Source organism: Bidens hawaiensis, unplaced genomic scaffold, assembly GCF_021521415.1.
Source record: "Bidens hawaiensis isolate Kalapana, Puna unplaced genomic scaffold, B.hawaiensis_p1.1 tig00005028_1, whole genome shotgun sequence".
NCBI lineage: Eukaryota > Viridiplantae > Streptophyta > Magnoliopsida > Asterales > Asteraceae > Bidens > Bidens hawaiensis.
The window spans coordinates 1,411,932-1,484,020 of record NW_027491319.1 but is presented as its reverse complement, the minus strand read 5'-3'; the positions used below and the strand labels follow the sequence as shown (position 1 = coordinate 1,484,020).

General features: G+C 37.0%; 3 protein-coding genes and 1 pseudogene across 3 annotated transcripts; all 4 read left to right on the top strand.

Annotated features, from left to right (window-relative positions):
- The first annotated feature begins 3,186 nt into the window (after positions 1–3,186).
- LOC143628564 (metalloendoproteinase 1-like) lies at positions 3,187–4,319 on the top strand. Its single transcript, XM_077098121.1, has one exon. The coding sequence runs from the start codon at positions 3,406–3,408 to the stop codon at positions 4,288–4,290; it is 885 nt and encodes a 294-aa protein (XP_076954236.1). The 5' UTR covers positions 3,187–3,405; the 3' UTR covers positions 4,291–4,319.
- A 6,059-nt stretch (positions 4,320–10,378) lies between these two features.
- On the top strand, positions 10,379–11,502 carry LOC143628563 (metalloendoproteinase 1-like). Its single transcript, XM_077098120.1, has one exon. The coding sequence runs from the start codon at positions 10,598–10,600 to the stop codon at positions 11,480–11,482; it is 885 nt and encodes a 294-aa protein (XP_076954235.1). The 5' UTR covers positions 10,379–10,597; the 3' UTR covers positions 11,483–11,502.
- A 19,854-nt stretch (positions 11,503–31,356) lies between these two features.
- On the top strand, positions 31,357–32,499 carry LOC143628562 (metalloendoproteinase 1-like). The gene has a single exon (XM_077098118.1). The coding sequence runs from the start codon at positions 31,595–31,597 to the stop codon at positions 32,477–32,479; it is 885 nt and encodes a 294-aa protein (XP_076954233.1). The 5' UTR covers positions 31,357–31,594; the 3' UTR covers positions 32,480–32,499.
- A 7,015-nt stretch (positions 32,500–39,514) lies between these two features.
- On the top strand, positions 39,515–54,389 carry LOC143628574 (metalloendoproteinase 1-like; annotated as a pseudogene).
- Positions 54,390–72,089: the final 17,700 nt, after the last annotated feature.

Below are 72,089 nucleotides of genomic sequence, written 5' to 3'. Positions count from 1 at the left end.
GGATAATATTGAACAGAGTAGTTAACCACCAGACTCCTTCCTCTCCCAGACACTTCCACACCTCTATGGGTATGTTGTCTGGGCCAACCGCCGTAACCCTTCCCATCCTCTTAAGTGCAGTTTGCACCTCTTCTGGTGTGATCCGTCTACAGTAGTAGTTATTCGGTTGTTGTCGTTGGAAGGTTGTGTTGTCATATTCTTCTTGGTGAGCTATCCCATTGTTAAAAAAATTGTGGAAGTAGGTTTGCCATCTTAGCTTGATGTCTTGTTCCTTGACCAGTACATGCCCATCGGTATCCTTTATGAACTTCACAGGTCCTAGATCTTGTCTTCTACGCTCCCTGGCTTTGGCAATCTTAAACATAGCATGTTCCCCCTCTTTTGTTTCTAAACGTTCATACATCCGTTTATATGCCGCGTTCTTTGCTTCCACCATTGCCTTTTTTCTTCGCCTCTCTCTTGACCGTTTTGTAGGTCTCCCTCAACTCCACTCACTCCTCCTCATTTGTGCATCTCATAAGCTCCCTAAGACATCCTTGTTTGTTCCTTATCTTGTCTTGTACTGCTTCATTCCACCACCAAGACTCCTTATGCACACCTGTCTTTCCTGTTGTGACCCCTAGAGTCTCCTTTGCTACTTGAATGATCTTTGTCGTCATAGCTTCCCATATATGAGTTGAGTCCCCATTTAGTCTAGCTCGTGTCTGTAGTATGAGTTTATCCTTAAATAGTCGGATGTTTTCGTCCTTCAAATTTCCCCATCGAATTCTAGGTTTACCTTTCTTCTCTCGAACAGTCAATTTATTTCTAAAGACTATATATGTCACCAGAGGCGCGTAGGCGCAGACTATTGTCACTACTTCCTCTCCTAGTACTAATCTTAATACCATAATCCTGTCATTATGTCTTATCACCTCCACACACTAGAGTGTAGTTCCTTAGCCACTAGAAACCCCACTCCGTTCCTAGCTCCATCAGACCCCGAGTACTACAACTTATACCCATTACACTCAGCCCCTCTATGCCCTTTCCACTTAGTCTCCTGGAGACATGCTATATGAACCCTACGTCTTTTAAGCACATCTACCAATTCTAGCAGCTTACTATTTAGTGTTCCTATATTCCAAGAAGCCAAACGCAATATATACTCCCTATCTTTACCCTTTCCTACTCCCCTCGTTTCCGGACATGGTCTCAAGTAATAGTCATGGTTTCTACGCTCTATGATTGCAACTAATCACCCAAACACAAGCAATAGGGCACCTAATCAAAATAATAATAATAACAATAATAATAATAATAATAATAATAATAATAATAATAATAACAATAATAATATAATATGATAATAGTAATAATAATAATACGGGTAGATATTATTAATAATAATAATAATAATCACTTCATTTCCGATGATGATGGTGAATGGGAGGAGCGAATTAACCGGCCAATAGTTGTTGGAATTCAGGTGGCAGCGGTGGCTGCCGGAGTAGAATTAACCGGCTGTGCAGCGGAGTACTTCCGATGATGGTGACGGTAAACGGGAAGAGCAGATCTTCTTAACACCAACAAGGTGGTGATGTGTGGTGGCGTGTAGATGGGTGGGTTGGTGGGAGGTATGCGGATTTCATTTGTGTGGCTGCCGACGATGATGGTTGTGTATCGGAGTTACAGTGAGGCAGGTTAAAGAGGGGGAGATATTTGTAGTATATTTACTGTTATTCGGGTTGGTCGGCGAGGTACCGTTAATATTTTCCGGCCGTCTACGTTATGGTATAAACTTTTCCAAGAATATACTGATTTTTAATATGAATAAAAGGTATTATCACTTTAATAGTGTTGCGTGCTATGAACAATCAAGGTCATGTCCTAGTGTATAATTCATCGTCGGTCGGGGTGTGACAAGGCGCTAGTCGGAAGTTGGTGATGCGAAGTTGAGATAAATCGGGATTGATCGGATTGAAATTTATATGTATTTTTTAGATACATATATATACCAAATTTTATATATAAATTATAAATTTTGATCAAATAGCGACTAGTTGGCGGGATACCGACTAACGATTAATCGATAACTAATCGGTGTCCAACATTTTTTTACAACCATAGTAATATGATTAGCATCATTTTCGTTGTGCATATGATCGACATTGTCGTGTTGATTATTAATTGATCTCATTATCATAATGGAGTAAGTCTTTGTCACTGAGAGAACCGATATCGAGATCTTCAAGGTTCATATGATCAGCATCATTGTCATTTACCCTACCCTCCTCGACCAGCAAAAGATGAAAACTCGGACGCTTTTTGATATTGATGGACGTGCCAATACTATTTTAGGTTCTTTACAATATTTTTTTCATGTTTTTTTTTAAACTTGAACTTCATTAAAACAACAAAAACAAAACAAGGTTGTATCCCTCCATCAACATGGAGGAGCCACCAGCAAACAAACCGTTACATTAAGGCATCTTTGCGCCAATTAGACCAACACTCCTCATATAACTTGGACCTATTTTTATCCATAAGAAGCCAAAAAAGTTTATATAATCAATTATTCCACCAATTTTCGGATCTCTCCCATCGTGTATCATACTAATTTTTTCGTTTACCAAGTTATTATTGGTTAGTTCCATTTGCTAATTTTTAACTTCTTTAGGGTCGTACTATTTAAAATTTTGATGTTTACATGTTAATGAATTTAATTTTGGTACTGTAACGAGCTCAACATGTTATTTTTTTTATTATAAGCTATACGATTGAGAATATTATTTTGGCCGTTAGATCTTAGCATTTCATAATAGGTATACGAGCGTTAATAGACTGAATATGCGCCACAGTGTCGCCGCAACACGACTGGTTGTTATATTAACTAGTTTATAAATAAAAACTAAACACTACACCATAGTTTACTATTCTCTTCAACTCAACATTTTTTAACTAAAACATCACCAATTTGTAAAGGTATATAATATAAAAAAGCTTTAATGACCAAACATATATAAACAAATGCATATAAACAAACACATTGCTAAACGTTAACGAAGACGATTAAACAATCGAGAATTTGTATTTATGTTCGCTCATTTATTTTATTGAAGGGAATTACTTGTTCATTGAATGATAACCATATAGAATATGAGGACCCCTACCAGGTCTAACAAGTTAAAGGAATAAAGATCTGAGAAAGTGTAGTGTGAAAATGTATAGAATATGATGACGGCTACCAGGTCTCTTCAATTTGTGGAATACCCTATGACCCTGTCTGTAGAAACTTTAGTCTTCATAAAGGTTGACATTAAATAGAGGAGAAATTAAGACACAGTCAGCAAAACTTTCCACACTGCCACCACTATAAATAGGCAAAATAACTTAGAATTATTATACCAAGACATATAACTAAATATGGCATTCAAACTCATTACCTTCTTACCCTTTTTGTTTGCATTGATCTTTCTCTTCTCTCTTACCAAGGCAAAGGTTGATATTGACACAATCAAACGCCTTCAAGGTTGTCACAAAGGTAGCAAAGTGCAAGGCCTCCATGGCCTTAAACTTTACCTTGCTCGTTTTGGTTACCTGAAGTACCAACATACCCCTAACCACATCAACGCCGAAGATGATGAATTTGATCAAGAGCTTGAGACCGCCCTCAAAAGCTACCAAAACTTTTACCATCTCAATGCTTCTGGTACACTAGATGGACCCACCGTTTCACAAATGAGCATGCCTCGTTGTGGACAACCAGATAAAAAAAGTAATCACATACACGGAACAAAGTTGTTAAATATCGTGTCTCATTATCAATTCTTCCCGAATAGCCCTAGATGGGGTAAAAACCACCTCACCTACGCGTTTGGCTTGAATTATCCAAATGCATATGTACCTCCAGTTGTGCGTGCCTTCAACGCATGGGCTTCTACTTCCGGCTACTTCACATTTTCAAGAGTTGATGATTTTACAGGTGCTGATTTAAAGATTACTTTTGAAAGTGTGGAGCATGGAGATGGCAACGACTTTAGAGAGGAGGTATTGGCACATGCTTTTGCGCCACAGGATGGAAGATTTCATTACAACGCAAATCACAATTGGTCTGTTGGACCAAGTCCGGTTTCTGGCGCCTTTGATTTAGAGACAGTGGCGGTTCACGAAATAGGACATCTACTTGGGTTGAGCCACAGTGAAGATCAAAATGCTGTTATGTTCAGTGGTATTCCTTCCGGAGTGGTAAAAGTTTTGAATGCGGATGACATCCAAGGAATTAAAGCTCTATATGGACTAAATAAGTGATTACTCAAAATTATTTAATTGTATACTATATATGTGTGTAGTTACACATGTATGTAATCGGTTTTGTATTCTTGTGATGTGCCAATAAGCAGTCGATCATGACAACAGTTATGTCCGAGTGAGACTCACCATGTGTATATTTATGGTACCTAAGTTATGTCGAAACGTTGCGGTGTTTTGCTGAGGTGACCTAGTGTAGAGACTCGAGTTTATAATGATTGTCAATTAACATTGACAGAGGCTCTATCAAATTCAATTTGGGGTTTTCAAATTCTAGGGTTTATAATTTAGGGGTGTTCTTATGACATCTTGCATTTGTTTATTAAACTCCAGAATTTAACCAGATACTTGGTTAGCTTAGTTGGCTAGAACAACTGTGTTAAGAGGTGGAACATACACACCCGAGTTTAGGGGTGTTCTTTGGGTTCGTTTTTTGGATTTCGGGTTATTCGGGTCGGGTTCTTCGGGTTTAAAGTTTTAAATATTGACCCGAAACCCAACCCAAATCTCTCACGGGTTTTTCGGGTTCGGGTTTTTTCGGGTCGAGTTAATCGGGTTTCGAGTATCCTAAAAAACAAACAAAAAGAAATACACAAACACAAAAAAAAACTTAAAACTACAATGCTAAAATTAAAACAACATATTTGTTTTTGTTTATAACACAAAAAATCAAATAACAAACCAACATAACTTGATAAAACAATTGAAAACACGAGTAAAACTAACTCAAACCATAATCGTATTCAATCGGGCATGATTTGGTTGTTCGATTTCTTTCTATTAGTAATAAACGGAAACTATAAATTAATAATAAACAATCGATCCATAATAGGTAGAATAACATTCGATTAAAGCTAGATTTTGGTAACTTTAGTGGCTAAGACTTGCATATTATACCAAAAAAATTTAATTTCAAAACTAAAAGTTTATTCGGGTTGACGCAAAACTTATAAATCAAACCCAAGAACCAACCCGAATTACTTCGGTTCGGGTTCGAGTTAGTTTTTTTTTTTTGGGTTCTGGTTCTTCGGGCCGGGTTAGTTCGGGTGTGTTTTTTCGGGTTGGTTTCGGGTTTCGGGTAAAAGTGACAGCCCTACCCGGGTTTGAACCTCCTAACACACATTTTTAATTTTTATTTATATTAATATAATGTTTAAATAATTTAAATTGAATTGTTCATAAACCAGTTTGCTAGGAATTTATGCTTGTTTTACCTCGAACGTTAATAGAAATTATTTTGATTGTTAAGTTATATTTCAGCTGTAATACTATTTTCATTTTAAAACCGAACCACCCACTTAATTACCTTCTTTTCTTATTATAGAGTTTGGTTCATTTATTTTGAACGAGCCTAACGTATTTAGTATAACTAAGTCTATTGCAGCAAATCTTTTTAATTAAAATCTGAAAAAACTAATCTTTTCAATTCATTAAATGGTTTAATCGGCGTTTAAAATATTTTTCAAACTTGTTTATTTCTTTTGTCCAAGCCCCCCAAATCATAAACTTCATTCCTTCATACTCGCTTATTTAGAATTCATATTGAACCTAGAAATGTTTCATCTTCTAGGATCACTCGATGAGCATGCTCTATCTTGTTAACTCGCTTAGCTCGCTTAGTTCCTTTTTCTTCCTCGCACGTGCTTGCTTTTTATGTGTGTTTCATAACCCCTTTTTCTACTTTTATTTTTTGGGTGTAGCATATACAAACATTTATGCTTATTTCATTTTAAATACGATTCACGTATATGTTACCGTGTGTTTGTTCCTTACATGATTGTTCATGCTTTACTTGCTACATGCTATATGTTTACCTTTATCATGTTGATGATGGATATGCATACACGTACACATACGCATACGCTATAGTAGTTGAACGTCCTTGTGATGAATCCCACACTACCTAGGTAATTTCATCTTACATAAGGGAGAATGGGTATATTTTTGTTGTTTCGCATTTACTTTTATATTTGGTTTAAATCACATGTGAATTCATTCATTTTTGTAGTATATTATACCTATACAACTCTTATGAAATTTCACCAACATTTGTGTTGACAAAATTATTATTTTATGCATGCTACAGGTTGAGGATCATTTAGTTCGACCTTAGGCTATCTAACTATACTAATAAACAAAAATACTAAGAGATGAGGTGTTATAACCACATTTATTCATAGCATTTGACTTTCCTCATATTTTATAATCTCCACTCTCCTTAATCCATGTTATTCATGGGTCATGGGCTTAGTTTATATGACCCATGGGTTGTAACCGGATATATTATTGGGGTTTCTTTATTTTTATTAATATTATAACCGTTTAGGGTTTAGGTATCTCGCCTCTCTCTTTTGCTCAGCCAATTTATGAAGCCATTCTCAATCCTTTTTTACCTCTCTTTCTAGGTAACTATATGTTTATAATCCTACGAATTTTATAATCGATTTTAAGGCTATCAATTATATAATTATCGATTATCAGATATATTTTTTGAAGTTTACAATCGATTTTATGGTTAATGATTATATGATTCATGTAACCATATTCATATGCTAATTATTTGACGAATTTTTTAATCGGTTTTTAATCATATGATTATCGGATATATTCTTGGATTACATGAAGTTTGTATCAGTTACATGAAGAAACTTACGGATCATTCATCAAGATTTTTTCTATTTGCAGGTAGCTATCCGCTTTACATTTCCAAATCGTGTTTAACACTTCATTGTAATCATATTTGGTTCAATCACAATATTCTGCTTTGATTATTTTATCAAATTTTGATTTCTTTATTACTAAAATGCATAATGGATTTAATTAGTTTAATTATCACAGTGAATCCCTATTCTCAATAACAGTGTTAAAATATTGACATCCGGAAGCTTTGTTTAATTTGTTTAGAGTATTAAGGATCAAGCACTCCTTATTAACGTTTGCCTGAGGGTAGTGAAGTTGCCTGGCCGAATGACCTTTCTGTGTTTAGGGATCATGACAAACATTGATAATCTTCCAAGTCACATATATATTTGGATTTTAGCATCTTTTTCATACATTTTAACATATGCATTTTGTTATGCTCTCGGTTTATTTGGACGTAATATTGTGTTATGTTTGATATTCTTTTGTTTTTGTATATTTATTTTAAACTTAGTTAATTGTTTATATAGTTCTAAATATTGTGGTTGTAACTACCGATTAATTTTAAAGTGTTACATCTCATATTATGAAAAGAAAATGTTTTATTTCATATGATCAATAATGGGGTATGAATGTGCTAAGGTTAACTCACCCTTAATATACTATTATTTTTTATATATGTCTCAATTTATAAAATTTTAAAAGTGTTAAAAAGTGTTGTTTAGTAGTCAAATTATATTAATGTGAAAGATTTGATAAAATATATTTCAAAAGGTCATATATTTGAAACTCTATAATTATTGTGGGTGTTTAAAACTAATACGATTTTCACATATATATACAATTAATATATTCAATTAATGCAAATTAATTACATATCCTTAAATTAAGGGATTCAGATTTTGGGTTTGTTTCCTAAATTTATTGTCCACTAAATATTTTTGTTAAAAAAAATGGTGGATAATAAGTTATTTACAAAATGTAGCATGTTTTATTCTTTCATCGTTGCTAGAATAGTGTTCCAACTCTATTATTAATTCTCAAGATAACAATGAAACAATCTTTAAAAGTATATTACTGATATAAGTATATAACGTCATTTATTTTCAAGTTTCAAACATTTCTAATCAAACATTGTTCAATAAACACATTATAAATATATTAAAACAACTTTCCAAAATATAATACTAATATCAGTTATTATCAAGCCATTTGATTTTCAAAAATTACAAATTTTATCATTTATTTTTTTACCAAATTTATTTTAAACCGTTAGCCGTATATATAATTATGAGGCTGTTAAAATGTTATTGGTATATACAATTAGGATAAGATAGTAGTAGTAATTTTGAAAATGCTAAATGACATTTTTTTTCTTATTGTAAATTGCTTAAATTATGGGATTATTTAAACAAAAATCTAGATTTTATCATGGTAAATACTAAATATTATTTTGTAGAATGAGTTTAAATTAATTTTAAGACGTTTAAATAAAGTCATGATTGCACTAATTATAACTATATAATTTTTTTTGATATAATGTCTTTTCGAAATTTGAATTTTTATAAATATGAGATGATAAACGTATTTATTTTTTTATTAATTAAAATCAATTATTATTATTATTAATGCCATTATTAGATGCCCAAAGGAGCTTAATCATCGTTTCTTTAACTATAACAAGCTATAAGTTTTATATTATTAGAATTTATTGTATAGTATTCTTATTTTAATAATTTTACACTATAATTTTCATTTTTCTATTAATCAATCAATCTGTAATTATAAATTATAATAACATTAACTAAAATATGAACTTAATGGATGCTTAACAAAATGGGTGGTAAATGGCCGCTAATTTTGATCTAATAATATGCATATTTTGCTATGAAGATTAACAAGAGTCAAGGACAATCTCTTTCCAGGGTTGGTTTTCCGCCAAAGTAACCAGCATACGTGGTATTAAACTTTTGATATTGAACGATGAATGGATACTTGTGATAAAACTGCACATGTTATATATCAAGATATTTTCTTACATTTGTAAATTTGAAACTTTAGACTTAATATTGTTTGTAATATACACTTCATTTATGTTTCATCTTTAATTTTGTGTATTTAATATACATTTCATTTCTTTTTTTATCTTTAGTTTTGTGTATTTATTTCAATAACGGATTTTATTAATTTTTATTATTTGAAAAGTTCCGTGTAATATACGGGTACAAAAGCTAATATTATATAAATAAACAATATTGTTTTGTTTTGATTTATTTGATGTGTTATTTTATTCCATGTAATATGAAAATATAATGATTTTTAATATGAATAAAAGTTATTATCACTTTAATAGTGTTGCGTGCTATGAACAATCAACGTCATTTCCTAGCGTATAATTCATCGTCGGTTGGGGTGTGACAAGGCACTAGTCGGAAGTTGGTGATGCGAAGTCGAGATTAATCGGGATTGATCGGATTGGAATTTATATGTATTTTTTATATATACATATATATACCAAATTTTATATATAAATTATAAATTTTGATCAAACAGCGACTAGTCGGTGGGGTCCCGACTAACGATTAATTAATAACTAATCGGCGCCCAAGTACCATTTTTTTACAACCACAGTCATATGATCAGCATCATTATCGTAGTGCATATGATCGACATCGTTGTGCTGATTATTAGTTGATTTCACTATCATAGTTGAGTAAGTCTTTGTCACTGAGAGAACCACAAAAACAAAACAAGGTTGTAACCCTCCACCGATTAACACTCCTCATATAACCTAGACCTATTTTTATCCTTAAGAAGCCAAAAAAAACTATATATAATCAATTATTCCACCAATTTTCGGATCTCTCCCATCGTGTATCATACTAATTTTTTCGTTTACCAAGTTATTATTGGTTAATTCCGTTTGCTAATTTTTAACTTTTTCGGGTCGTACTATTTAAAATTTTGATGTTTACATATTTAATTAATGAATTTAATTTTGGTACCGTAACGAGCTTAACATGTTATTTTTTTATTATAAGCTATACGATTGAGAATATTATTTTGGCCTAAGAGCGTTAATAGACTGAATACGCGCCACAGTGTCGCCGCAACACGACTTGTTGTTATATTAACTAGTTTATAAATAAAAACTAAACACTACACCATAGTTTACTATTCTCTTCAACTCAACATTTTTTAACTAAAACATCACCAATTTGTAAAGGTATATAATATAAAAAAGCTTTAATGACCAAACATATATAAACAAATGCATATAAACAAACACATTGCTAAACGTTAACGAAGACGATTAAACAATCGAGAATTTGTATTTATGTTCGCTCATTTATTTTATTGAAGGGAATTACTTGTTCATTGAATGATAACCATATAGAATATGAGGACCCCTACCAGGTCTAACAAGTTAAAGGAATAAAGATCTGAGAAAGTGTAGTGTGAAAATGTATAGAATATGATGACGGCTACCAGGTCTCTTCAATTTGTGGAATACCCTATGACCCTGTCTGTAGAAACTTTAGTCTTCATAAAGGTTGACATTAAATAGAGGAGAAATTAAGACACAGTCAGCAAAACTTTCCACACTGCCACCACTATAAATAGGCAAAATAACTTAGAATTATTATACCAAGACATATAACTAAATATGGCATTCAAACTCATTACCTTCTTACCCTTTTTGTTTGCATTGATCTTTCTCTTCTCTCTTACCAAGGCTAAGGTTGATATTGACACAATCAAACGCCTTCAAGGTTGTCACAAAGGTAGCAAAGTGCAAGGCCTCCATGGCCTTAAACTTTACCTTGCTCGTTTTGGTTACCTGAAGTACCAACATACCCCTAACCACATCAACGCCGAAGATGATGAATTTGATCAAGAGCTTGAGACCGCCCTCAAAAGCTACCAAAACTTTTACCATCTCAATGCTTCTGGTACACTAGATGGACCCACCGTTTCACAAATGAGCATGCCTCGTTGTGGACAACCAGATAAAAAAAGTAATCACATACACGGAACAAAGTTGTTAAATATCGTGTCTCATTATCAATTCTTCCCGAATAGCCCTAGATGGGGTAAAAACCACCTCACCTACGCGTTTGGCTTGAATTATCCAAATGCATATGTACCTCCAGTTGTGCGTGCCTTCAACGCATGGGCTTCTACTTCCGGCTACTTCACATTTTCAAGAGTTGATGATTTCACAGGTGCTGATTTAAAGATTACTTTTGAAAGTGTGGAGCATGGAGATGGCAACGACTTTAGAGAGGAGGTATTGGCACATGCTTTTGCGCCACAGGATGGAAGATTTCATTACAACGCAAATCACAATTGGTCTGTTGGACCAAGTCCGGTTTCTGGCGCCTTTGATTTAGAGACAGTGGCGGTTCACGAAATAGGACATCTACTTGGGTTGAGCCACAGTGAAGATCAAAATGCTGTTATGTTCAGTGGTATTCCTTCCGGAGTGGTAAAAGTTTTGAATGCGGATGACATCCAAGGAATTAAAGCTCTATATGGACTAAATAAGTGATTATTCAATATTATTTAATTGTATACGTATCTGTGTAGTGACACATGTACGTAATCGGTTTTTGTATACTTGTGATGTGCCGATAAGCAGTCGATCATGACAGCATGCATTGTGTTATAAATATTAAAACATTAAATGTAACAATTGTTTTAAAATATCAACACTTGTACTTGTAAGTTGGAAATATTTTTATTAACTCGTGTGCGTATATATGGTCGTCAATCTACAAATTAAATTATCCTACTAATCGTTCAAATTGAAGAATGTGTAGAAATGGTGGGGTGGCATTTTGTAATTGTTGAAAGAAATCTTAAAACTGGCGGTTCATATAAGACCTTTTCGCTGAGTTTGTTCAATTATGACATTCGGAGAACCCTTGAACAGTGTGTGTATGGCAATGATACAATCAAGGGCATAAAAGACGTTTCCACTGAGTTTGTTCAACTCTTGTCATATAAAGATTTGTCATATGTTTTAAGAGTCAACGTTTCACAAGCACATCGCTGACGTATTTTTCCCACATTTCAGGAAATTATATTAAATAACAATGAAAAGGAACTAGATTCATTTACGGAGTTAAGACGCCCACGATATGAAGACGGCTCGACTTTACTAAATCCCTGTAATCATGTGAAACAATGTTTCATAATTCAAATACCTTGGGTATTTAATTTCCTGAGTAAGTTTTCAAAATAAATTGATATTTTAATAAACATAAACCATAGTCTTCCGCTAAATAAACTTGCAACTCTGATATATTTACAAAACATGTACCAACTATTGGTCACACTTTTAAGCCCTAAGTCGGGGTATGACAAGTTGAACCACAGTGAGGATCAAAATGTGGTAAAGATCGATGGTATTTCTCATGGTATGGTAAAAGTTTTGAATATGGATGACATCCAAGGAATTAAAAAAAACTAATTACTCGATAAAATTGTAAATTACACGTGAATAGTTGTGCGCGTATGTAATCAGTTTTGAATATTTTTTTGTGTTGATAAGAATTCGATCATGACGACATTCATTGTGTGTAAATATTAAGATATTATATTTAATGTAACAAATTTTTTAAGTATGAACATTTATAGTGGTAAGTTAGGAATAAACATCAAACATCCCCATGTATTTGTGAACTAAGCGTTCTGACCCTTGACCACCATGATCTATTGTAGAACTCACCAGGCATGTGACATTCGGATTTTACATGTATTTGTAACCCATTTTAATATCGTATTTTGATGGTCGGGTATTTTGTATATATATTAGTGTATTAATTATGTAGTTTTATTGAATATATCTTGGGAAGTGTTACAAGGTTTCAGGAAGAGTATGGATGAGAAATCATAAGCCGATGCTAAAACTGAACAAGATGGGTTGACAAAATGCGACCTTGAAATAAAACGAGCATATCCTGAGCTAGAAAATGAGTTACGGGAGCCATAATACATGAATTTTGGGTTTCTAGACGAGAGGAATCTGAAAATGAGGTTTTCTTAGTTTGCGATACGCGATGGGATGGTCATATCGCGATGGCCATAAAAGACGGGAAAATTAGGTTTTAAGCATGTTATTCATGAAAAAGAACCCTGACTCCGTTTTGACAACCAAGAGGCGATTCCAGCAGCTACAAGAGGCTATTTTCACCACCATAGCTTGTGCCAAGACCCTACATATGATTCATATCATCCGTATTGAAGATCTAATGTTGTCAAGGCTCGGCTAATCTCCTAGAATCGCACCCGGGATGTATAGTTTGTAATCTTTGCAGTTTTTTCTCATGTGACTATGAATACTAGTGCATGATTATTGATGATTGATATATGATTATTGATGTTTGGTATTTCTGTGTGTTCAGTCGGTTTAGGTTTACGTTAGTCTGAACGATTAGTTACCAGTTGCCAGATAATTGATCATATGACTGTTTGATTTGGCTTAATACGATAAAACATGCAATTGCCCTTAACTGAGTCACACTGGCAAGGACTGTTTGATAACCAGTGTCGTGTGTAAAGTGATTTGTTGATGTCTAAGGTTTTGTCTGATTGATCAGTTTGTAGTTAATCTGTTAATCATTAATTTGTTAGGTTGCATGAGATAACTGTGAGTTGCTTACTTGAAATCCCGGGTGTGATTTGCTTTGTTAACTGCTTAAAACTCGTTTACTTGTTCATTGCTTAGTTCTCTAAATTCACTTAAATTGCTTGTGTGATCAGCACTAAACACTAGTTACTTTATAATATTAAATCTGTACACGAATTGCATTGACCACATACTCCTTGTGATACGATACCCGAGTTGCTCTAACTATTTAGTTTAATTAAGTTTTTGATTGACTCAAACGACGGTCATCAAAATGGCGCTGTTGCCGGGGAGTTAGTGCGCTTAGTGTTTTTCGTGTTATTTGATTTCTTTGTTTATTTTAGTTTAGTAATTTTTAATTTTATTTTTCCATTTTACGTGGGGTGTGTTGTTTGTGCAGGTAATAGGTTTTTACACACCCGCCACTCGGGCAGACAGTCACCGCTTATGGGTCACAACCAAAATCCATCCCGAAACCCGAGCACACAACTGTCACTATGAGCAATTATGGTGATTTTTGTTATTGTGAAAGCCCGTATCGTTATCGCGATTGTCCAGTAGTTGCACAAAATCGGCAAGAGCGTTGCCATGGGCGAGGATATATGACGGCATGCTATGAAGATAAAGAGATTTTGTCATATTATTCACACTCTGAACAACACACATCACCAAATTATGATGAAGATTATCAATCAGACATGGATGACCAATATGATCAAGAGCCGTATTGTGCCAACTGCGAACCGGAGATGCCCTATTCCTCAAGTTCCCAAGACACGGTGGAATCCAAACTTGAAAAATTGATAAATATTATGGTTGAGCATAACAAGGAATTAGAACAACAAAGGAAATCTCTCGAGGCTAAGTGGACCAATCAAATTAATGAAGAGATTATACACACTGATGAGGATGATTATGAATATTCTCATGAAGAAGATGATTATGAATATTCTCTTGAAGAAGATGATTATGAATATCCTCAGTCGGTTGATGAAGACCAACAAAATATTCTGCACTCTAAGCTCGATACCATCATGAACACGTTAATGGAACATAAGAGACAGATGATGGAAGAAGAAAAGGAATATGAGCTAAGACATGAAAGAATTTTGGCCTCGCTCAATCCGAATATTGAGGACAATACTAAAATCAAATGAGACCAAGAAGAGTTGGCTAGTGGTACTGTGTTTGATGGTGATGAAGAGAATGAGGTTGTTGATCTTCCAAAGAAAGAAAGAGAAAGTGGGATTCAAGTAGAAGATACAACTCCTTCAGAGTATGAAGAGCCCAAGGTAGCCAATGTGAATCCTATGCCTTCTCCAGTACTAATTATTCAAAACAACAAGTGTGAGGATGAAGGCTTGGTAAAGAATGAAAAGAAAGTAAGCTTGCAAGATATTGGGCAAATAATTAAGAAGCGGCCTCACAATAATCATTCAAGTAGCATGCCAATCACCGTAAAGCGGTTATGGACTTGGCATGTAAGCTACCGAGCGCATATTGGAAACTCGGTGGGTAAGTGTGCACTTCGACCACCGTGAGAAGTTAAGGTATTGTCGAGCTGTAGACATCAATTCAGCGCTAACCGGGAGGCAACCCAGGGTTTGTAAGTATCTTTCCAATTTGTATTTTTTGAGTTATTATCTGCTGTATTTTGATTTATTGTATATTGTGTTGTATTTGGAACTTTGGGGTGTAGTTCACTATAAACCCTCACGAGACCTCACTCGTCCACCCGGTCTACCGGGGGGTTTAAAGGGCTTGTTGCATATGCTAAATGCAATCGTGATTCCTACGAGAGTGAGTTAGGTCTTTTAACGTTTTAACTTGTTTAACAAAATTTATTATGAAACGACTTAATTCGGCTCGGTAATTGTTTTAATAAAATTAACAGAAAATCATTTTCATAACTCTTAAAAGACCTATGTCTTACACTTGTGAGAAGCTTGCTTCTACACGTCTCGAGATTTTGCAGGTTCGGTTGTCAGTTTGGCACTTGGTCGAGACGAGAGTATACGAGTGTTTAAGAGAGTTCGTGAGCCGATTGGTCCTTTTCCAGTCTCTTTGATATCAGGTGATTTCAGTTTCATAATTTATTTTGTCTTATTAGTTTAAATGTTAAAAGTGTAATTGTATATTTGCTAGTAGAACTGTCACATTTAAGCCCCGGATTTTTAAATTGCTTAACAATCAAAAAGTCAATTTCAACCCCGTCCCTCAAATGTTCATTAATTGTTTAAATATTTTAACATTGAGGACAATGTAAACTTCAAGTGAGGGGATGAGGGGAAATTTGAAAATTTTAGCCCGATAGTACCTCGAAGAGTGTTCGGAAACCAAAGTTGTTAACTGTTAATTATTGTCATTAATGCCAAGTTACAGGTTTCTGGTCATTGTTGGTTTTTCAGCTTCTCGATAGTCTTACTCACAAATGTTTTCAAAAAAGAGAAGTTGAAAATGGGTTCGTTTAGGCGGGGATAACGAGTCAAGGGGACGGGTATACATGTTTCATATCAGCAGCCCATTATTCCAGACATATTGTGAGATGGACCCCTATACTTAATACACATATTATATAATAGATAAAAAAACATGTCTTACACCATTGATTGAGGGAAACCGGTATGTTTTACAGAGTTAGAACTTGCTTGTCACATGCTTATCGAGATCTTAATACCACCACCTGTATGGAGATTAGGACTTTAGAAAACCTTTACATACACTTTTCCTCCACTAAATAAATTTCCTTACTTGACATTATCCCCCTAGGAGCTCGTTTGGACCTCATTCCTGTTTATTTGCTAAACAAGACATTACACACCATTTCAGCCTTGGCCTTCATTATATTTTAACCCTGTGTGATGAAATCCAGTTCGTTAACGAATTGTATATAGTCAGTTGTTAAGCATAGTACACAATGTACGTATGTCTCGGTTGAGTTGTAAATATGCGTTTGTCAGAGTTGTATAATTATTTGATTCAGTGTATTGTCTATCAGTTCAAAAAAAAAGGCAAAAACAAAAAAAGCACAAAAAAAATTGAAAATTCAGCTAAAAGCCAAAAAGAAAGTCAGTTCTTATTCAGTTATGTAATTAGCAGTTTGTTTATTTTTGATTAGTTGTTTGTGTATTTTGTAAACTGGGTTTCATTCACCTTAGTCAATAAATATGCCTATTCTGCACCCAACCTAAGCCTCAGCAAAACCATAGTCCGAGTCTTTATGCAACTGGTGGGTAATGGGTGGAGATAAGACTGACCTGCAAGCTTATTAAGTTGTAACTTATACTTGGAATTTGAGGGCAGAGACATATACTGGCACATCTTTTGCAAGTCCATATATTAAACCGAGAGGAGTGTTGATAGTGTGAGGGGTATGAACATGTATGCCTTAGCCGGAAGCAAAGTACACTCCACTGGGCGGCTATATTGTTTTTATAGTATCATTTAACCTTATTTGTGAGATGTCAATCTAGAAAGTGTCAGTCTGGGAAACTGGGTATGATCTTAAACCTTACTAGTATTAATGTCGATAATTCACATACCTATGATGGAGGTTAATGTTTGCTTTAGAGTTTGCTTGAGGGCAAGCAAAAGATAAGTGTGGGGATGTGATGGTCGAGTATTTTGTATATATATTAGTGTATTAATTATGTAGTTTTATTGTTAGAACTTTGGTACTTCATACGTGATTTTTTATTTCAGGTCATTGATCATTAAAGATGCTAAATTAGAGACCTGTACGAGCATGGAATGATATCTCGGGAAGACCGAAGCATGATTTTATGTCTTGGGAAGTGTTACAAGAATTCAGGAAGAGTATGGATGAGAAATCATAAGCCGGTACTAAAACTGAACAAGATGGGTTGACAAAATGCGACCTTGAAGTAAAACGAGCATATCCTGAGCTAGAAAATGAGTTACGAGAGCCATAATATATGAATTTTGGGTTTCTCGACGAGAGGAATCTGAAAATGAGGTTTTCTTAGGTCGCGATACACGATGGAATGGTCATATGGCCATCGCGTATCGCGATGGACATAAAAGACGGGAAAATTAGGTTTTAAGCATGTTATTCATGAAAAAGAACCCTGACTCCGTTTTGACGACCAAGAGGCGATTCCAACAGCTACAAGAGGCTATTTTCACCACCATAGCTTGTGCCAAGACCCTACATATGATTCATATCATCCGTATTGAAGATCTAATGTTGTCAAGGCTCGGCTAATCTTCTAGAATCGCACCCGGGATGTATAGTTTGTAATCTTTACAGTTTTTCTCATGTGACTATGAATACTAGTGCATGATTATTGATGATTGATATATGATTATTGATGTTTGGTATTTCTGTGTGTTCAGTCGGTTTAGGTTTACGTTAGTCTGAACGATTAGTTACCAGTTGCCAGATAATTGATCATATGACTGTTTGATTTGGCTTAATACGATAAAACATGCAATTGCCCTTAACTGAGTCACCCTGGAAATGACTGTTTGATAACCAGTGTCGTGTGTAAAGTGATTTGTTGATGTCTAAGGTTTTGTCTGATTGATCAGTTTGTAGTTAATCTGTTAATCATTAATCTGTTAGGTTGCATGAGATAACTGTGAGTTGCTTACTTGAATTCCCGGGTGTGATTTGCTTTGTTAACTGCTTAAAACTCGTTTACTTGTTCATTGCTTAGTTCTCTAATTCACTTAAATTGCTTGTGTTATCAGCACTAAACACTAGTTACTTCATAATATTAAATTTGTACACGAATTGCATTGACCACATACTCCTTGTGATACGATACCCTACTTGCTCTAACTATTTAGTTTAATTAGGTTTTTGATTGACTCAAACGACGGTCATCATATTTATTGTAGTTCGATCGGTTATTCTTTTAATAAAACCTTGGAAATGTTACGTTTATTTTTATTGCTTTGAAGCTTATGAAATTTTATGAAAGTCTAATAAAGTTATTACATCTGTGAAGCTTGAACGTGAGTAACTTCATACCCCGTTTTCTATCTTTTATTTTGGGGGTGACATTTCAACTTATCTAAACTAAATGTTTTATACTTGGGTCTTAAACCACAAACGTTGTTGTATACCTTACTTGAATAATTGCTCGATTTGGTGTTCTATGCTTATTTGACTATGTGTTTATCGCTTTTGGATGGTGGAACTATAAATCCTAGACCATTTGGCAACCCCTCATGGCAAGGTGTCGTTAACGTAATGCAATTAACGATAACTATAAAATCCTAAACTATTTGGTAACCCCTTATAGTTGGGTGTCGCTAACTTGTTAGCGATAACTATTTATCCAAGTTTATAGCTATTATTTATGGTTTTGTATACTAGTTTTGTGGCTTTTCATACTATATATCTATTGTTCAAACTTATGAATTGCTCACCAACCTTTGTGTTGATAAACTTTATTTTATGAAATGTTACAGGTTTGCACCTAGGTTGATTATGGAGTTCGGTGAAGAAAACGTCACAAATACCGTTAGGATATTAGCAAAAATGAACAATAGTTGATTTGCTATATTTTGTTGTATTTGAGTTATGAATATTTGGTTATGTGACATTTTCGATGTTGTGAAATGAAATGAGTTTGTTAAATATTGTCACTTTAAATAGTGTCATGCGCTTATGAGCAATCGTTGCACCCCGGCATGTTCCGCCGCCTTTGGTCGGGGTGTGACATGTTACGTTTATTTTTATTGCTGTGAAGCTTATGAAATTTTATGAAAGTCTAATAAAGTTATTACATCTTTTGAATTGTTTATTCTATTAATAAAACCTTGGAAAAGCTTATTCTTCACTTAAATTGATCTTTTTCTAGTTGTGGATACAGAAAGCAATTTCCCCTGGTCGATCAGAGTATGCTAGCTCTTAACCTACAGTTTTCATGATCACTAAAAATATTTTTCATTTGAACATCTTTATGTGCTTGTCAACGCCCCCCCCCCCCCCCTCCTCTGATTTGCGCTAGAACCAAATTAACCTCCCTGCGGTTGATTTTGACTCTTTTAATGCACTATTAACCATTTCCAAAACGTTATTGACCTTAGACAACCGTAACATTCTTTATTTGATGACTAAACCGGTGATTGGTCATTAAAACGATCTTAACACCCACCTTGACTCTGTTGACCGATTTAATAGGGGTGGCAATCTTGACCCGAACCCTTTCAAATGGGTAATTTGAGTTGTTTTAAATATTAAATGAGTTGGTCTGGGTAAAATGTTTTAACTAAATGGGTCAATATCAGTCATTTGAAATTCCATCCTTTTATTTTTTAGTCAAAATGGGTCGACAAGTTTAAAGAAATGGGTCGATGTGGGTTAGTGTCTTAAGAAAATGTGACAGGTTTAGGATCGGAACGGGTTTTCGTACAAGCCAACAGGAAATGGGTTTCAGATTGGAACGGGTTCGGTTCAGGTTTCAAGCCAACACGAGTTATCACCCGTGACGGGTTGGGTTTTGGTTTCTTTTTGGTCGATTCCGGACTCGTTTATTGTCCGTTTTTTCAGTTTCGTTTTTGTTCGGTTTGAATTCTTTTAGCTCCGTTATGATTGTTTTTTTCTCGATTTCGATTGATGTGGTCCGGTTTTGGCCTTTTGTTTCATTTTCGTCGATTTTTTCGTTTTCGGTTTCGGTTCGATTCTCGGTGTTAAACCCTTTATTTATAATAATAAAATATTTAATGTAACATCCTACTTTCGGTTTTAACAATAAAAGAAATTTCATTTATTCAATAACGTGTCGTTTGTCGGTTTAGATAAATAAACTATTAGAGGGCGGGCTTGAACATTTAAAAGATGAAATAAGGGATAGAATGGGCCTTAGGTCCAGGGCTTTGGGGAGTATAAATACCCATTAAACCCTAAACCTTTCCATTTTTATCTATCTCTACACCATAGCCTACACCTTCAAAAACACACACTAACACTCTCCTATATCCCGAGCCAAGATCGAAGGTGAATACCCGAACCCGTTGGTGCTAGGACGTTGTGACGAACCAAACCAACATCAAGACTAGACTATGTTCGTAGAGCGACTCGTTTAAAGGTCCGTTTGTAACGAAACACTTGTCGGCTCGTTTAGGAATCTTAGATCTATAATTGAATGGTAAAAACGAATCAAACGTAATGATCCTTGATGAAATTCGTTAACAATAGATAGGTCAATTGAGGGTATAAAGAACCGGTTTTATAATGAATCAATCGCACCCTGTAAACGTGATGTTTAAGTGTTTGGGATGATTGGGGTTAGTAGGCGTTGGGTATACGAATCTGTAGATATTGAACTCGTGTTGTTTCATAGCGATTTGAGGTCTAATTGCAATTCCCGTTCAGTTAACTGATAGGTGTTCTTGAGTCAAAGTTTGGATAAGACTGATGCCTATTCGTTATGTTGAACGAATTGCTGGTCATTTGTTACTCACCCATTCTCTATGATAAGATAACGAATCATGTCATTCGTTACTCACCCATTCGCTAGGTTAAGATAACGAATCAGGTCATTCGCTACTCACCCATACGCTATGTTAAGATAACAAATCAAGTCATTCGTTACTCACCCATTCGCTATGTTAAGATAACGAATCAGGTCATTCGCTACTCACCCATTCGCTATGTTAAGATAACGAATCAGGTCATTTGTTACTCACCCATTCGCTATGATAAGATAACGAATCATATCATTCGCTATAAGATACGCTTGTAACGAGCCATGCTTAATCAGAGGCCATTCGTTATAGCAAATGAGTTAGTAGATAAAATATTATTAAAGAATCCTAATGGAAATTTTGTTAAGAAGAGTTAATTAGAATAAAATTTTTCCAAGCTGACCTGGCAGCTTAACCCCAACCAGGGGCTCTGCCCCTTGGACCCCGCTAGGGGCTGCCGCCCCTAGAACCCTGCTGCTAGGGGCGCTGCCCCTGGACCCCATTCGTTGAGGGTTATATTAAACTAGAGATATGATATGAGCAGTGATAGTTAATTGATGCGTGTAATTATTATACAGTTAGTCATCCACAGCTAAAGAAGGGTATTACTATTAACTTAGAGATGAACCGAGCTCAGGTGAGTTTCTAGCCCCACTTCCTTGTTATGTTTCCGGGGCTATGTGCATACTCGATGTGATTAGTTAATAAACTTACCTTAAGTGGTAAGTGTATGCCTTCTATGATTTTATGTATGAACAAATGTTTGACGGTACGTGAACGGTCTTCGGACATTTCATGTACCGCCAGGTAATAGTGTGATATGTTATTGTTTTACGAATGATGTATGAATGATATATGAAGGCTATGGAAAAGATTAACTGTATGTGTGAAAGTACATAAATTTAAATATAAAGAAGATAATATACGGTTGTATGGAGGTATGCTTAAAGGGTTGCAGACCCTAATAATACCTGCGAAGGTTATAGGGTTGCAGACTCTAATAATATATGCAAAGGTTACATGGTTACATACCCTAATAATATATGTGAAGGTTATAGGGTTGCAGACTCTAATAATATCTGCGAAGGTTACATGGTTGCATACCCTAATAATATATGCGAAGGTTACAGGGTTACAGACCATAATAATATCTGCGAAGGTTATAGGGTGAAATGCTCTTTAAAACGTAGAGATAATTACGTATGTATAAGTAAGCTAAAACAAGAAAGCACGAAAGTATGAAAGAAAGAAAGGAAGCATGTATGTATGAATGAATGTAAGGTAACAGGCTAAGTACGTAATATATATGTTCGGATACGTATGTATGTATGTATGTATGTATGTATGTATGTGAATGTATTGTATGTTGCCTGATTAACTAGAACTCACTCAGCGTAGCTGACTTTTAGTATGCACACAAGTTAATAGACTGAAGCAGTTAACTTGATGGGGACACATGGCAGGATCGGAAGAGGCTGGCATCTGAAGATTTGTCATAACGTTTTGATACTATGTTTTATAATTATGTTTTAAAAGACAAGTTATGAATGTTTGTAATGAATGGTTGACTTTTATTATTATTCCGCAAAAGTTTTAATTAACTATGATATTTAGAATTTGTGTTTATGAGTAAATCCAATGCCAAAGTAGGGCACCGGGACCGGGGCCTTACATTTAATTTATTTGGAAAGCTTCTCGGATAATAAATATCCGAGTGAATAATTTATAAACCTTGTTTGATTTTATAAATCATGTTTAAATATTGTTTATAATATTTTAATGATTTAAAACTGAGTCATCTCTACCTTACAAGTGTCTATCTTCTTGAATGACTTTAATTCCTTGCTACATGTACTTAACTTTATTTCCTGAAATGTTGGGAAAAATACGTCAGCGATATGCTGGTGAATTGTTGACTCTAAAAACATTTTATAAATCTTTCTTTGACTGACAATATAGTTTTCTTGAACACACTCAGCAGAAACGTCTCTTATTTCTGGGATTGTGCCACTGCCATACACACACAATTACGGTTCTCCGGGAACTAACGCCCATTGGAGAACTTTTATTATGATCTCTAGTATGCGGCCACGTAGCCTTGATTGATAGACTAGAATAATTATGTTTAGATCCAGACACATGTGTACTCGGTCTGAGTTGTTTTTATTTTCTATCTTGTATTTTAATAAGGATCACGTAATCCCATAAATCTTTATTTGACTGACTTTGTTTAAGATAAACAAACCGTTTATCTTGATTGAAAAATGTTTAACGTACTGTGATTGTCTGTTCTGAATGATGTGGTGACCTCGATTGAAAACCTTTGTGAATGAATGAATGATTAACCTACCAGATCCTCTACTGTTGATCTCTCCATTGAATCCAAGGTCAGTTAGTAAGTTTTAAACCTTGGATGATCTTTTGTTTAAATAAAATATTTTTAATATGATTTCCTTCTCTTTGTTTACCAATCATGTGTTATGTTTCTTCTTCAAGAACAAATGTCTATGATATGTTTCTTCTTCAAGAAGAAACGTCGTTTGTCTATAACCTCATTATATAAAATCTTATGTTTCTTAATCATGAAGAAACACTATTCTTTTTACTATACATTTTGTAGGTAAAAGCTTAACTTTCTTATTCTTTGAGAAATATTATTTTAACTATATCCTCATGTATATGAATGCTTATATTTCTTAACCATGAATAAATTATATTTTAGTTATAACCTTTGTTTATATAAGTTTTGTATTTCAATTATAAAGAAATCTTATTTTTTATTATCTTTTAATTCGATCAAGGTCTAGGCTATACCCTCGACTAGGGTCTAAGCCTTGAAATTATAATATTTTATTTGGGCAGAACCCCTACCTTGCTTAGCTTAATATTTACCTAGACTTTCGGCAGCACTTCTGCACTTGCACGAATGTCGGGGTATTCTTGACCTACTTTTCTTTGCACGTAAATCAAGGCAACGTTCTGGGGTCGCCGGATCGTGCACACACTTCGAGGCAGAATGTCGGGTTACTTTTGGGTGGTACGCACTTCGAGGAAACATCAGGTATTTGGCACGCCAAACGATACTCGGCACGCAAAACAATGTAGAGAGAGAAAGTGATTCTAGAGAGAGCGGTTTTGGTGTGAATGGACCGTGAACCCCTCTAATTATAGCTGATTATGGGTCCTATCGCGATACGCGATTGACCCCTTTCTTATGGTCATCGCGTATCGCGGTGACTCATGTAGGTCAGAGACTTCCACGTGTCACCCCGATGTGACACGTGTTGCTGAGTCATAACGGACCATCGCGCATCATGATGGCCTTGTTCTTGGACTCATCGCGTATCGCGATGGGTTCCTGAATACAACTTTTCATTTCTGGTCCCTTGTCTTTTGGTAGCTTGTTATGTCTGAGTCTAACTCCCATTGTCCAAAAATACTAAGGCGGCTCTCAGGCGGATCGTGGCGATGCGACCGTGCGAAGTGCGCTATCAAAGCAACGCCTTTCGTCGTCGCCTTCGCCTTCACCATCGCCATCGTCCTCGCCCGAGACCGTGCGCGTCGTGTGCTCCGCACGCTCCGCTAGAACCACTTGGTGCATGCTAAGCATAAAAGAATATAACTATGGAAAATCTCTTCCTTATAAAGAGCTTCAATTTCTTTACCACTTTTCATAGGAGATTGATTCTATTTTCCTTATTTATACTCAAGTGGAATGCTTCCACTTTCTTATATCCTTCCATGTGGGTTGGAGTTTCTTTTTTCCATATCCTTAACATGAGATGACTTTCTTTATGGAATGTTTTTATTTTTCTTATTTCCTTAACATAAATTGATTTTATTTTCTTTATCTTGGTTTTCTCATTACTTATTTTGGAGAATAATTTTGATCCTTCAACTTTACTAAGTTGTAAAAATTTGGACCTAAATTTTGAGAATGTTACACTTTAGTGTTTTTACTTTTTTTGTTTATGATTTATATTTTGAGTTATAATTTTTTTATTATTGTTTTTGAATATTTTTTTTTGAGGGTTTTTGATCTTAATATAAAACCCCTCTAAAATAATTTCAAAAAAATAATAACTTAAAATATAAATAAAAAACAAAAAATCTAAAAAAACTAAAATGTTTCTGCCATTATTCTCGTTCATAAAAAAAATCCAAAACCCAGTTCGACCCAAACAACCCTTTTTTAATTGACTTGTACTGACCCAAACTCATTTTGACCCAAACTCGTTTTGACCCATGACTCGTTCGACCCGACCCAACCCATTTGCCACCTCTACTATTTAGCTATGTAATAAACGATTGCAACTACATAACTCATCTAATCTTCACCTATGGATTCGTCACTCCGAATCCTCAGGTTTAGAAAGTTATATTCGATTCAAGTATCAACCAAACCGAAGTCAAACCACATCCAATTCTCTTTTGTTCTCTCATTCCTCGGATAACTGAATTATGTTTCGATTTATATTTATCATTGCTAACGAAAGCCCTTTGTCAATTAACATTGACAGAGGCTCTATCAAATTCAATTTGGGGTTTTCAAATTCTAGGGTTTATAACTTAGGGGTGTTCTTATGACATCTTGCATTTGTTTATTAAACTCCAGAATTTAACCAGATACTTGGTTAGCTTAGTTGGCTAGAACAACTGTGTTAAGAGGTGGAACATACACACCCGAGTTTAGGGGTGTTCTTTGGGTTCGTTTTTTGGATTTCGGGTTATTCGGGTCGGGTTCTTCGGGTTTTAAAGTTTTAAATATTGACCCGAAACCCAACCCAAATCTCTCACGGGTTTTTCGGGTTCGGGTTTTTTCGGGTCGAGTTAATCGGGTTTCGAGTATCCTAAAAAACAAACAAAAAGAAATACACAAACACAAAAAAAAACTTAAAACTACAATGCTAAAATTAAAACAACATATTTGTTTTTGTTTATAACACAAAAAATCAAATAACAAACCAACATAACTTGATAAAACAATTGAAAACACGAGTAAAACTAACTCAAACCATAATCGTATTCAATCGGGCATGATTTGGTTGTTCGATTTCTTTCTATTAGTAATAAACGGAAACTATAAATTAATAATAAACAATCGATCCATAATAGGTAGAATAACATTCGATTAAAGCTAGATTTTGGTAACTTTAGTGGCTAAGACTTGCATATTATACCAAAAAAATTTAATTTCAAAACTAAAAGTTTATTCGGGTTGACGCAAAACTTATAAATCAAACCCAAGAACCAACCCGAATTACTTCGGTTCGGGTTCGAGTTAGTTTTTTTTTTTTGGGTTCTGGTTCTTCGGGCCGGGTTAGTTCGGGTGTGTTTTTTCGGGTTGGTTTCGGGTTTCGGGTAAAAGTGACAGCCCTACCCGGGTTTGAACCTCCTAACACACATTTTTAATTTTTATTTATATTAATATAATGTTTAAATAATTTAAATTGAATTGTTCATAAACCAGTTTGCTAGGAATTTATGCTTGTTTTACCTCGAACGTTAATAGAAATTATTTTGATTGTTAAGTTATATTTCAGCTGTAATACTATTTTCATTTTAAAACCGAACCACCCACTTAATTACCTTCTTTTCTTATTATAGAGTTTGGTTCATTTATTTTGAACGAGCCTAACGTATTTAGTATAACTAAGTCTATTGCAGCAAATCTTTTTAATTAAAATCTGAAAAAACTAATCTTTTCAATTCATTAAATGGTTTAATCGGCGTTTAAAATATTTTTCAAACTTGTTTATTTCTTTTGTCCAAGCCCCCCAAATCATAAACTTCATTCCTTCATACTCGCTTATTTAGAATTCATATTGAACCTAGAAATGTTTCATCTTCTAGGATCACTCGATGAGCATGCTCTATCTTGTTAACTCGCTTAGCTCGCTTAGTTCCTTTTTCTTCCTCGCACGTGCTTGCTTTTTATGTGTGTTTCATAACCCCTTTTTCTACTTTTATTTTTTGGGTGTAGCATATACAAACATTTATGCTTATTTCATTTTAAATACGATTCACGTATATGTTACCGTGTGTTTGTTCCTTACATGATTGTTCATGCTTTACTTGCTACATGCTATATGTTTACCTTTATCATGTTGATGATGGATATGCATACACGTACACATACGCATACGCTATAGTAGTTGAACGTCCTTGTGATGAATCCCACACTACCTAGGTAATTTCATCTTACATAAGGGAGAATGGGTATATTTTTGTTGTTTCGCATTTACTTTTATATTTGGTTTAAATCACATGTGAATTCATTCATTTTTGTAGTATATTATACCTATACAACTCTTATGAAATTTCACCAACATTTGTGTTGACAAAATTATTATTTTATGCATGCTACAGGTTGAGGATCATTTAGTTCGACCTTAGGCTATCTAACTATACTAATAAACAAAAATACCAAGAGATGAGGTGTTATAACCACATTTATTCATAGCATTTGACTTTCCTCATATTTTATAATCTCCACTCTCCTTAATCCATGTTATTCATGGGTCATGGGCTTAGTTTATATGACCCATGGGTTGTAACCGGATATATTATTGGGGTTTCTTTATTTTTATTAATATTATAACCGTTTAGGGTTTAGGTATCTCGCCTCTCTCTTTTGCTCAGCCAATTTATGAAGCCATTCTCAATCCTTTTTTACCTCTCTTTCTAGGTAACTATATGTTTATAATCCTACGAATTTTATAATCGATTTTAAGGCTATCAATTATATAATTATCGATTATCAGATATATTTTTTGAAGTTTACAATCGATTTTATGGTTAATGATTATATGATTCATGTAACCATATTCATATGCTAATTATTTGACGAATTTTTTAATCGGTTTTTAATCATATGATTATCGGATATATTCTTGGATTACATGAAGTTTGTATCAGTTACATGAAGAAACTTACGGATCATTCATCAAGATTTTTTCTATTTGCAGGTAGCTATCCGCTTTACATTTCCAAATCGTGTTTAACACTTCATTGTAATCATATTTGGTTCAATCACAATATTCTGCTTTGATTATTTTATCAAATTTTGATTTCTTTATTACTAAAATGCATAATGGATTTAATTAGTTTAATTATCACAGTGAATCCCTATTCTCAATAACAGTGTTAAAATATTGACATCCGGAAGCTTTGTTTAATTTGTTTAGAGTATTAAGGATCAAGCACTCCTTATTAACGTTTGCCTGAGGGTAGTGAAGTTGCCTGGCCGAATGACCTTTCTGTGTTTAGGGATCATGACAAACATTGATAATCTTCCAAGTCACATATATATTTGGATTTTAGCATCTTTTTCATACATTTTAACATATGCATTTTGTTATGCTCTCGGTTTATTTGGACGTAATATTGTGTTATGTTTGATATTCTTTTGTTTTTGTATATTTATTTTAAACTTAGTTAATTGTTTATATAGTTCTAAATATTGTGGTTGTAACTACCGATTAATTTTAAAGTGTTACATCTCATATTATGAAAAGAAAATGTTTTATTTCATATGATCAATAATGGGGTATGAATGTGCTAAGGTTAACTCACCCTTAATATACTATTATTTTTTATATATGTCTCAATTTATAAAATTTTAAAAGTGTTAAAAAGTGTTGTTTAGTAGTCAAAGTATATTAATGTGAAAGATTTGATAAAATATATTTCAAAAGGTCATATATTTGAAACTCTATAATTATTGTGGGTGTTTAAAACTAATACGATTTTCACATATATATACAATTAATATATTCAATTAATGCAAATTAATTACATATCCTTAAATTAAGGGATTCAGATTTTGGGTTTGTTTCCTAAATTTATTGTCCACTAAATATTTTTGTTAAAAAAAATGGTGGATAATAAGTTATTTACAAAATGTAGCATGTTTTATTCTTTCATCGTTGCTAGAATAGTGTTCCAACTCTATTATTAATTCTCAAGATAACAATGAAACAATCTTTAAAAGTATATTACTGATATAAGTATATAACGTCATTTATTTTCAAGTTTCAAACATTTCTAATCAAACATTGTTCAATAAACACATTATAAATATATTAAAACAACTTTCCAAAATATAATACTAATATCAGTTATTATCAAGCCATTTGATTTTCAAAAATTACAAATTTTATCATTTATTTTTTTACCAAATTTATTTTAAACCGTTAGCCGTATATATAATTATGAGGCTGTTAAAATGTTAGTGGTATATACAATTAGGATAAGATAGTAGCAGTAATTTTGAAAATGCTAAATGACATTTTTTTTCTTATTGTAAATTGCTTAAATTATGGGATTATTTAAACAAAAATCTAGATTTTATCATGGTAAATACTAAATATTATTTTGTAGAATGAGTTTAAATTAATTTTAAGACGTTTAAATAAAGTCATGATTGCACTAATTATAACTATATAATTTTTTTTGATATAATGTCTTTTCGAAATTTGAATTTTTATAAATATGAGATGATAAACGTATTTATTTTTTTATTAATTAAAATCAATTATTATTATTATTAATGCCATTATTAGATGCCCAAAGGAGCTTAATCATCGTTTCTTTAACTATAACAAGCTATAAGTTTTATATTATTAGAATTTATTGTATAGTATTCTTATTTTAATAATTTTACACTATAATTTTCATTTTTCTATTAATCAATCAATCTGTAATTATAAATTATAATAACATTAACTAAAATATGAACTTAATGGATGCTTAACAAAATGGGTGGTAAATGGCCGCTAATTTTGATCTAATAATATGCATATTTTGCTATGAAGATTAACAAGAGTCAAGGACAATCTCTTTCCAGGGTTGGTTTTCCGCCAAAGTAACCAGCATACGTGGTATTAAACTTTTGATATTGAACGATGAATGGATACTTGTGATAAAACTGCACATGTTATATATCAAGAGATTTTCTTACATTTGTAAATTTGAAACTTTAGACTTAATATTGTTTGTAATATACACTTCATTTATGTTTCATCTTTAATTTTGTGTATTTAATATACATTTCATTTCTTTTTTTATCTTTAGTTTTGTGTATTTATTTCAATAACGGATTTTATTAATTTTTATTATTTGAAAAGTTCCGTGTAATATACGGGTACAAAAGCTAGTATTATATAAATAAACAATATTGTTTTGTTTTGATTTATTTGATGTGTTATTTTATTCCATGTAATATGAAAATATAATGATTTTTAATATGAATAAAAGTTATTATCACTTTAATAGTGTTGCGTGCTATGAACAATCAACGTCATTTCCTAGCGTATAATTCATCGTCGGTTGGGGTGTGACAAGGCACTAGTCGGAAGTTGGTGATGCGAAGTCGAGATTAATCGGGATTGATCGGATTGGAATTTATATGTATTTTTTATATATACATATATATACCAAATTTTATATATAAATTATAAATTTTGATCAAACAGCGACTAGTCGGTGGGGTCCCGACTAACGATTAATTAATAACTAATCGGCGCCCAAGTACCATTTTTTTACAACCACAGTCATATGATCAGCATCATTATCGTAGTGCATATGATCGACATCGTTGTGCTGATTATTAGTTGATTTCACTATCATAGTTGAGTAAGTCTTTGTCACTGAGAGAACCACAAAAACAAAACAAGGTTGTAACCCTCCACCGATTAACACTCCTCATATAACCTAGACCTATTTTTATCCTTAAGAAGCCAAAAAAAACTATATATAATCAATTATTCCACCAATTTTCGGATCTCTCCCATCGTGTATCATACTAATTTTTTCGTTTACCAAGTTATTATTGGTTAATTCCGTTTGCTAATTTTTAACTTTTTCGGGTCGTACTATTTAAAATTTTGATGTTTACATATTTAATTAATGAATTTAATTTTGGTACCGTAACGAGCTTAACATGTTATTTTTTTATTATAAGCTATACGATTGAGAATATTATTTTGGCCTAAGAGCGTTAATAGACTGAATACGCGCCACAGTGTCGCCGCAACACGACTTGTTGTTATATTAACTAGTTTATAAATAAAAACTAAACACTACACCATAGTTTACTATTCTCTTCAACTCAACATTTTTTAACTAAAACATCACCAATTTGTGAAGGTATATAATATAAAAAAGCTTTAATGACCAAACATATATAAACAAATGCATATAAACAAACACATTGCTAAACGTTAACGAAGACGATTAAACAATCGAGAATTTGTATTTATGTTCGCTCATTTATTTTATTGAAGGGAATTACTTGTTCATTGAATGATAACCATATAGAATATGAGGACCCCTACCAGGTCTAACAAGTTAAAGGAATAAAGATCTGAGAAAGTGTAGTGTGAAAATGTATAGAATATGATGACGGCTACCAGGTCTCTTCAATTTGTGGAATACCCTATGACCCTGTCTGTAGAAACTTTAGTCTTCATAAAGGTTGACATTAAATAGAGGAGAAATTAAGACACAGTCAGCAAAACTTTCCACACTGCCACCACTATAAATAGGCAAAATAACTTAGAATTATTATACCAAGACATATAACTAAATATGGCATTCAAACTCATTACCTTCTTACCCTTTTTGTTTGCATTGATCTTTCTCTTCTCTCTTACCAAGGCTAAGGTTGATATTGACACAATCAAACGCCTTCAAGGTTGTCACAAAGGTAGCAAAGTGCAAGGCCTCCATGGCCTTAAACTTTACCTTGCTCGTTTTGGTTACCTGAAGTACCAACATACCCCTAACCACATCAACGCCGAAGATGATGAATTTGATCAAGAGCTTCAGACCGCCCTCAAAAGCTACCAAAACTTTTACCATCTCAATGCTTCTGGTACACTAGATGGACCCACCGTTTCACAAATGAGCATGCCTCGTTGTGGACAACCAGATAAAAAAAGTAATCACATACACGGAACAAAGTTGTTAAATATCGTGTCTCATTATCAATTCTTCCCGAATAGCCCTAGATGGGGTAAAAACCACCTCACCTACGCGTTTGGCTTGAATTATCCAAATGCATATGTACCTCCAGTTGTGCGTGCCTTCAACGCATGGGCTTCTACTTCCGGCTACTTCACATTTTCAAGAGTTGATGATTTCACAGGTGCTGATTTAAAGATTACTTTTGAAAGTGTGGAGCATGGAGATGGCAACGACTTTAGAGAGGAGGTATTGGCACATGCTTTTGCGCCACAGGATGGAAGATTTCATTACAACGCAAATCACAATTGGTCTGTTGGACCAAGTCCGGTTTCTGGCGCCTTTGATTTAGAGACAGTGGCGGTTCACGAAATAGGACATCTACTTGGGTTGAGCCACAGTGAAGATCAAAATGCTGTTATGTTCAGTGGTATTCCTTCCGGAGTGGTAAAAGTTTTGAATGCGGATGACATCCAAGGAATTAAAGCTCTATATGGACTAAATAAGTGATTATTCAATATTATTTAATTGTATACGTATCTGTGTAGTGACACATGTACGTAATCGGTTTTTGTATACTTGTGATGTGCCGATAAGCAGTCGATCATGACAGCATGCATTGTGTTATAAATATTAAAACATTAATGTTGTTTTAATAAGCAGTCGATCATGTAACAATTGTTTTAAAATGTGCCAATAAGCAGTCGATCATGTAACAATTGTTTTAAAATATCAACACTTGTAGTTGTACCATAGTAAGGATCAAAATGTTGTAAAGATCGGTGATATTTCTCATGGTATGGTAAAAGTTTTGAATACAGATGACATCCAAGGAATTAAATCTTTTTACGAAATAAAAAAAATAATTACTCGATAAAATTGTAAACTACATATGTGTGTAGTTGTGCGCGCATGTAATCAGTTTTTAATATTGTTTTGTGTCGATAAGAAGTCGATCATGACGACATGCATTGTGTGTAAATATTAAGATATTAAATGAAATGTTACAACTTTTTTAAAGTATGAACATTTATAGTTTTAAGTTTGAAATAAACATCAAACATCCCCATGTATTTGTGAGCTAAGCGTTCGGACCCTTGATCACTGTTATCTATTGTAGAACTCACTAGGTGTGTGGCATTCGGATTTACCTGTATTTGTAACCCATTTTAATCTCGTATTTATTGTAACCCGATCGGTTATTATATTAATAAAACCTTGAAAATGTTACGTTTAGTTTTATTTTTATGAAGCTTATGAAATTTTATGAAAGTCTAGTAAAGTTATTACATCTTTTGAATAATTTATGCCACATTTTGATATGCTTCCCATTTTGAAGGACCAATATTGCCAATAACTAAAGTTGCATCATCTTCCCCACCTTCACCTCCCATATATTCAAGTGCAAACTGTAGGATGTATCGACGAAAAAGAAATCACGTGTGTTGAATGGAAATGACCAAAGTTTTAGGTATTAACTTAAATTGATCTTTTTGTAGTTCTGGATAAAGAAACCAACTTTTTCCCTTAGGTCTATCGAAGCATGCTAGCTCTTAACTTATAGTTTCTATGATCACTTAAGATATTTTTCATTTGAACCTCTTTATGATTGGCTATAAACGAGCTTAACACCCGCTTGACTCTGTTGACCGATTTGGCTATGTAATAAACGATTGCAATAAACTCATCTAATCTTCATCTATGGATTCGCCACTCCCAGTCCTCGGGTTTAGAAAGTTAAATCTGATTCAAGTCTCAACCAAACCGAAGTCGAAGCACATCCAATTCTTTTTTGTTCTATCATTCCTCGGATAACTGAATTGTGTCTCAATTTAGATTTATCATTGCTAACAAAAGCCCTGTGTCAATTAACATTGATAGAGGCTCTATCAAATTCAATTTGGGGTTTTCAAGTTATTGGGTTTATAATGTGAGGGTATTCTTATGTCATCTTTTATTTGTTTATTAAACTTCAGAATTTAACCAAATACTAGGTTAGCTCAGTTGGCTAGAACAAACGTGTTAAGAGGTGGAACCGGCACACCCGGGTTTGAACTTTCTAACACACATTTTTATTTTTATTTTTTAAAGCAGATTAAATCTTAGTATATTAATATAATGAGTAAAGTTTAAATTGAATTGTTCAAGAACGAGTTTTCTAGGAATTTATGCTTGTTTTACTAGGAATTGAGTTGTATTTGTATAGATATAATACAAAAAAGTTATATTTCAACTTTAATACTATTTTCATTTTAAAAAGCCAACCACCCACTTAACTACCTTGTTTTCTGTAACATCCTAAATTTATAATAATAAATAAAAGAAAGTCTATGATGCGAGTCGTGTGTTAATATTTAATTAATATTAAATATATAAAGAATTATAGATTTGGATAATTAAAGATGGACTAAAGGTTGGGATGGGCCTTAGGTCCATGGGCTTTAAGGAGTATAAATACTCCCTTAAGCCATCCTAAAACCCTAAATATTCATTCCATCTTTCCATAATCTCTACACACACACACCTTCCTTACCATATGTAAACGACCAAGAGAAAGAAGAAGATTCGAGGTCAAACGAACGTTGAACATTAATAGATCTTCAATATACAAGATAGATCCAAGGTTTAAAGTTCATAAGTAAGCTAACCGAGACCAAACAAACACGTAAATGTATGTTCTTGATCTTAAAGTTTAGGTTTTAATGAACGGTTGGCCTTGAAACTTAAATCTAGAATAGATCGGCTATAAACGAACCTTAAAGTAACAAATTTGATATTAAAATGAACTTAACGAACCTACGACCATGAACGGCTCATTTAAAGAAACCCTAGATCTAGTTTGAACGTTTTTATGATAAAAGGTTCGAACTTTACATATACACGGATCGCGTTTTGGCCGGGAGCGGGTAGAGAATGGATTATGGGTTAAAAACCGACCCATAGTTGTAAAACGGGTCGGGTATACTGGTAAACGGACCCACGGCTTGGTCGATTACATTACAGCTGAATCCAAGGCCGAAACTCGATCATAACAACTCCAAGTCGATTACAATATAGTTCATTACATGAACCACTCGATTGCAATGTGTTCGATGGCATAATATGGTCGATTACACTCCTAGGGGTCGCTTACAATGGCCCAAATTCAATTACATTGGACTTATTAGCTGAACAGATTCACTTACAATGTTTTCGATCACAACCATACTCGAATACAAGGTGTTCGACTACACTATACTCGGTCACTTTACATGCGAGACTCTATTACTTTATAAATTCGCTTACACCTTGAAACTCAATTACATTTACGTTCGATTACTCTTGAAATCTCTTACATCCCATCGTTCAAGTATAAACCTAACTCGAATACAATGCTTAACCAAATGCAATAAGGAACTCGCTTACAATATGGTGACTCAATGGCATGCATGATAATCGATTACAATTAAAGAACCCGATTTTATGTTGATTTGAATACATGGAGTGCTTCGATTACACTTTCTTAATTCGAGTACACGCATGGACCCGCATACAACCCTATATTCGCACACATCTATAATCGGTTACATTGTGTTGTTCGAATACATCCGTATAACTCGATTTCATAGTCACTCGAATACATCATATATATATATATATACACTCGCATACAAGTTCCAAATCGATTACGTGGTCTAAGTCCCTTACAAGGGACAAAACGATCCCAATACTCTCACTCAATTACAATGGGGCATTTCGCTTACATTGAAGCCTTTAACCTAACCCGATTACTACGTGTATGATCGATTACATTGTGAAGCTCAATTACACTTACTTAGTTCGGGTACAATTGAGTTATTCGATTTCTCATTGAACTACATACATCAAGGGTCACTTGAATATAGCATGTGACTAGCATGCAAAGGTGGTAATTAATTGTAAGAAAAATATTAAATACAAATCCTAGAAGAATGTAATCTAATATAAATCATCTGGTAAATGCATACGAAAAGAAATAAAGTAAAGGAAGAACGAATACGTTACACCACAAATTGAATACATAAAATGCCCGAAACCTTTATACTTAGGAAAACTCGGGTACCATAGCAACCAAGTAAACAAAGAATAATTGGAAAGGACGAGTGTTCAGGGGTAAAATATTCTAAGTAAATGTGAGCTAATACTAAGGAAAGAAAGAAGAGAGATATAAAAGTAAATGAGAATATTCTAAGTGATTGTCATCTAAAACAAAGCCATTAGATCATACCAGACTTAACCATTTTGACTGAAATACAAATAGGACAAGTTTTAATACGTGTGACTTATATACAGTTAGCAGAGCTCAACTAAAGAAAGGATTAACTATTAACAGAGAAAGAAAACGGATTCAGGTGAGTTTCTAGCCCCATTCCTTGTTATGTTTTCGGAGCTGTGTGCATACTCGATGTGACTTGTTAATACACTTATCCTAAGTGATAAGTGTATGCCATATGTGATTATGTGAAAAGTATAGATGATTGCTTGTCGGTACGTGAACGATCTTCGGATATTGCACGTACTGTCAAGTTATATTTATGGATATGAATGTTATGTATAATGTATGAATGATATGTATGTATGTTATGAATGAATGTAAGAGATAGCCAGGTATAGAAGAAAGGGACTGAGCCTTAATAATACTCAAGGGGAAAGGGACCGGACCCTAATAATATCCGAGGCAGAAAAGGGACCGAGCCCTTCTAAATCTTGAGGCAGAAAGGGACCGAGCCCTAATAATACTCAAGGCGGAAAAAGGGACCGGACACTAGTAATATCCGAGGAAGAAAAAGGGACCGGACCCTAATAATATCCGAGGCAGAATAGAATAATGTAAAGTAGAAATTAGAATAAAGTATGAAGGTAAGTATATATATTATGAACAAAGTAGGAGAATATGAAGTATGTATGAAAGTACGTAGTAATGAATGTATTGTATGTTGTATGATTAACTAGAATTTACTCAGCGTAGCTGACTTTTAGTATGCACGCAAGTGAGTAGGATGAAGCAGCTCGCTTGAGGGGAACATGTGGCGAATGAATAAGAGACTGGCATCTGAAGACTCAAGATGGTTTATTAACTTATGCTTTTCATTTGAAAGACAAAATGTTTGATAAGACAAGATTTTGGATTACTGTGTAATGTTTTATGAATGTTTTTATGTTTCGCGAAGGTTTTTATAAACTCTGATGATTAGAACTATGTTAATGAGTAAATCCAAAGTCCAAATGTGAGGCACCGGCGACGGGGCCTTACATTTTCTTTTATAGAGTTTGGTTTGTTTATTTTAAACGAGCCTAACGTATTTAATATAACTAGCAAAACTTTTTAATTAAAACCGGAAAAACTAATCTTTTCAATTCATTAAATGGTTTAACCGTTGTTTAAAATATTTTTCAAACATGTTTATTTCATTTGTCCGAAACCACCCAAATCATAAACCAAACCCTCAGTTTTTCATACTCGTTTATTTAGAATCCATATTGAACGTTCTTGTGATGAATCCCACGCTACCCAGGTAATTTAGTATTACTTCAGAAAGAATGGGTCTATTTTTATTGTTTCGCATTTACTTTTATGTTTGGTTTAAATCACCATAACATGTGAATTCATTCATTTTTGTATTATATCTATACAACTCTTATGAAATCTCATCAACATTCGTGTTGATAAAATTATTATTTTATGACTGCTACAGGTTAAGGATCACTTAGTTCAACATTAGGCTATATTAAATTGAGAAACAATATTTTTTTTGTTTTGATTTATTTGATGTATTGTTTTATTCCATCAATCAATCAATCATACGCAGTGAAATCCCACCAACAGCAAAGCTATAAGTAGGGTTTAGGGAGGGTGGGATGTAGGCACACCGTACCTTTATCCAAATGGATAAAGAGGTGGCTTCCAGAGAGACCCTCAGCTCTAATATGTATGGGGCAATATAAGGAAATCGAAGTTCAACAGTAAATAGTAATAATAATAAATAATAATAATAATAATACAAATAAAAATAATAGTAGTAGTAGTAGTAATAATAATAATAATAATAATAATAATAATAATAATATGGGAAGAAAATACCATTATTGTGTGAGACCAGAATAAGGTTAATAGACGCCCTAAAGTGTTCATTTCTCTCTAAAAATCGTTAACTTTAATTCTACTTCTCCAAGAATTCTTATCCTCAACCATGTCCTCTGAGAGGTTTAGGTCTATCAGATCATGTCTAATCCTCTCATCCCAAGTCAATTTAGGCCGTCCTCTACCCCTCCTCCCCTCTATAGTAATGCTTTCTACGGATCTAACAGGATTCGTCGTCTGTCTTCTCTTCACATGTCCAAACCATCTCAATCTCCACTCTTTTATCTTGTCTAATATGTTCACTACCCCTAATCTCTCTCGAAACACAATGTTTCTTATTTTGTCTAACCTTGTGTGCCCACACATCCAGCGTAGCATTCTCATTTCTGCTACCTCCATCTTCCGCACCTGTGCCTTCTTGATGGCCCAGCAATCCGTTCCATATAGCATTGCAGGTCTAACTGCGACCCTATAAAATTTTCCCTTTAGTTTAGTTGGAAAACTCTTGTCGCACAATATACCTATACAGATCCTCTCACCCCTAGGTATGCCCCCTACCACTACATCTAAGCAATCCCAAAATTCTCTCTTTTCCTGATCCTCTAAGCCTACATGAGGCGCGTAGGCGCAGACTGTTGTCACTACTTCCTCTCCTAGTACTAATCTTAATACCATAATCCTGTCATTATGTCTTATCATCTCCACCACACTAGTGTGTAGTTCCTTAGCCACTAGAAACCCCACTCCGTTCCTAGCTCCATCAGACCCTGAGTACCACAACTTATACCCATTACACTCAGCCCCTCTATGCCCTTTCCACTTAGTCTCCTGGAGACATGCTATATGAACCCTACGTCTTTTAAGCACATCTACCAATTCTAGCAGCTTACTATTTAGTGTTCCTATATTCCAAGAAGCCAAACGCAATATATACTCCCTATCTTTACCCTTTCCTACACCCCTCGTTTTCAGACATGGTCTCAAGTAATAGTCATGATTTCTACGCTCTATGATTGCAACTAATCACCCACACAAACAATAGGGCACCTAATCAAAATAATAATAATAGTAATAATAATAACAATAATAATAGTAATAATAATAATAATATCAATAATAATATAATATGATAATAGTAATAATAATAATACGGGTAGATATTAATAATAATAATAATAATAATAATAATCACTTCATTTCCGATGATGATGGTGAATGGGAGGAGCGAATTAACCGGCCAATAGTTGTTGGAATTCAGGTGGCGGCGGTGGCTGCCGGAGTAGAATTAACCGGCTGTGCAGCGGAGTACTTCCGATGATGGTGACGGTAAACGGGAAGAGCAGATCTTTTCAACACCAACAAGGTGGTGATGTGTGGTGGCGTGTAGATGGGTGGGTGGGTGGGTGGGAGGTATGCGGATTTCGTTTGTGTGGCTGCCGACGATGATGGTTGTGTATCAGAGTTACGGTGAGGCAGGTTAGAGAGGGGGAGATATTTGTAGTATATTTACTGTTATTCGGGTTGGTCGGCGAGGTACCGTTAATATTTTCCGGCCGTCTACGTTATGGTATAAACTTTTCCAAGAATATACTGATTTTTAATATGAATAAAAGGTATTATCACTTTAATAGTGTTGCGTGCTATGAACAATCAAGGTCATGTCCTAGCGTATAATTCATCATCGGTCGGGGTGTGACAAGGCGCTAGTCGGAAGTTGGTGATGCGAAGTTGAGATTAATCGGGATTGATCGGATTGAAATTTATATGTATTTTTTAGATATACATAAATACCAAATTTTATATATAAATTATAAATTTTGATCAGATAGCGACTAGTTGGCGGGATACCGACTAACGATTAATCGATAACTAATCGGTGTCCAACATTTTTTTACAACCATAGTAATATGATTAGCATCATTCTCGTTGTGCATATGATCGACATTGTCGTGTTGATTATTAATTGATCTCATTATCATAATGGAGTAAGTCTTTGCCACTGAAAGAACCGATATCGAGATCTTCAAGGTTCATATGATCAGCATCATTGTCATTTACCCTACCCTCCTCGACCAGCAAAAGATGAAAACTCGGACGCTTTTTTATATTGATCGACGTGCCAATACTATTTTAGGTTCTTTACAATATTTTTTTCATGTTTTTTTTTAAACTTGAACTTCATTAAAACAACAAAAACAAAACAAGATTGTATCCCTCCATCGAACATGGAGGAGCCACCAGCAAACAAACCGTTACATTAAGGCATCTTTGCGCCAATTAGACCAACACTCCTCATATAACTTGGACCTATTTTTATCCATAAGAAGCCAAAAAATTTTATATAATCAATTATTCCACCAATTTTTGGATCTCTCCCATCGTGTATCATACTAATTTTTTCGTTTACCAAGTTATTATTGGTTAGTTCCATTTGCTAATTTTTAACTTCTTTAGGGTCGTACTATTTAAAATTTTGATGTTTACATGTTAATGAATTTAATTTTGGTACTGTAACGAGCTCAACATGTTATTTTTTTTATTATAAGCTATACGATTGAGAATATTATTTTGGCCGTTAGATCTTAGCTTTTCATAATAGGTATACGAGCGTTAATAGACTGAATACGCGCCACAGTGTCGCCGCAACACGACTGGTTGTTATATTAACTAGTTTATAAATAAAAACTAAACACTACACCATAGTTTACTATTCTCTTCAACTCAACATTTTTTAACTAAAACATCACCAATTTGTAAAGGTATATAATATAAAAAAGCTTTAATGACCAAACATATATAAACAAATGCATATAAACAAACAAATTGCTAAACGTTAACGAAGACGATTAAACAATCGAGAATTTGTATTTATGTTCGCTCATTTATTTTATTGAAGGGAATTACTTGTTCATTGAATGATAACCATATAGAATATGAGGACCCCTACCAGGTCTAACAAGTTAAAGGAATAAAGATCTGAGAAAGTGTAGTGTGAAAATGTATAGAATATGATGACGGCTACCAGGTCTCTTCAATTTGTGGAATACCCTATGACCCTGTCTGTAGAAACTTTAGTCTTCATAAAGGTTGACATTAAATAGAGGAGAAATTAAGACACAGTCAGCAAAACTTTCCACACTGCCACCACTATAAATAGGCAAAATAACTTAGAATTATTATACCAAGACATATAACTAAATATGGCATTCAAACTCATTACCTTCTTACCCTTTGAAGAAACACTAAGTGACCCCGGGCAGATTATAGGTAATCTGGGGGCTAAGTAATGTTTCCCACGAAGGTTAGGTCCAGCAGAGTAAGTTGTACTTCAGGGAACCTGCAAAACAGACACCGTAAGCTCGTCACTGAGAAGGGGGGGGTTCCTCCTTGTGACCACCCTCCGGCGTGAGAATCAGTCTATATTGCTCTTTGAATATAAAAGTATATGAATACTATTAGAGCAGTTATCAAGTAAGTTATACGAGATAGTAGATGATGAAATGATAATACCATTTGCTGTCTTTTATAGCCGAAGGTGGGTATCCAAGGGGTTTAGCCGGCCCAACACGCTACCAACTGTAACCTATGCACGTGCCTTGCCTGTGAGTGGTGGACAGGTAGCGTCTGACATAGAGCAGGCGTGCCGTGCACTCTTCGTCTTCTACCAACTGCAGGCTAGGCACGTGCTCTGGCAGGAGTTGGTGAGCAGGCGGCGGCTATTGGTCACAGTGCAGTGGCGTGCTGTCTGCCACGCTGCTGTCAGTGAGCTGTCGCATTCTTGGTCAGATCTTTTGTCTTTACCTCGCCAGGTATCACGCAAAAGATCCTCCATACGGACTGGCCCATTTTGGCGGGAGTTTTCCCCCTCCCGCCTTTGCTCATTCTTTCAGGTGACACTGAATATTTGTAAGTGATAAGCCTTATGCGTGTAGCTATGCTGTGCGGGTAGCCTTCCCTGATGGCTTGTATCCGCAACTGCGGGAACAGGCGGGTTACTTTACCATTGGGAGGCTTTTCCCTGCGTATGCAGCTTGCATACTGCGCGTAGGCTTCTCTGAGCATGGTGGGTCCTGCGGGAGTAGATGGTCTTTGCGCAGACATCCCTGTTCAAGGTGAGTCATGCGGGACCAACTGAGCCCTGCTGGGACCTACCTCTTCAAGTCCCCCCAGTCCAATGTTCTTCTCATGAATGTCTAATAAAGTGAGGTGAACTTTTGGACTTAAGCAAAGGGTTTTGAAAAGGGGTTTTTGTAAGGTTTTCCATGGGGGTTCTTCCCGCGGAAGTCCTTGTCACTTGCAGAAATTCCCGAGTTTCCTGCTTGGTCTTTGGGTATGATGCGGGTAGGTCTGTAACCTCCTCGCAAGTCAGGAGCACTGAGTCTTAGTTGTGCGGATTCTCCCTGTGGTTCTGGTAGGTTTTGAACATAGTGATCAATTATGTTTAAACCACCAATTCCATCTTGGAGCCTCAAACAACGTAGTACTCGATGTTCCCGCTATGCGGGGATGTTATTTCCGCTTCCGCAAGCATTGCCCAGAAGATCCTTCTTGGTTTCAATTCTCAGCGGGTGCTAGGTATGTGAAGGGTTTTGCCTTTACACTGTACCCGCACCCGTCTTACGGTTACTTTACTTCCAAGGTATTCCTGGCGTCCATTCCCTGCGGGTGCTAGGTATGTGAAGGGTTTTGCCTTTACACTGTACCCGCACCCGTCTTATGGTTACTTGGTTGCCAAATATTTTGGCTTCAATTCCCTGCGGGTGTTAGGTATGTGAAGGGTTTTGCCTTTACACTGTACCCACACCCGGCTTATGGTTACTTGTTTGCCAAGGGGTATTTTCCCGCTTATTTTTTGAACCTTAAGTCTTCAAATTTTTAAATTTTGAAATTTGAAGGGTTGGTGGTTGGATAACAACCCAATACCTCAAACGTCGTGCGACGGTTTCTTCTGACTGTGTCAGGACGTGCCAGAAGTTATGGCGACATGACATTATGTGGTCATTCCAGTTGCTTTTTCAGGCGCGTGGGCACGGGATTTCGGGCGCGTGGCCGCGAAATCTCTGGCACACGTCCTTTTGACAGCTGTTGCCAGTTTGTTTTTGCCACGCGTCATAGTGTCATTGCACCTTTGCTTTCTCTTTCTTCCGTATTAAATGCATCGCATTAATTGCGATTACTATATAAAGGGGGAGAAGGTTATTTGCAATTCACACTTTCTACTTTCATCTCTTCTTCTCAAGTAATTTCCGGCGAATTTCTTTTTCAGTAAAGCATTATTCCGAAATCTCTTCTTCCACCATGTCTTCTCACGATGCTGATGACCAGAAGACTGCTGGTGAATGCCAGTGTTCTCTTCCTGCCGAGCTGTACCAGTATATCGTCAGGAAGTTCATGCTCGAGTCTCTCGAGCCTGAGTTTCCTGAGCCCCACCATACTGTGTACGATGCCCCAAGTGGCAAGATCGGGGTTTATGCTGCATTCTTTGTCTATGGGAACCTTAGGTTTCCGTTGACAAAGTTTGTGTACCGTGTCCTAGAGAGGCACGGTGTGCACTTGACAGAGGTGCACCCCATGGCTATTGCCAAGGTCCGGCACTTTGAGTGGGTGTGCCGGATACTGGGCCTTGAGCCCCTCGTTGACCGCCTGATGACCTTCTATACTTGGAGGTGCATCCAAGGGTGGTACACTCTTACAACCCGTATCAAGGGTTTAAAGATTTGTGCCACCGAGCGGAGTCTTCGCTCATGGAGGAGAGAGTTCTTCTTCATATCCGCTCGAGCCATCCCCATTGCCATGAAGTTCAAGAATGGCCAGCCGCTTCCGAACCTTCCCGCCATCAACTACGAGGAGGCGGAATGGTTCGCGAAGATATCCCGGGTCCAGTCCCCGGTTTTCCGTTTTCCAGAGTCGGCGATGGTGATGCTGGGGATGAGCCGGGTGTGGAAGGCGGCGAATGCGGACAAGGTTCCGATCGTCCTTGAATATGGTTCGAACTCTACCCCTTATGGTATGTCTTGTTTCTTTTTGCTGACTACGATTTTTTCTAACTTTCTTGTTGATTTCAGAGGGTAACGATCTTCAATCGCTCCTGAATCCGCGGGAGGAAGATGGTCCTGCGCGGATGGGTACTCGTGCTCTGGACGAGAACGAGTTGCCCATCTTAGAGCAGACTGCGGGTCGGTTCGTGGAGGTTTACCCGCCAGGCCAAGAGATCCTGAGCCACCGACGGCCAGGTAAGCCTATCTTCTACCCTGATCCTCTCAATGCTGTGCCTGCTGCTGGAGTTCATGACATTTCTTCTTCTGAGGAATCCACAGAAGGTCCTCCGCTGGTGCGGAAGAAAAAGGCTGCCGTCGGGAAAGGCAAGGAGAAGGTGGCCTCTACGGCCGACCCGGTAGTCCTATCTGACTCGGAGTCAGATAATGCAGAGGTGGCGGGGAAGCCCGGTGGTGAAGAGACCACCGTTCCGGAGGCTGCAGGTGTTACCTCCGGGGAGGCAGCGACGACGACGGTTACCGGTGTTAAGAGGCCGGCTCCATCGGGTTCGCCCCCGCTCGTCCGTGCGTTCAAGCTCAAGAGACCCCGTAAGTACCCCCATAATTCTTGTCTAGATTTGTTTCGAATAAATTTTTCTAACACTTTTGCTCGTGCAGGTGCGGATGTTGACGCATTCCAGGGTGGAGTTGGAGTAAGTATTCCCCCGCCAATGACGGTAGGCTCGGTCAGCCTTCCCGAGGCGTCGACCCAAGCGTCTACGCTTGCTTCCGCTGGTTCCAGCCTTCCTGAGGCTGTTCCAGCTGCGAAGGTGTCTCCGCCGGCCGTGAGTGCAGTTTTTACAGCATCTTTCACGGAGCCGGCGGTTACTGTTGCTGAGCAGTCGGCGCCAACAATGGCTACCACGGCGGCTGCCACTATACCTGCGCCAACGGCACCGACGGCCGGACCATCAGGTACGCGCCGGGCTTCCCGCCGATCTATGCCACCTTCCCGTCTGCCTGACCTGTTGGATGGATTTCCTTTAGGTTCAGGTGATGGGTTTGGCGGCTATCGGCCTGTTATTGACCCTACAGGTACGTAGGGTTCTTTTTTCTTTGTATATTTTTGTCATCTTTTCCTAACTGCCTTTGTTTCTTTTGCAGTGTCGGATTCCAATGAAGTGTATGTTCCAAGATGGAACATACGCCGAGGAACAACCCTTCGCACCCCTGTGGAGTGCGTGGACTGGGCTCGCCACGCTGCTCCTCATGGTGCGTTGGGGGAAGCCATGGCTAGCTACCAAGAGGGTAGGCTAACCAATGAGCTTCGGGTTCTCCAGGCCCGAACGCAGCCCCGCGTCGAGCTGCTTTGTCGTGAAAACGACAAGTTAAAAGCAGCTCGCGCCAAAGATGTATCTGAAGCGCGGGCTCTTCGGGAGGAGAACCGGCAGTTGGCCGCTGCCGCAGCCGAGAAGGAGAAGGCATTCAAGGCCCTCGAGGTTGAAGTCCAGGCGCGACTCGAGGCCCGCTCCAAGGCTGCCCAAGCTGTGAATGAACAGCTTCGGCTGGCTAAGGAGACTGCGCGAAACTCAACTGAGAGGGCTGCCAAGGCTGAGGCTGTTGCTGAGCCGCTTCGCGAAGAGAATGAGCAGCTTAAATGCAAATTAAAAGCTCTTCAACATGCTCATGACGCCTTGGCAATGGAAGATGCCAAGAAGCTGCAAGAGATCCTTGACCAGAGGGGGGTGCTTGACCGCACTGAGAGGAAACTTCAAAGCGTCGAAGAAGCTGCCGCCAAGGAAATTCAACTTGCCAACCTTGATAAAAGCGGAGCCGAACGTGCTTACAAAGAAAGTCAAGCTACCCTCCAATGGCTGCTTCGAGAAGCGTTGCCTCAGGTATCCTCTTTTTCTTTACGCTTTCTGCTCGTAATTAGAAAATGTTCTAACTTTAATTCTTTTGTAGGTTGTGCGTCAGGTCCTTTCAGAGACCTCTTATGACGATGCGATGAGCGCAGCCCTCAACGCTTCTCATGAGGATGGGCAGAAGACTGGCTTCCTGCTTGGTCTAGGGTTTGCTGAGAGAGGCTTTCCGCCCTCCAACTTCCCTTTATTCAATGTTAACACTGAAGCTGCTTATGACCAAGCTGTGAACCAGTACGCTGCCTTCCCGCATCCAGTGGTGGAGAAGGTGAATGAAGCTGCTGCTGCTGATGATGGGCTAAACATCCTTAAGGCTTTCCTTGGGCAGCCGCGCTCTGATGGTGCTGGCCCAAGCGGAGGTGGCCCTGAAGCCTGATCCTGAAGATCCCTTCCCGCTGCTAGGATAGACTTAGCTTTGTATAGATTTCTTTTAGGCGGGTAGTTACCCAGCCATTCTTGTAATTGATTGTGAAATATTAATCTCTTTGCGTATAAGATTGTTATTTCCTTCCTTGGGTTCCTTGCTTTATAAACTTATGACTTGCATACTTAGTTTGATTTAGCAATTTTCCAAGTGTTTAGAATAAGAACCTTTGAACGTGGTTGATGATGGGTTAAAGTTTCGCCTCCTCCTTCGTGATTGTGCGGGTAAAACCGTCACTTGCACTTGGTAGGATGGCTAATCTTTACCCTCTATCTGACCTGCGTGTAGGTTTCCTTTTCGAAATTTCTAAGGCATTAAGTTAAACCTTTGAACGTGGTTGATAATGGACTAAAGTTTTCGCTTCCTCTTTCGTGATTGTGCGGGTGTAACCGTCACTTGCACTTAGTAGGATGGCTTTAACTTTAGACCTATATCTGACCTGCGTGTAGGTTTTTCTTCTTTTTTAAGTGTTCATAAGTTAACCTTTTAACGTGGTAGATGGTAAGTTAAGTTTGGCTTCCTTGTTCGTGATTGTGCGGGTAAGACCGTCACTTGCACTTACAAGGATGGCTAAACTTTACCTTCATCTGACCTGCGTGTAGGTTTTCCTTAGAACTTTTTAACATTTTGGCGTTGTGTTTATGCGGGTATTGCCGCCTTCCACACGCAACTACTTCTTCCCGTAAGGGAAGTTCATAGGTTACAAGCTATCAATACATCATGAAAGGAGAATCATTTCCATTAGAAGTGGCTCTAGGCCTTTTCTTTACAAGTTGGAATTGATCTACATATAACATTTGCGTAATTGAGCTCCATTCCATGTTCTAGGGATGGGAGTGCCATCGAGCCTTTCGAGCCGGTACGCGCCCTTTCCCAGAACTTCTTTGATAATGTATGGCCCTTCCCAAATCGGGGCCAACTTTCCTGGGCGTTGTTGGTTCGAAGCCTCGTTGTTACGCAGTATGTAGTCTCCTTCCTTGAAGTTGCAGAGTTTTACCCGCGTGTTGTAGTACTTTTGCATTTGTCGTTTGTAGTTTTCTTCACGCACGGCGGCTAAGTCTCTGCGCTCTTCGGTTAGCATAAGGTCTAACCGTCTTTCCGCATCATTGTCTTCTGGTTGGATTAAGACCCTTGGTGAGGGTAAACCGATTTCGACTGGGATCATGGCTTCAGTGCCATAAGTGAGACTGAACGGGGTTTCTCCCGTACTGGTCTTCTTCAGCGTTCTGTTTGCCCAAAGGACGTGCGGAAGCTCGTCCACCCAGCCGGATCTGTGTTCCAAGAGTCTTTTCTTGATGCCTTCGACGATGCTCTTGTTTGCTCTTTCTACCTCACCGTTACCTTGCGGGTGTGCCACTGAGGTAAAGGTGTGGGTGATTTGAAGTTCTTTCAGCCACTGCTGTAGCTTCTTGTCAGCAAAGTTGGTGCCATTGTCGCTTACCAAATTCTGTGGAAGTCCAAAACGACAAATAATAAATTCCCAAATAAATTTTTTGATATGCTTTGCAGTTGTTTGGGCTAAAGGTTTCGCTTCTATCCATTTGGTGAAGTAGTCAATGGCTACCACTAGGAACTGAACATTCCCAGCTGCTGTTGGAAATGGGCCTGTAACGTCAATGGCCCACTTCTGAAATGGCCACGAGGAAGTGACAGGAACAAGTTCATTTTTCGGGCGATGCGTGTTGGGTGCGTAAAGCTGACAAGATCTGCATTTTCTGATGTATGCCAACGCGTCCATATGCATACCCGGCCAGAAGTATCCCGCGTTGTTTAGCTTGGCTACCACAGCGCGGGGGCCTGCGTGTACTCCACAGATGCCTTCGTGAACCTCCCTTAGGAGGTAGTCAGCATCTTGGTTGTCTACGCATCTTAACAATGGGCCAAGAAAGTTACGTCTGTAAAGGGTGTCATTGACCAGCTGATAATTCAGTGCTTTACAGCGTAGTTTTCTTGCCTGTGACTTCGACTCTGGTAACGTTCCTGCTTCAAGGTATTTTATTATTGGGGTCATCCATGTTTCTGTACCGGTTTGGATGACACAAATTTCCTTGTGCGGGACTGATGGTGTTTCGAGGAGTTCCACGCGGATGTCCTTTCCCAAGTGGGTGAAGGCCAGTGATGCAAGCTTACTTAACGCATCCGCAGATTTGTTTTCGCTGCGCTTGACATGTATCACTTTACAATCATTAAAATCGCGCATGATGGCTTTGGCCTGGGCGAGGTACAGGGCCATTGTGTCATTTACAGCCGTGTACGTCCCGTTTATTTGGTTTGCCACTAGCATGGAATCTACATGGGCTTCCAAATTTTTTACACCCATTTTACGCGCAATCCTCAATCCGGCCAGGAATGCTTCATATTCAGCTTCGTTATTCGTACTTGGGAAATCCAGCCGAATAGCATAAGTATATTCCTGGCCTGCTGGGTTTGTTAATTTTAACCCTGCGCCTGAACCCTCGTTACTAGCTGCTCCATCAGTGTAGAGTCGCCAGACCTCATCGATTTCGTGTGCTGGGGAGGGTTGAACCTCCTCCTGGCACTCTTTCTCCCGCGCAGCGGGGACTTCTGCAATAAAATCAGCCAGGACCTGGCCTTTAATGGCTGGTCTCGGCTTGTATTGAATCGCATATTCTCCCAATTCAATTGCCCATTTGGCTAGGCGTCCCGATAACTCGGGTTTGCCTAGAACATTTGAGAGTTTGAAGTTGGTGAGAATAGTGATTGGGTGACCCTGGAAATATCGTCTCAACCTGCGTGAAGCGTGTATAAGTGCCAAGACCAGTTTTTCCAGGGTAGAGTACCGGGTTTCCGCGTCTGCCAGCACGCGGCTAACATAATAGATTGGCATCTGGATGCCTTTTCGTTCTACAAGCAGGACTGCCCCGGTTGCTCTATCTGTTGCGGAGAGGTATAGGATTAACTCCTCTCCCGCTTGTGGTGCTGTGAGTGTTGGGAGTTCGATCAGGCGTGATCGAATCTCCTGGAAAGCTGCTTCCGCTTCTGGTGTCCAGCGGAAGTGCGTTTTCTTTAAACAATTTCTTAGTGTTGACACAAATGGGAACGACCTATCCGCATGGTTTGCCAAAAAGCGGTTAAGCGCGACTAGTCGTCCGTTCAGTGTTTGAGCCTGTTTTATGGTGGTAGGTGATTCCATTTTGACAATGGCTTCGACCTTTTCAGGGTTCGCTCTGAAGCCATCTTTAGTAATAATGACTCCCAAGAACTTCCCTTCTTCCACCCCAAATGAACACTTGCTCGGGTTGAGCTTCATGTTTATCTTTCTAAGCGTGTTGAAAGTTTCCTCAATGTCTTTCAACATCGCCTCTGGCTCGGGGCTTTTGATGACCAAATCATCCATATAGACTTCCAAGTTTCTCCCAATTTGGGCGTGAAACTCTTTGTCCATTAGTCGTTGGTACGTGGACCCGGCGTTCTTAAGTCCGAATGGCATCATTTTATAACAAAATGTGCCATCGGGCGTCCGAAAGGCGGTTTTGTCCTGGTCATCTATAGCCATGTGGATTTGATGGTACCCCTTATACGCATCCAAGAAGCATTTAAGGCGAAATGGTGCCACCGAATCCACCTTGAGATCAATTTCTGGTAACGGATAACAATCTTTGGGGCATGCTTTGTTCAAATCTTTGAAATCTATGCACATGCGCCATTGTTTGTTATTCTTCGGTACCATTACGGGATTTGCAACCCACGTTTGATATTTGCTAACGCGCACGATGCCCGCATCAAGGAGTTCCTTGACTTGGGTTCTGCACGCGTTGGTTTGCTCGGGCCCCATTACTCTGCGCTTTTGTACGATCGGCGTAACGGCCGGGTCGCATTTGAGCTTATGCTCTGCCTTACTCCGGGGTACACCAGTCATGTCGGCTGGTGTCCACGCGAAGATGTCTGCGTTTCGCTGCAGTAAGCGCTTGAGTAAGGTGCGTGTTGGATCAACAATTGTCGGGCCAATGGTAACGGCCTGATCGGGATATTTCCCATTGAATGCCCACTGTTCAGGTTCAGTGATGGTTTGTTTGGCCATCTTCGGTTTGGGTTTAGAAGAGACAGATGCGATGCATACCTGGGGAATGCCCGTGATCATCGCTACGCCGTCAGTTGTTGGCCATCCCATCATGCCGTGGACTGAGGATACCACGGCGTTGAATCTTGCCATCCCGTCTCTCCCGAATAGGATGTCATACGTATGATGTGGTTTTTTCATTACAACAAAATCCACATCCTCCGTGCGTGAATAATTCCCATCGGTGAGAGTGACGGGGAAAGATAGGATGCCCAAGGGAGTGTTCATGCTGCCGTCAAACCCCTCCATTGAAGCGTAGACCGTCTCCAGGCGTTCCTTGTCTTCATCGTCGAGCTTGTCGAAGAACTGCCTGTACATCACTGTCGACGATGCGCCATTGTCAACGAGTGTGCGGGAGGTGATGTAGTGCCCCAGCTGGCTTTTAATGACAATGGGGCCTTCTTTGTTTGGGCCTCCCGGCACTCGCGGGAAGCGCACTTCTGCTTCCTTCCATGCGCATGGTTCGGTCATCGGTCTCTTTCTTCCTCTGACCTTACCATGGACCATGTTGATGCTGATGTCGACGGGCTTTCGTCCGTTACCCCTGTACCTGTTGTCGTTTCTTCCCCCTTTCTTGATAGATGCCACGAGGTGTTGCAACCTCCCATCCTTGACGAATGTCTCGACGATGTCCCTTAAGGATGTGCACTCCTCAGTGCTGTGGCCCTTTGTCCCATGGAAGTCACAAGACTTGCTTTGATCCGCATTGGGTTTCTGTCGGATCGCTGGGGCTTTTGGCCATGGCAGTTTTTCCGTGGCAAATATCTCCGTGACGCTCTTGGTGAGTGGCGTCCAACGGTTCTTCCGGTTGGAAGGGTGCGTGTTGTCCCTTCCGCCAACCAGAGGGCGAGAGCTTGAGGGGGTGTCAAAGTTAATCCTTGACTGCCAAATACCTTGCCGCCTCTTTTTGTTTAGCCGGGCGGCTCTCACATTGTTCTCCCTTGTCCTCTGTGTGTAGAGGTTTGTATTCTGGGGGAGATCTCTTCCCAGCTGTTTCTCCGTTTCGGCAAAGCGCTTGGCTGCCGTCATTATGGCATCCCATGTGGATGGCATGCCGTCTTTACCCGTCAAAGTGCGGATAAGTTCTGGGTACTCAGCGCCCTGAATGAAAGCGGCGCGAACGAGGTCTTCGCTGACGTTGCCCAGACTCAGCTTCTTGGAGTTGAAGCGGGTGATGAAGTCCAGTAAGGATTCATCCTCTTCTCTCACACAGTTGAGGATCGTCCACTGCTCCTCAGTGTGCTTCCTCTGTTGACTAAACTGTTGACTGAACTTGTTCTGGAAGTCTGCCCAGTCATAAATGTGGTGGACCGGTAAACGGTCAAACCATGCTCTGGCTGCTCCTACCAGAGTCATCTGGAACATGTAGCACCACGTGGGCTCCGTCCAGTTACTGACGGTTGCCCCCGCAATGAACCTGTTCAGATGGTCATCTGGGTCGGATAGACCATCGTATGTGCCAATGTTGGACATTTGTTTGGCACTCCTCGGGGCGATTGCTTCTGCAATGTCCCTAGCAAATTTTGACCTTCCTGCGTTTGTGGCAGTAGGTCTAAAGGCCTTGGAGAAGTCACGCGAGCTTTTCTCCGTGACTGGTTGGAATGCTTCCCCAAAATTCCTTTTTGGCTGGGGGTCCGTTTCCTTACGCTTCCCTTTCGCCCTATGGCGAGGGTTCGCGTCGGTGTCGGAGTCTTCCCTCTCGTCGTCTGAGTACTCGCACTCACTACTCATGTTGAGGTGCTGGCGAGTACTACCGAATTCCTCAGCTTGTTGGACTGAACGCAAGCGTTCTTCCAACTCAGCCTGAAATTCTCTTTGACGTGCCTCGGCCCATGCCTTCACTTGATCAAGTGTTTGGCGAGGGGCTCGAGTTCGTTTTTCCAGCTGGGCATCAGTGAATCCCAGTGGAATATTTACTCCACTTGCCCCTACATGAGTGACTGGGGTAGTGTTCGTAAAATGTACTTCACTTCCCCCAGCTTGGGTGGCTGGGGTAGTGTTTGTAAACATTGTGTTGCCGGTGTTTACCCCAGTGGCTGGGGTTGTGGTTACCGGAGTTTCTCTAGTCATCTTGGAAGTTTTGAAAAACTGGAGAAAGATGTAGTTCTAGCTTTTATGCACGGATGGCGCCAATGAAGAAACACTAAGTGACCCCGGGCAGATTATAGGTAATCTGGGGGCTAAGTAATGTTTCCCACGAAGGTTAGGTCCAGCAGAGTAAGTTGTACTTCAGGGAACCTGCAAAACAGACACCGTAAGCTCGTCACTGAGAAGGGGGGGGTTCCTCCTTGTGACCACCCTCCGGCGTGAGAATCAGTCTATATTGCTCTTTGAATATAAAAGTATATGAATACTATTAGAGCAGTTATCAAGTAAGTTATACGAGATAGTAGATGATGAAATGATAATACCATTTGCTGTCTTTTATAGCCGAAGGTGGGTATCCAAGGGGTTTAGCCGGCCCAACACGCTACCAACTGTAACCTATGCACGTGCCTTGCCTGTGAGTGGTGGACAGGTAGCGTCTGACATAGAGCAGGCGTGCCGTGCACTCTTCGTCTTCTACCAACTGCAGGCTAGGCACGTGCTCTGGCAGGAGTTGGTGAGCAGGCGGCGGCTATTGGTCACAGTGCAGTGGCGTGCTGTCTGCCACGCTGCTGTCAGTGAGCTGTCGCATTCTTGGTCAGATCTTTTGTCTTTACCTCGCCAGGTATCACGCAAAAGATCCTCCATACGGACTGGCCCATTTTGGCGGGAGTTTTCCCCCTCCCGCCTTTGCTCATTCTTTCAGGTGACACTGAATATTTGTAAGTGATAAGCCTTATGCGTGTAGCTATGCTGTGCGGGTAGCCTTCCCTGATGGCTTGTATCCGCAACTGCGGGAACAGGCGGGTTACTTTACCATTGGGAGGCTTTTCCCTGCGTATGCAGCTTGCATACTGCGCGTAGGCTTCTCTGAGCATGGTGGGTCCTGCGGGAGTAGATGGTCTTTGCGCAGACATCCCTGTTCAAGGTGAGTCATGCGGGACCAACTGAGCCCTGCTGGGACCTACCTCTTCACCCTTTTTGTTTGCATTGATCTTTCTCTTCTCTCTTACCAAGGCTAAGGTTGATATTGACACAATCAAACGCCTTCAAGGTTGTCACAAAGGTAGCAAAGTGCAAGGCCTCCATGGCCTTAAACTTTACCTTGCTCGTTTTGGTTACCTGAAGTACCAACATACCCCTAACCACATCAACGCCGAAGATGATGAATTTGATCAAGAGCTTGAGACCGCCCTCAAAAGCTACCAAAACTTTTACCATCTCAATGCTTCTGGTACACTAGATGGACCCACCGTTTCACAAATGAGCATGCCTCGTTGTGGACAACCAGATAAAAAAAGTAATCACATACACGGAACAAAGTTGTTAAATATCGTGTCTCATTATCAATTCTTCCCGAATAGCCCTAGATGGGGTAAAAACCACCTCACCTACGCGTTTGGCTTGAATTATCCAAATGCATATGTACCTCCAGTTGTGCGTGCCTTCAACGCATGGGCTTCTACTTCCGGCTACTTCACATTTTCAAGAGTTGATGATTTCACAGGTGCTGATTTAAAGATTACTTTTGAAAGTGTGGAGCATGGAGATGGCAACGACTTTAGATAGGAGGTATTGGCACATGCTTTTGCGCCACAGGATGGAAGATTTCATTACAACGCAAATCACAATTGGTCTGTTGGACCAAGTCCGGTTTCTGGCGCCTTTGATTTAGAGATAGTGGCGGTTCACGAAATAGGACATCTACTTGGGTTGAGCCACAGTGAAGATCAAAATGCTGTTATGTTCAGTGGTATTCCTTCCGGAGTGGTAAAAGTTTTGAATGCGGATGACATCCAAGGAATTAAAGCTCTATATGGACTAAATAAGTGATTATTCAATATTATTTAATTGTATACGTATCTGTGTAGTGACACATGTACGTAATCGGTTTTTGTATACTTGTGATGTGCCGATAAGCAGTCGATCATGACAGCATGCATTGTGTTATAAATATTAAAACATTAAATGTAACAATTGTTTTAAAATATCAACACTTGTACTTGTAAGTTGGAAATATTTTTATTAACTCGTGTGCGTATATATGGTCGTCAATCTACAAATTAAATTATCCTACTAATCGTTCAAATTGAAGAATGTGTAGAAATGGTGGGGTGGCATTTTGTAATTGTTGAAAGAAATCTTAAAACTGGCGGTTCATATAAGACCTTTTCGCTGAGTTTGTTCAATTATGACATTCGGAGAACCCTTGAACAGTGTGTGTATGGCAATGATACAATCAAGGGCATAAAAGACGTTTCCACTGAGTTTGTTCAACTCTTGTCATATAAAGATTTGTCATATGTTTTAAGAGTCAACGTTTCACAAGCACATCGCTGACGTATTTTTCTCACATTTCAGGAAATTATATTAAATAACAATGAAAAGGAACTAGATTCATTTACGGAGTTAAGACGCCCACGATATGAAGACGGCTCGACTTTACTAAATCCCTGTAATCATGTGAAACAATGTTTCATAATTCAAATACCTTGGGTATTTAATTTCCTGAGTAAGTTTTCAAAATAAATTGATATTTTAATAAACATAAACCATAGTCTTCCGCTAAATAAACTTGCAACTCTGATATATTTACAAAACATGTACCAACTATTGGTCACACTTTTAATCCCTAAGTCGGGGTATGACAAGTTGAACCACAGTGAGGATCAAAATGTGGTAAAGATCGATGGTATTTCTCATGGTATGGTAAAAGTTTTGAATATGGATGACATCCAAGGAATTAAAGCTTTATACGAAATAAAAAAAAAAACTAATTACTCGATAAAATTGTAAATTACACGTGAATAGTTGTGCGCGTATGTAATCAGTTTTGAATATTTTTTTGTGTTGATAAGAATTCGATCATGACGACATTCATTGTGTGTAAATATTAAGATATTATATTTAATGTAACAAATTTTTTAAGTATGAACATTTATAGTGGTAAGTTAGGAATAAACATCAAACATCCCCATGTATTTGTGAACTAAGCGTTCTGACCCTTGACCACCATGATCTATTGTAGAACTCACCAGGCATGTGACATTCGGATTTTACATGTATTTGTAACCCATTTTAATATCGTATTTTGATGGTCGGGTATTTTGTATATATATTAGTGTATTAATTATGTAGTTTTATTGAATATATCTTGGGAAGTGTTACAAGGTTTCAGGAAGAGTATGGATGAGAAATCATAAGCCGATGCTAAAACTGAACAAGATGGGTTGACAAAATGCGACCTTGAAATAAAACGAGCATATCCTGAGCTAGAAAATGAGTTACGGGAGCCATAATACATGAATTTTGGGTTTCTAGACGAGAGGAATCTGAAAATGAGGTTTTCTTAGTTTGCGATACGCGATGGGATGGTCATATCGCGATGGCCATAAAAGACGGGAAAATTAGGTTTTAAGCATGTTATTCATGAAAAAGAACCCTGACTCCGTTTTGACAACCAAGAGGCGATTCCAGCAGCTACAAGAGGCTATTTTCACCACCATAGCTTGTGCCAAGACCCTACATATGATTCATATCATCCGTATTGAAGATCTAATGTTGTCAAGGCTCGGCTAATCTCCTAGAATCGCACCCGGGATGTATAGTTTGTAATCTTTACAGTTTTTTCTCATGTGACTATGAATACTAGTGCATGATTATTGATGATTGATATATGATTATTGATGTTTGGTATTTCTGTGTGTTCAGTCGGTTTAGGTTTACGTTAGTCTGAACGATTAGTTACCAGTTGCCAGATAATTGATCATATGACTGTTTGATTTGGCTTAATACGATAAAACATGCAATTGCCCTTAACTGAGTCACACTGGCAAGGACTGTTTGATAACCAGTGTCGTGTGTAAAGTGATTTGTTGATGTCTAAGGTTTTGTCTGATTGATCAGTTTGTAGTTAATCTGTTAATCATTAATTTGTTAGGTTGCATGAGATAACTGTGAGTTGCTTACTTGAATTCCCGGGTGTGATTTGCTTTGTTAACTGCTTAAAACTCGTTTACTTGTTCATTGCTTAGTTCTCTAAATTCACTTAAATTGCTTGTGTGATCAGCACTAAACACTAGTTACTTTATAATATTAAATCTGTACACGAATTGCATTGACCACATACTCCTTGTGATACGATACCCGACTTGCTCTAACTATTTAGTTTAATTAAGTTTTTGATTGACTCAAACGACGGTCATCAAAATGGCGCTGTTGCCGGGGAGTTAGTGCGCTTAGTGTTTTTCGTGTTATTTGATTTCTTTGTTTATTTTAGTTTAGTAATTTTTAATTTTATTTTTCCATTTTACGTGGGGTGTGTTGTTTGTGCAGGTAATAGGTTTTTACACACCCGCCACTCGGGCAGACAGTCACCGCTTATGGGTCACAACCAAAATCCATCCCGAAACCCGAGCACACAACTGTCACTATGAGCAATTATGGTGATTTTTGTTATTGTGAAAGCCCGTATCGTTATCGCGATTGTCCAGTAGTTGCACAAAATCGGCAAGAGCGTTGCCATGGGCGAGGATATATGACGGCATGCTATGAAGATAAAGAGATTTTGTCATATTATTCACACTCTGAACAACACACATCACCAAATTATGATGAAGATTATCAATCAGACATGGATGACCAATATGATCAAGAGCCGTATTGTGCCAACTGCGAACCGGAGATGCCCTATTCCTCAAGTTCCCAAGACACGGTGGAATCCAAACTTGAAAAATTGATAAATATTATGGTTGAGCATAACAAGGAATTAGAACAACAAAGGAAATCTCTCGAGGCTAAGTGGACCAATCAAATTAATGAAGAGATTATACACACTGATGAGGATGATTATGAATATTCTCATGAAGAAGATGATTATGAATATTCTCTTGAAGAAGATGATTATGAATATCCTCAGTCGGTTGATGAAGACCAACAAAATATTCTGCACTCTAAGCTCGATACCATCATGAACACGTTAATGGAACATAAGAGACAGATGATGGAAGAAGAAAAGGAATATGAGCTAAGACATGAAAGAATTTTGGCCTCGCTCAATCCGAATATTGAGGACAATACTAAAATCAAACGAGACCAAGAAGAGTTGGCTAGTGGTACTGTGTTTGATGGTGATGAAGAGAATGAGGTTGTTGATCTTCCAAAGAAAGAAAGAGAAAGTGGGATTCAAGTAGAAGATACAACTCCTTCAGAGTATGAAGAGCCCAAGGTAGCCAATGTGAATCCTATGCCTTCTCCAGTACTAATTATTCAAAACAACAAGTGTGAGGATGAAGGCTTGGTAAAGAATGAAAAGAAAGTAAGCTTGCAAGATATTGGGCAAATAATTAAGAAGCGGCCTCACAATAATCATTCAAGTAGCATGCCAATCACCGTAAAGCGGTTATGGACTTGGCATGTAAGCTACCGAGCGCATATTGGAAACTCGGTGGGTAAGTGTGCACTTCGACCACCGTGAGAAGTTAAGGTATTGTCGAGCTGTAGACATCAATTCAGCGCTAACCGGGAGGCAACCCAGGGTTTGTAAGTATCTTTCCAATTTGTATTTTTTGAGTTATTATCTGCTGTATTTTGATTTATTGTATATTGTGTTGTATTTGGAACTTTGGGGTGTAGTTCACTATAAACCCTCACGAGACCTCACTCGTCCACCCGGTCTACCGGGGGGTTTAAAGGGCTTGTTGCATATGCTAAATGCAATCGTGATTCCTACGAGAGTGAGTTAGGTCTTTTAACGTTTTAACTTGTTTAACAAAATTTATTATGAAACGACTTAATTCGGCTCGGTAATTGTTTTAATAAAATTAACAGAAAATCATTTTCATAACTCTTAAAAGACCTATGTCTTACACTTGTGAGAAGCTTGCTTCTACACGTCTCGAGATTTTGCAGGTTCGGTTGTCAGTTTGGCACTTGGTCGAGACGAGAGTATACGAGTGTTTAAGAGAGTTCGTGAGCCGATTGGTCCTTTTCCAGTCTCTTTGATATCAGGTGATTTCAGTTTCATAATTTATTTTGTCTTATTAGTTTAAATGTTAAAAGTGTAATTGTATATTTGCTAGTAGAACTGTCACATTTAAGCCCCGAATTTTTAAATTGCTTAACAATCAAAAAGTCAATTTCAACCCCGTCCCTCAAATGTTCATTAATTGTTTAAATATTTTAACATTGAGGACAATGTAAACTTCAAGTGAGGGGATGAGGGGAAATTTGAAAATTTTAGCCCGATAGTACCTCGAAGAGTGTTCAGAAACCAAAGTTGTTAACTGTTAATTATTGTCATTAATGCCAAGTTACAGGTTTCTGGTCATTGTTGGTTTTTCAGCTTCTCGATAGTCTTACTCACAAATGTTTTCAAAAAAGAGAAGTTGAAAATGGGTTCGTTTAGGCGGGGATAACGAGTCAAGGGGACGGGTATACATGTTTCATATCAGCAGCCCATTATTCCAGACATATTGTGATATGGACCCCTATACTTAATACACATATTATATAATAGATAAAAAAACATGTCTTACACCATTGATTGAGGGAAACCGGTATGTTTTACAGAGTTAGAACTTGCTTGTCACATGCTTATCGAGATCTTAATACCACCACCTGTATGGAGATTAGGACTTTAGAAAACCTTTACATACACTTTTCCTCCACTAAATAAATTTCCTTACTCGACATTATCCCCCTAGGAGCTCGTTTGGACCTCATTCCTGTTTATTTGCTAAACAAGACATTACACACCATTTCAGCCTTGGCCTTCATTATATTTTAACCCTGTGTGATGAAATCCAGTTCGTTAACGAGTTGTATATAGTCAGTTGTTAAGCATAGTACACAATGTACGTATGTCTCGGTTGAGTTGTAAATATGCGTTTGTCAGAGTTGTATAATTATTTGATTCAGTGTATTGTCTATCAGTTCAAAAAAAAAGGCAAAAACAAAAAAAGCACAAAAAAAATTGAAAATTCAGCTAAAAGCCAAAAAGAAAGTCAGTTCTTATTCAGTTATGTAATTAGCAGTTTGTTTATTTTTGATTAGTTGTTTGTGTATTTTGTAAACTGGGTTTCATTCACCTTAGTCAATAAATATGCCTATTCTGCACCCAACCTAAGCCTCAGCAAAACCATAGTCCGAGTCTTTATGCAACTGGTGGGTAATGGGTGGAGATAAGACTGACCTGCAAGCTTATTAAGTTGTAACTTATACTTGGAATTTGAGGGCAGAGACATATACTGGCACATCTTTTGCAAGTCCATATATTAAACCGAGAGGAGTGTTGATAGTGTGAGGGGTATGAACATGTATGCCTTAGCCGGAAGCAAAGTACACTCCACTGGGCGGCTATATTGTTTTTATAGTATCATTTAACCTTATTTGTGAGATGTCAATCTAGAAAGTGTCAGTCTGGGAAACTGGGTATGATCTTAAACCTTACTAGTATTAATGTCGATAATTCACATACCTATGATGGAGGTTAATGTTTGCTTTAGAGTTTGCTTGAGGGCAAGCAAAAGATAAGTGTGGGGATGTGATGGTCGAGTATTTTGTATATATATTAGTGTATTAATTATGTAGTTTTATTGTTAGAACTTTGGTACTTCATACGTGATTTTTTATTTCAGGTCATTGATCATTAAAGATGCTAAATTAGAGACCTGTACAAGCATGGAATGATATCTCGGGAAGACCGAAGCATGATTTTATGTCTTGGGAAGTGTTACAAGAATTCAGGAAGAGTATGGATGAGAAATCATAAGCCGGTACTAAAACTGAACAAGATTGGTTGACAAAATGCGACCTTGAAGTAAAACGAGCATATCCTGAGCTAGAAAATGAGTTACGAGAGCCATAATATATGAATTTTGGGTTTCTCGACGAGAGGAATCTGAAAATGAGGTTTTCTTAGGTCGCGATACACGATGGAATGGTCATATGGCCATCGCGTATCGCGATGGACATAAAAGACGGGAAAATTAGGTTTTAAGCATGTTATTCATGAAAAAGAACCCTGACTCCATTTTGACGACCAAGAGGCGATTCCAACAGCTACAAGAGGCTATTTTCACCACCATAGCTTGTGCCAAGACCCTACATATGATTCATATCATCCGTATTGAAGATCTAATGTTGTCAAGGCTCGGCTAATCTTCTAGAATCGCACCCGGGATGTATAGTTTGTAATCTTTACAGTTTTTCTCATGTGACTATGAATACTAGTGCATGATTATTGATGATTGATATATGATTATTGATGTTTGGTATTTCTGTGTGTTCAGTCGGTTTAGGTTTACGTTAGTCTGAACGATTAGTTACCAGTTGCCAGATAATTGATCATATGACTGTTTGATTTGGCTTAATACGATAAAACATGCAATTGCCCTTAACTGAGTCACCCTGGAAATGACTGTTTGATAACCAGTGTCGTGTGTAAAGTGATTTGTTGATGTCTAAGGTTTTGTCTGATTGATCAGTTTGTAGTTAATCTGTTAATCATTAATCTGTTAGGTTGCATGAGATAACTGTGAGTTGCTTACTTGAATTCCCGGGTGTGATTTGCTTTGTTAACTGCTTAAAACTCGTTTACTTGTTCATTGCTTAGTTCTCTAATTCACTTAAATTGCTTGTGTTATCAGCACTAAACACTAGTTACTTCATAATATTAAATTTGTACACGAATTGCATTGACCACATACTCCTTGTGATACGATACCCTACTTGCTCTAACTATTTAGTTTAATTAGGTTTTTGATTGACTCAAACGACGGTCATCATATTTATTGTAGTTCGATCGGTTATTCTTTTTAATAAAACCTTGGAAATGTTACGTTTATTTTTATTGCTTTGAAGCTTATGAAATTTTATGAAAGTCTAATAAAGTTATTACATCTGTGAAGCTTGAACGTGAGTAACTTCATACCCCGTTTTCTTTCTTTTATTTTGGGGGTGACATTTCAACTTATCTAAACTAAATGTTTTATACTTGGGTCTTAAACCACAAACGTTGTTGTATACCTTACTTGAATAATTGCTCGATTTGGTGTTCTATGCTTATTTGACTATGTGTTTATCGCTTTTGGATGGTGGAACTATAAATCCTAGACCATTTGGCAACCCCTCATGGCAAGGTGTCGTTAACGTAATGCAATTAACGATAACTATAAAATCCTAAACTATTTGGTAACCCCTTATAGTTGGGTGTCGCTAACTTGTTAGCGATAACTATTTATCCAAGTTTATAGCTATTATTTATGGTTTTGTATACTAGTTTTGTGGCTTTTCATACTATATATCTATTGTTCAAACTTATGAATTGCTCACCAACCTTTGTGTTGATAAACTTTATTTTATGAAATGTTACAGGTTTGCATCTAGGTTGATTATGGAGTTCGGTGAAGAAAACGTCACAAATACCGTTAGGATATTAGCAAAAATGAACAATAGTTGATTTGCTATATTTTGTTGTATTTGAGTTATGAATATTTGGTTATGTGACATTTTCGATGTTGTGAAATGAAATGAGTTTGTTAAATATTGTCACTTTAAATAGTGTCATGCGCTTATGAGCAATCGTTGCACCCCGGCATGTTCCGCCGCCTTTGGTCGGGGTGTGACATGTTACGTTTATTTTTATTGCTGTGAAGCTTATGAAATTTTATGAAAGTCTAATAAAGTTATTACATCTTTTGAATTGTTTATTCTATTAATAAAACCTTGGAAAAGCTTATTCTTCACTTAAATTGATCTTTTTCTAGTTGTGGATACAGAAAGCAATTTCCCCTGGTCGATCAGAGTATGCTAGCTCTTAACCTACAGTTTTCATGATCACTAAAAATATTTTTCATTTGAACATCTTTATGTGCTTGTCAACGCCCCCCCCCCCCCCTCTAATTTGCGCTAGAACCAAATTAACCTCCCTGCGGTTGATTTTGACTCTTTTAATGCACTATTAACCATTTCCAAAACGTTATTGACCTTAGACAACCGTAACATTCTTTATTTGATGACTAAACCGGTGATTGGTCATTAAAACGATCTTAACACCCACCTTGACTCTGTTGACCGATTTAATAGGGGTGGCAATCTTGACCCGAACCCTTTCAAATGGGTAATTTGAGTTGTTTTAAATATTAAATGAGTTGGTCTGGGTAAAATGTTTTAACTAAATGGGTCAATATCAGTCATTTGAAATTCCATCCTTTTATTTTTTAGTCAAAATGGGTCGACAAGTTTAAAGAAATGGGTCGATGTGGGTTAGTGTCTTAAGAAAATGTGACAGGTTTAGGATCGGAACGGGTTTTCGTACAAGCCAACAGGAAATGGGTTTCAGATTGGAACGGGTTCGGTTCAGGTTTCAAGCCAACACGAGTTATCACCCGTGACGGGTTGGGTTTTGGTTTCTTTTTGGTCGATTCCGGACTCGTTTATTGTCCGTTTTTTCAGTTTCGTTTTTGTTCAGTTTGAATTCTTTTAGCTCCGTTATGATTGTTTTTTTCTCGATTTCGATTGATGTGGTCCGGTTTTGGCCTTTTGTTTCATTTTCGTCGATTTTTTCGTTTTCGGTTTCGGTTCGATTCTCGGTGTTAAACCCTTTATTTATAATAATAAAATATTTAATGTAACATCCTACTTTCGGTTTTAACAATAAAAGAAATTTCATTTATTCAATAACGTGTCGTTTGTCGGTTTAGATAAATAAACTATTAGAGGGTGGGCTTGAACATTTAAAAGATGAAATAAGGGATAGAATGGGCCTTAGGTCCAGGGCTTTGGGGAGTATAAATACCCATTAAACCCTAAACCTTTCCATTTTTATCTATCTCTACACCATAGCCTACACCTTCAAAAACACACACTAACACTCTCCTATATCCCGAGCCAAGATCGAAGGTGAATACCCGAACCCGTTGGTGCTAGGACGTTGTGACGAACCAAACCAACATCAAGACTAGACTATGTTCGTAGAGCGACTCGTTTAAAGGTCCGTTTGTAACGAAACACTTGTCGGCTCGTTTAGGAATCTTAGATCTATAATTGAATGGTAAAAACGAATCAAACGTAATGATCCTTGATGAAATTCGTTAACAATAGATAGGTCAATTGAGGGTATAAAGAACCGGTTTTATAATGAATCAATCGCACCCTGTAAACGTGATGTTTAAGTGTTTGGGATGATTGGGGTTAGTAGGCGTTGGGTATACGAATCTGTAGATATTGAACTCGTGTTGTTTCATAGCGATTTGAGGTCTAATTGCAATTCCCGTTCAGTTAACTGATAGGTGTTCTTGAGTCAAAGTTTGGATAAGACTGATGCCTATTCGTTATGTTGAACGAATTGCTGGTCATTTGTTACTCACCCATTCTCTATGATAAGATAACGAATCATGTCATTCGTTACTCACCCATTCGCTAGGTTAAGATAACGAATCAGGTCATTCGCTACTCACCCATACGCTATGTTAAGATAACAAATCAAGTCATTCGTTACTCACCCATTCGCTATGTTAAGATAACGAATCAGGTCATTCGCTACTCACCCATTCGCTATGTTAAGATAACGAATCAGGTCATTTGTTACTCACCCATTCGCTATGATAAGATAACGAATCATATCATTCGCTATAAGATACGCTTGTAACGAGCCATGCTTAATCAGAGGCCATTCGTTATAGCAAATGAGTTAGTAGATAAAATATTATTAAAGAATCCTAATGGAAATTTTGTTAAGAAGAGTTAATTAGAATAAAATTTTTCCAAGCTGACCTGGCAGCTTAACCCCAACCAGGGGCTCTGCCCCTTGGACCCCGCTAGGGGCTGCCGCCCCTAGAACCCTGCTGCTAGGGGCGCTGCCCCTGGACCCCATTCGTTGAGGGTTATATTAAACTAGAGATATGATATGAGCAGTGATAGTTAATTGATGCGTGTAATTATTATACAGTTAGTCATCCACAGCTAAAGAAGGGTATTACTATTAACTTAGAGATGAACCGAGCTCAGGTGAGTTTCTAGCCCCACTTCCTTGTTATGTTTCCGGGGCTATGTGCATACTCGATGTGATTAGTTAATAAACTTACCTTAAGTGGTAAGTGTATGCCTTCTATGATTTTATGTATGAACAAATGTTTGACGGTACGTGAACGGTCTTCGGACATTTCATGTACCGCCAGGTAATAGTGTGATATGTTATTGTTTTACGAATGATGTATGAATGATATATGAAGGCTATGGAAAAGATTAACTGTATGTGTGAAAGTACATAAATTTAAATATAAAGAAGATAATATACGGTTGTATGGAGGTATGCTTAAAGGGTTGCAGACCCTAATAATACCTGCGAAGGTTATAGGGTTGCAGACTCTAATAATATATGCAAAGGTTACATGGTTACATACCCTAATAATATATGTGAAGGTTATAGGGTTGCAGACTCTAATAATATCTGCGAAGGTTACATGGTTGCATACCCTAATAATATATGCGAAGGTTACAGGGTTACAGACCATAATAATATCTGCGAAGGTTATAGGGTGAAATGCTCTTTAAAACGTAGAGATAATTACGTATGTATAAGTAAGCTAAAACAAGAAAGCACGAAAGTATGAAAGAAAGAAAGGAAGCATGTATGTATGAATGAATGTAAGGTAACAGGCTAAGTACGTAATATATATGTTCGGATACGTATGTATGTATGTATGTATGTATGTATGTATGTATGTATGTATGTATGTGAATGTATTGTATGTTGCCTGATTAACTAGAACTCACTCAGCGTAGCTGACTTTTAGTATGCACACAAGTTAATAGACTGAAGCAGTTAACTTGATGGGGACACATGGCAGGATCGGAAGAGGCTGGCATCTGAAGATTTGTCATAACGTTTTGATACTATGTTTTATAATTATGTTTTAAAAGACAAGTTATGAATGTTTGTAATGAATGGTTGACTTTTATTATTATTCCGCAAAAGTTTTAATTAACTATGATATTTAGAATTTGTGTTTATGAGTAAATCCAATGCCAAAGTAGGGCACCGGGACCGGGGCCTTACATTTAATTTATTTGGAAAGCTTCTCGGATAATAAATATCCGAGTGAATAATTTATAAACCTTGTTTGATTTTATAAATCATGTTTAAATATTGTTTATAATATTTTAATGATTTAAAACTGAGTCATCTCTACCTTACAAGTGTCTATCTTCTTGAATGACTTTAATTCCTTGCTACATGTACTTAACTTTATTTCCTGAAATGTTGGGAAAAATACGTCAGCGATATGCTGGTGAATTGTTGACTCTAAAAACATTTTATAAATCTTTCTTTGACTGACAATATAGTTTTCTTGAACACACTCAGCAGAAACGTCTCTTATTTCTGGGATTGTGCCACTGCCATACACACACAATTACGGTTCTCCGGGAACTAACGCCCATTGGAGAACTTTTATTATGATCTCTAGTATGCGGCCACGTAGCCTTGATTGATAGACTAGAATAATTATGTTTAGATCCAGACACATGTGTACTCGGTCTGAGTTGTTTTTATTTTCTATCTTGTATTTTAATAAGGATCACGTAATCCCATAAATCTTTATTTGACTGACTTTGTTTAAGATAAACAAACCGTTTATCTTGATTGAAAAATGTTTAACGTACTGTGATTGTCTGTTCTGAATGATGTGGTGACCTCGATTGAAAACCTTTGTGAATGAATGAATGATTAACCTACCAGATCCTCTACTGTTGATCTCTCCATTGAATCCAAGGTCAGTTAGTAAGTTTTAAACCTTGGATGATCTTTTGTTTAAATAAAATATTTTTAATATGATTTCCTTCTCTTTGTTTACCAATCATGTGTTATGTTTCTTCTTCAAGAACAAATGTCTATGATATGTTTCTTCTTCAAGAAGAAACGTCGTTTGTCTATAACCTCATTATATAAAATCTTATGTTTCTTAATCATGAAGAAACACTATTCTTTTTACTATACCTTTTGTAGGTAAAAGCTTAACTTTCTTATTCTTTGAGAAATATTATTTTAACTATATCCTCATGTATATGAATGCTTATATTTCTTAACCATGAATAAATTATATTTTAGTTATAACCTTTGTTTATATAAGTTTTGTATTTCAATTATAAAGAAATCTTATTTTTTATTATCTTTTAATTCGATCAAGGTCTAGGCTATACCCTCGACTAGGGTCTAAGCCTTGAAATTATAATATTTTATTTGGGCAGAACCCCTACCTTGCTTAGCTTAATATTTACCTAGACTTTCGGCAGCACTTCTGCACTTGCACGAATGTCGGGGTATTCTTGACCTACTTTTCTTTGCACGTAAATCAAGGCAACGTTCTGGGGTCGCCGGATCGTGCACACACTTCGAGGCAGAATGTCGGGTTACTTTTGGGTGGTACGCACTTCGAGGAAACATCAGGTATTTGGCACGCCAAACGATACTCGGCACGCAAAACAATGTAGAGAGAGAAAGTGATTCTAGAGAGAGCGGTTTTGGTGTGAATGGACCGTGAACCCCTCTAATTATAGCTGATTATGGGTCCTATCGCGATACGCGATTGACCCCTTTCTTATGGTCATCGCGTATCGCGGTGACTCATGTAGGTCAGAGACTTCCACGTGTCACCCCCGATGTGACACGTGTTGCTGAGTCATAACGGACCATCGCGCATCATGATGGCCTTGTTCTTGGACTCATCGCGTATCGCGATGGGTTCCTGAATACAACTTTTCATTTCTGGTCCCTTGTCTTTTGGTAGCTTGTTATGTCTGAGTCTAACTCCCATTGTCCAAAAATACTAAGGCGGCTCTCAGGCGGATCGTGGCGATGCGACCGTGCGAAGTGCGCTATCAAAGCAACGCCTTTCGTCGTCGCCTTCGCCTTCACCATCGCCATCGTCCTCGCCCGAGACCGTGCGCGTCGTGTGCTCCGCACGCTCCGCTAGAACCACTTGGTGCATGCTAAGCATAAAAGAATATAACTATGGAAAATCTCTTCCTTATAAAGAGCTTCAATTTCTTTACCACTTTTCATAGGAGATTGATTCTATTTTCCTTATTTATACTCAAGTGGAATGCTTCCACTTTCTTATATCCTTCCATGTGGGTTGGAGTTTCTTTTTTCCATATCCTTAACATGAGATGACTTTCTTTATGGAATGTTTTTATTTTTCTTATTTCCTTAACATAAATTGATTTTATTTTCTTTATCTTGGTTTTCTCATTACTTATTTTGGAGAATAATTTTGATCCTTCAACTTTACTAAGTTGTAAAAATTTGGACCTAAATTTTGAGAATGTTACACTTTAGTGTTTTTACTTTTTTTGTTTATGATTTATATTTTGAGTTATAATTTTTTTATTATTGTTTTTGAATATTTTTTTTTTGAGGGTTTTTGATCTTAATATAAAACCCCTCTAAAATAATTTCAAAAAAATAATAACTTAAAATATAAATAAAAAACAAAAAATCTAAAAAAACTAAAATGTTTCTGCCATTATTCTCGTTCATAAAAAAAATCCAAAACCCAGTTCGACCCAAACAACCCTTTTTTAATTGACTTGTACTGACCCAAACTCATTTTGACCCAAACTCGTTTTGACCCATGACTCGTTCGACCCGACCCAACCCATTTGCCACCTCTACTATTTAGCTATGTAATAAACGATTGCAACTACATAACTCATCTAATCTTCACCTATGGATTCGTCACTCCGAATCCTCAGGTTTAGAAAGTTATATTCGATTCAAGTATCAACCAAACCGAAGTCAAACCACATCCAATTCTCTTTTGTTCTCTCATTCCTCGGATAACTGAATTATGTTTCGATTTATATTTATCATTGCTAACGAAAGCCCTTTGTCAATTAACATTGACAGAGGCTCTATCAAATTCAATTTGGGGTTTTCAAATTCTAGGGTTTATAACTTAGGGGTGTTCTTATGACATCTTGCATTTGTTTATTAAACTCCAGAATTTAACCAGATACTTGGTTAGCTTAGTTGGCTAGAACAACTGTGTTAAGAGGTGGAACATACACACCCGAGTTTAGGGGTGTTCTTTGGGTTCGTTTTTTGGATTTCGGGTTATTCGGGTCGGGTTCTTCGGGTTTTAAAGTTTTAAATATTGACCCGAAACCCAACCCAAATCTCTCACGGGTTTTTCGGGTTCGGGTTTTTTCGGGTCGAGTTAATCGGGTTTCGAGTATCCTAAAAAACAAACAAAAAGAAATACACAAACACAAAAAAAAACTTAAAACTACAATGCTAAAATTAAAACAACATATTTGTTTTTGTTTATAACACAAAAAATCAAATAACAAACCAACATAACTTGATAAAACAATTGAAAACACGAGTAAAACTAACTCAAACCATAATCGTATTCAATCGGGCATGATTTGGTTGTTCGATTTCTTTCTATTAGTAATAAACGGAAACTATAAATTAATAATAAACAATCGATCCATAATAGGTAGAATAACATTCGATTAAAGCTAGATTTTGGTAACTTTAGTGGCTAAGACTTGCATATTATACCAAAAAAATTTAATTTCAAAACTAAAAGTTTATTCGGGTTGACGCAAAACTTATAAATCAAACCCAAGAACCAACCCGAATTACTTCGGTTCGGGTTCGAGTTAGTTTTTTTTTTTTGGGTTCTGGTTCTTCGGGCCGGGTTAGTTCGGGTGTGTTTTTTCGGGTTGGTTTCGGGTTTCGGGTAAAAGTGACAGCCCTACCCGGGTTTGAACCTCCTAACACACATTTTTAATTTTTATTTATATTAATATAATGTTTAAATAATTTAAATTGAATTGTTCATAAACCAGTTTGCTAGGAATTTATGCTTGTTTTACCTCGAACGTTAATAGAAATTATTTTGATTGTTAAGTTATATTTCAGCTGTAATACTATTTTCATTTTAAAACCGAACCACCCACTTAATTACCTTCTTTTCTTATTATAGAGTTTGGTTCATTTATTTTGAACGAGCCTAACGTATTTAGTATAACTAAGTCTATTGCAGCAAATCTTTTTAATTAAAATCTGAAAAAACTAATCTTTTCAATTCATTAAATGGTTTAATCGGCGTTTAAAATATTTTTCAAACTTGTTTATTTCTTTTGTCCAAGCCCCCCAAATCATAAACTTCATTCCTTCATACTCGCTTATTTAGAATTCATATTGAACCTAGAAATGTTTCATCTTCTAGGATCACTCGATGAGCATGCTCTATCTTGTTAACTCGCTTAGCTCGCTTAGTTCCTTTTTCTTCCTCGCACGTGCTTGCTTTTTATGTGTGTTTCATAACCCCTTTTTCTACTTTTATTTTTTGGGTGTAGCATATACAAACATTTATGCTTATTTCATTTTAAATACGATTCACGTATATGTTACCGTGTGTTTGTTCCTTACATGATTGTTCATGCTTTACTTGCTACATGCTATATGTTTACCTTTATCATGTTGATGATGGATATGCATACACGTACACATACGCATACGCTATAGTAGTTGAACGTCCTTGTGATGAATCCCACACTACCTAGGTAATTTCATCTTACATAAGGGAGAATGGGTATATTTTTGTTGTTTCGCATTTACTTTTATATTTGGTTTAAATCACATGTGAATTCATTCATTTTTGTAGTATATTATACCTATACAACTCTTATGAAATTTCACCAACATTTGTGTTGACAAAATTATTATTTTATGCATGCTACAGGTTGAGGATCATTTAGTTCGACCTTAGGCTATCTAACTATACTAATAAACAAAAATACTAAGAGATGAGGTGTTATAACCACATTTATTCATAGCATTTGACTTTCCTCATATTTTATAATCTCCACTCTCCTTAATCCATGTTATTCATGGGTCATGGGCTTAGTTTATATGACCCATGGGTTGTAACCGGATATATTATTGGGGTTTCTTTATTTTTATTAATATTATAACCGTTTAGGGTTTAGGTATCTCGCCTCTCTCTTTTGCTCAGCCAATTTATGAAGCCATTCTCAATCCTTTTTTACCTCTCTTTCTAGGTAACTATATGTTTATAATCCTACGAATTTTATAATCGATTTTAAGGCTATCAATTATATAATTATCGATTATCAGATATATTTTTTGAAGTTTACAATCGATTTTATGGTTAATGATTATATGATTCATGTAACCATATTCATATGCTAATTATTTGACGAATTTTTTAATCGGTTTTTAATCATATGATTATCGGATATATTCTTGGATTACATGAAGTTTGTATCAGTTACATGAAGAAACTTACGGATCATTCATCAAGATTTTTTCTATTTGCAGGTAGCTATCCGCTTTACATTTCCAAATCGTGTTTAACACTTCATTGTAATCATATTTGGTTCAATCACAATATTCTGCTTTGATTATTTTATCAAATTTTGATTTCTTTATTACTAAAATGCATAATGGATTTAATTAGTTTAATTATCACAGTGAATCCCTATTCTCAATAACAGTGTTAAAATATTGACATCCGGAAGCTTTGTTTAATTTGTTTAGAGTATTAAGGATCAAGCACTCCTTATTAACGTTTGCCTGAGGGTAGTGAAGTTGCCTGGCCGAATGACCTTTCTGTGTTTAGGGATCATGACAAACATTGATAATCTTCCAAGTCACATATATATTTGGATTTTAGCATCTTTTTCATACATTTTAACATATGCATTTTGTTATGCTCTCGGTTTATTTGGACGTAATATTGTGTTATGTTTGATATTCTTTTGTTTTTGTATATTTATTTTAAACTTAGTTAATTGTTTATATAGTTCTAAATATTGTGGTTGTAACTACCGATTAATTTTAAAGTGTTACATCTCATATTATGAAAAGAAAATGTTTTATTTCATATGATCAATAATGGGGTATGAATGTGCTAAGGTTAACTCACCCTTAATATACTATTATTTTTTATATATGTCTCAATTTATAAAATTTTAAAAGTGTTAAAAAGTGTTGTTTAGTAGTCAAATTATATTAATGTGAAAGATTTGATAAAATATATTTCAAAAGGTCATATATTTGAAACTCTATAATTATTGTGGGTGTTTAAAACTAATACGATTTTCACATATATATACAATTAATATATTCAATTAATGCAAATTAATTACATATCCTTAAATTAAGGGATTCAGATTTTGGGTTTGTTTCCTAAATTTATTGTCCACTAAATATTTTTGTTAAAAAAAATGGTGGATAATAAGTTATTTACAAAATGTAGCATGTTTTATTCTTTCATCGTTGCTAGAATAGTGTTCCAACTCTATTATTAATTCTCAAGATAACAATGAAACAATCTTTAAAAGTATATTACTGATATAAGTATATAACGTCATTTATTTTCAAGTTTCAAACATTTCTAATCAAACATTGTTCAATAAACACATTATAAATATATTAAAACAACTTTCCAAAATATAATACTAATATCAGTTATTATCAAGCCATTTGATTTT

Coding starts and splice junctions, on each gene's coding strand:
- LOC143628562 (XM_077098118.1), top strand. CDS start 31,595: ATGGCATTCAAACTCATTACCTTCTTACCCTTTTTGTTTGCATTGATC.
- LOC143628563 (XM_077098120.1), top strand. CDS start 10,598: ATGGCATTCAAACTCATTACCTTCTTACCCTTTTTGTTTGCATTGATC.
- LOC143628564 (XM_077098121.1), top strand. CDS start 3,406: ATGGCATTCAAACTCATTACCTTCTTACCCTTTTTGTTTGCATTGATC.